General features: G+C 46.0%; 1 protein-coding gene across 1 annotated transcript; it reads left to right on the forward strand.

Moving 5' to 3' along the window:
* Window positions 1-3,556: 3,556 nt before the first annotated feature.
* Window positions 3,557-28,039, forward strand: LOC144108548 (galactosylceramide sulfotransferase-like). The gene is made up of 4 exons (XM_077641759.1): window positions 3,557-3,895; window positions 8,836-9,147; window positions 27,350-27,595; window positions 27,917-28,039. The coding sequence occupies exons 1-4, from the start codon at window positions 3,557-3,559 to the stop codon at window positions 28,037-28,039; spliced, it is 1,020 nt and encodes a 339-aa protein (XP_077497885.1).
* The last annotated feature ends 44,050 nt before the right edge of the window (window positions 28,040-72,089 follow it).

Here is a 72,089-nt window from a genome sequence, read left to right on the forward strand (position 1 = left end):
GAGCCCCGAGTGCTGTGCGATGTCAGTGCACGTTAAAGAACCCCGGGTGGTCGAAAGTCCCGGAGCCCTCCACTACGGCGGCCCTCCTTGTCTGAGTCGCTTTGGGACGCTAAACCCCCATAAACCAAACCATGTGGTACACGCGAGAGTGCAATGAGGCAAAGAAAAGACGAAATAAAGACTTATGTGTGTTTTGTGGTAGTCCGCTCAGGAGCACATTTAAATGTTTGAAACTGAGAGAGATGAAGCTGCTCGGTACGTCCGCCGCAGTGCGGAAAAGACATCGTGGGAAAATTATATCTTCCATAAACAGTTCGATGATATTTGAAACTTGTAGAGACAGGCTGGCGCACTAAATCGTGGCACTCATCCTTCACAATTCCTCTGCTTATATAGCGAATGGTAGAGAAGCAAATGCAGCAGAACAGGCACCCATTTCAGGTTAACATTGTTTTAGGGTTTCCAGTTTCACAGATTATAAAGAATTGTTTATCAGATGCAAAAGCCTCACCCAAAGACAAAAACTTCTCACTAATGGCAGCGCTAACGAATTATAAAATTTATGACACTTCAAGAAATCCATAAGATAGGGTCAGCTGATAAACACACCCTGCTGAAATAGAGTGCGAAATGCTGGCTCATTTTTCTGAACCAAATGTGAAAGCATTTTCGAAACTATTAAAAAAGGACCTTGGGTACTATAGAAACTACCTGAGGCTTGGAAAAAAGTTCATGCACCATGCCTGAAACGTAGAAAGCCGCCAACCTGCGAAGTCTTTACACGCCCATAATGTTTACCAGTTGTCTTGTCAAATTTTGTAAAGTGTTCTGAATATTAAATTTTCTTTTGTCTTGAGTCAGGTGGACTTCTACATGTTGAAGGGTGTAGATTTATAAAAAAAAGCATGCTCAACATCTAGCTGTCATGTTCGCATTGAAAATGGCCTTAAAATTTTTTTTAGACAAGCAACACAGTCGTGCTACCTTAATTCTATGGATGTACCCTACGGCGCCACCTGGACCTACAGCATCAACTTTGGCATAGTAGGTCCATACATCCGCTGCAAGATGCTGAACTGCCTCAAATATTTTTTTTCGAGCCGAATATTTCATGCAGTCCTCAATTCGACCTTTTCCAGAAATGTCATGCAGACGAATAATCTCCCCAGAGCTATATTCTGACTACTTTACTTTGTGTCGTAAAATTGCATTTAAACTGAAATAACTGCGAACACCTTTTTTATTCAGACTGTGTGGATGAACTTCAAATTGCAGTAACACCCTCCAGCTTATCAATGTCAAATACAATGCAACGCACAATAAAAAAAAATAGAGGTTTAGAGGCACAGTAATGTTTCAAATTTTTCCGCACAAAAAATAGCTTTCTGTTTTCGCTGAAAACAGGGTTGTGATAGACCGCATATCAAACCGCACTACTACCAAAGATTGCACAAAAATATCAGTGCGAAACTTTTCCCAGAAGAGTTATATGTATTCCTGTCTAACATAAGCTAAAAGTGAAAGCTTCCTTAGCCGTTAAGGTTTTTATTGTGCCCTCACCAAATCATTGGGGTGTGGTAAGAGGTTCGTCTTCACTGTATTTAAAAGGTGCCAAAACCACGCACACACGCACGAGAGAAGAGAACGGGACAGAGCGCCGTCTACACATTTGTGATCCTCTGGAATGGTATACTTTATTTACGAGCTCATAGTCGATGGTTCAGAGAGACCATCATATTCAAAACTGTTAGATACACTACACATCCAGCTCTGTGCATTTCACGTGGCGCATTCAGAACGCCTTCTGCATGCGGCATTTATGCGGAAACAAATTCGCCTTCAATTCAAGATGGAAGAACAGCATTCACAGAATCATATGGCCTTAAAATAAAATAAAGACATCAAGAAAAAAAACAATTTTGTTATCAACTTGCGTTACCTTGTCCTCCTGCAAAAGTACCCATCAGTAAACACCGAGGGACGGGGCACTGCTGTTCCAGTTTGAAGAGATGGGCCCCAGTCTTGTAATGCTGGACACATTTCATAATGTAGCACAAAGCCAGAGCCATTGCCTCTGTTTTGCTGTTTTCTAACAGTGTGCGACCTCTCAGCCAATCCGAAAAGGAAAAAAAAAATCAACAGAAGATACTGTGCAGGAGTACCTCACAATATTGGTTGACTCTGAGCCGACTGGTAAATAGCTTCTTTCTTATCAGCCCGGAATCAACGCAAACACAAATCAAAGCTTTGCCTTTCGTCCCCTCATTTGTGTTTCTATTGTTTCTAATCTTACGCTAAGCAAGAGATGACAGCTACACGGAGTTTTATACAGAGGCTTCTAAGGTAGCTCTTTACATCTGATGGGTTCTGGTACGAAATTACTTGGAAAAGCATCGAGGCCTCGAACCATACGTGCAACAGTTTTTACTGCTGCATTTTACTCCACGTTTTGGCTGCAGAAGAAATATTAAGTAAGAACTTGGAGAAGGGCAGGACTTATATCGATTCCCAAAGTGGGCTCACACGATTGCACCCTAGAAATGTAGTTGCACCGTAAGTCGGCGACATCTTACTCAACACAACTGGCCCGGCACAAGCGAAAACATAGCATATTGTTGGGTTGCAGCCACTATGGAATTAGTGGCAATGAAGAGGGAGTAAACATTCTCAGGAAATAATCACATGAAGGAGGTTCATTGCAAATTGACAGAAGAATAGCACTGTAAATGAAATATTGACGTAAATAACAAGCTACACCTAATGAATACTACCGTGAGAGAATGGCAATACTGCAGACACAAAATATTTTATGCAGGCCTTTTCCAACCGCCGTCTCACTGAGAACACAAAACTTAGGAATAATTTAAAATTTCCAAAGCAATACAACCCAACGGCGACCTCTGCGGAGAAGTGACCACTATAAACCATATTTTTTTTAACGGAAGAAACAGAAGAAAAAGTGGAAAAACCTTTGTCATCATTATATTACAATAGCATTTCTTTTCTCTTCATCTTATTCGTAGGAGAAAATGCGCTTGTAGATGTAGCGTTTTTTCATCTTTGAAGGAAGCTAAGGTCCCAAAGAGCAGTCAAATTTAAAAAAAAATTAAGTTCTTTTTCGCAAAGCAGGCAAAATTCTCGTGTTTGGCGTCTGATAGCCTTAGTCACTTAAATGCTTAACAAACACAGCATACTACCAGTTGTGATCAGATCATCGAATTGCCGTGTCGAAAACATCATACCCTTATTGTGTTCGAATTGAAGCCATCTAAGGATAAAGGAAGGTTGTTTGTGGCTGCAAAATATCAAGATGACTGAGTAACGCAGATAAATTCACAGACACGGTGGGCATCAGTAGTAAAAAGTGTCGCCAATTAAAAATATGTTAGTTACGTAACCATTTTTCCGTTACAAAACAAATCAGCAGGCACATGAAGGTAACAAAAAAAATTTGTCTGAGATCTCCATCTTTCTGGCCGATGTCTGCCTTCGTTTCATTATATTTATCAATCTTTTTTCTTGTCTACGTAGGTCGTGGCCAAAATCCGTTGCCTCCATGCAACCTCCTCCGTGTTCCGCAATAAACCGCAGCGTCTGTTTCCTGAAAATGCACAAGTGCGCCAGCTCTTCAGTGCAAAACGTGCTGATGCGCTACGGTGAGGTGCACAACCTCTCGTTTGCGCTGCCTTCGCGGGGTAACCTCATGGGGTACCCGCGGCCTTTTGTCCGGACCATGGCCTCCGTAGGGAAGCCGCCGTTCGACATCTTGGCCCACCACACCCGATTCCAGGAGGCCGAAATGCGAGCCGTGCTACGGCCCGACCCAGTATTCGTGACCATCGTGCGCGAACCGGCTACACTGTTCGAGTCCCTCTATTCGTACTTCTTTTACGACGTAAGTACTGCCTCAGCCACCCTAGTGCGTTCCATACATCTATTTGCTTCTGGCCCCATTTCTTCTCGATAGGTAGAGTGAATAAAGAAAGTGGGTTGTTCGTGTTCATTTCTTCTCGATAGGTAGAGTGAATAAAGAAAGTGGGTTGTTCGTATTCACAATTCGTTTGACCGCAGATGTTTATGTTTTAGTGTCTATGTTTATGTTTTAGTGTTTAAGCCATACTTGGTTGCCGGTCCTCTCGTGTATCGTGCTTTCTATACTTGTGTTTCGAGCTTTGCACAGCACTCCTTTGGCTTAATACTGAGCTCTTTCTTACTAACCGGCTCGCTGTTTATTGCAGAAATTGTGTATAGCGCGGGCCATGTTTGCCGGCGTAAGTTGATAACGCGAGGACCAAGCATTACCGCTTCCATCTGCAGCTGCCGTCACAAGCAACCCGGATCATCCGTGTAGACCACCTTTTAATGGTGTATTGAGGTAACCAGTGTTATACTGAACCTGACACGCAACAATCATTATCATTCACGCAAGTGTATTTGAAGCCCGACTTTTACACTGACCCGTTCACCCCTGCTTTACAGCACTAACGCACTAAACTGTCCATCAGCCTAATGTCAGTATGTACGTCTGGTAGCACTAGGCAGCATGAAAAGCTTCAAAGGATTACCAATCGTTTGTTAGAGAGGTCAGTGTGCGTGCATTAAGAAAGCAAGGCAAGTTATTTTTGTAAAAGGAAGCTGTACGTACAGAACGCTACCAAATCTACAAAGTTTTCCAGGGCCAGCCCCGAAAAAAAGGGCCCTCCTATTTTGATTTGGGCTGTGTTGGTGGGGTATCGCGCAGGGGAGTTATTTTTCTCTTGGAAGGTGATTGACGACATCGTTAAATTCAAGCTTAATTGTGTATAAAAACACACGATGCTACCCTTGCCGCGGCGGCCGCGTTCCGATGGAGGCGAAACGTAAAAAGGCGCCGGAGTGCTGTGCGATGTCACCAGCAATTAAAGCAATTTTCCAGTGCCCTCAACCACAACACCTTTTTCTTTCTCCTTCCACTCTCTCCTTCCTCTGTTCCCTTTCGGCACGGCTCGGGCGTGCACAGAGATGTGAGACAGTTACTGCGCCATTTAATTTCCTCAAAAAGCAATTTTAAATCTTTCTAAGCAATGTTCTTTAAGCCTAAATATTTATAATTTCATTTGTTTGATATTTTATATACTATTGACGCATTATTTAGTAGGTCAATTGAATTTTGTCTTTACGCGCAGAAAGGTAATGAGCGCCCTCGTGGGACAGGCAGAGTTTTCACGCTCAGGGCTTTCTTGCAGCAGTGCAGTTATGTAGGAGTCATGTTGTACAAGCCATGATGAATTTTCCGTGATAGATGTAATGATGCGATCGAGTATGCCGGTTTTTTTCCCGCTGTTGTGAGCACGTTTCTGCTCTCTAGAAACATCTTTAAAAACACCGCAACATTCAAATAAAGCTGCAATGAAACCATATAAAAAATAAAAAATGCACCTGCTTAAAATTTACAGAATTGAATAACGTTTAGCGAATAAAGGCACACCAACTTTCGTTTTTCTATAAGAAAACGAAGCATCCATGTAGCACAAAGTGGGTTGTGAGTGGGGCAATGTGGGTCCGATGAGGTGGCACATGTGAGCCCCTGTGGGGGCAGTACAGCTTCTGCGGCGAGGGCCCAAGTCGCCCTCAGAAGCATGCCCACAAATACACTTATTGCTTCTTTTCAAGGGCCGATGCAAGCAGCTCACGTGGAGCTGCCCACATTCGCCGCGCATTGCTCAATGTAGGCCGCCGACCTAGCTCCCCTCAACTGTCCTACTTTAGACAGCGGTGGGAAGCCTCTCAGGGTGACTTACAATACCGACGCCCTTACAATACCGACGCTGGACCGATGCGGGTTTTACAGGGGCAAGACCCAGTTGGGCAGTTTGTCCAATGTCAGCCCGATCTAAGCGGCTACCTCTAATCGTTTTGAGTACTGGATCAATATCGGCCACATCAGCTGATCACCCTGAGCCCGCGTTCGGCGAAGTCGAAGCAGCCGATGTGTGTGTTCCCAACTCTAATGATATTAGAAAAGCCACAAGTAATGCAGCCCTGGCAGGATGGTGCAGGTATTCCTTCGCATGGTCTGGTCATCTTACGCACTTTTCGGGAGTGTGAGAGCCAAAATCACGTTGACTTTCATAATCGAGTGAAGATGCTTAGAATTATTAAACAAATGATCTATAACGGAAAGTTATGGGCACGCGAAATGCGAATGAGCGAACCGAAAGAAACAATGCGCAACCGGATAGAAGCACAACTACGTGTTTAGCCCTGCTACGGTCGATGAAGGGCCAAATGGGGATTTTCATCGCCAGCCCCACTTCGGTTTGCCGCGTGTTTTACGACGTAGAGACCGCAGTTACGAAGAATTTACGCTAAAATTGTTTCCGACAAGGCACCGTCTCGCTGGGGCTTAATCGAATTTTCCCCGCATTTATGGTGCATCAGCCCTCAAGTACCTTTTGCATATAACTGATGTGGGCTGCATGCGGTCACGCCTGTTTTCGGAACCCGCCAGGACCGATGCCGGGCCCGCAGCGGTTTTGTGCGAGTAGCGGCTTGGAGGAGAATTTTCCGGTGTAGAGACCACATTTTCTTTGCATATGCTCTCAAGTACCTGCCAAGGGACCGGTGTGACCCGTATGTAGGAGTGTTGTCTGTGCTCTAGCAACGCTGATATGGAACCAACGAAAAGCAACTATGGCAGTCCTGCTTTGTGATTGTTCTCTTAATCCCCGAAAGAGGCCGACGTAGGAATTAGAATGGATGTCACAGTTTTCTTCTGAACTTTCTAAACAGGTCTCTGTAAGAAGGTGAAAACGAATACGCTGGAACACCTTCCGTTTTCATGCTTGGAACAGTATTGTCAGAGCTACATCTTGTGGTATCTCGAGAATCAGAATTAGAGGATAATTCGAAAGCAGGAAGTCCTCGTTACGCTTCTCAATCTTTTTTTCCAGAGATCAAGAGAGACCTTTTTGGCGAAGTGATGCAATACCTAATTATTCTTATTTCAAAAGGAAGACCTATCTGCGACGAAAGCAGGACGCAGTGGCGCCGCTCTCTCCGGCGATGGGCTTCAGTGCGGAGTGCGGCTCAGGAGTAAATCTAACCAAAAGTGTTCGTAGCAGGCTTATTACTTCACAGAGCACCTACCTCCTTCGTTACCAAAAGTCAAGCGTATTGTATAGAACAGAACGTGTAAGTGCAAAACGTTATTTCATAGCCATTGTCTCTTTTCTATAACAGTTCGTGGTTGCCGGTAGAACTCCAGCAAGCGCACTTTGGGCCGACACGATGAACTTGTTACTACTTGCATATAAAGGAAGGCAATAGTCTTTGTAATTGAAACTACTAATTTTTCACTTATGAAATTTTTCACTTATGAAAACCATAAAAATTCTCTTTGCGTTCCATAGTTTTCAAGGACAGCTGACTTTCTTTTCATGCGCACAGAACGTGGTATTTTAAAGAAAGATAGGTTTCGAAGACACTCTTTACGGTTTCACACTTTCTTTTTCATTATATTCTAAGATGTAATTTCGTATTGTTAGCTAATCTTGACCCCGCAGGTGCAGTGATAATTAAGAAACCTACTTTGAAGTGATTTGTTTAGGTGCATACATTTCGGCTGCACCCTTAGCGGTTGCCTTCACCCTGCTAACGTCACACATTTATGTTGTTTTGTAGGTTGTGATTAAGTGTAAACTCTCTCCTCCCAAAAGGTCTGTCTTGGATTTTAGAGAAGAACTTGCAGCAGTGGACGCCGCTTTTTCTGCTTTCGAACCTCTGCTTAGGCACTCTCGACGGTGCTCGAGAACAGGTTTAAGCGTTCATAGTATAGTGGGAAACAATCTAATGCAACAAGCGCTTTCGGATTGTTTCCAGTTTCCTTCAGGTGACTTGTAAAAGGAAGGTTCAAAAAATGCGCGTTGGGGTTTTTCTTTATTTTGGGAGTGACTGCTAGCTTCAGAAATTACATTTTTGGACAATTTTGCTTAAGCCTCCGTTCCTTATATAACAAGGAAAACCATCGGTAGACATTTTTGCCGCGTTGATTCTTATCGATTCTGGAAATTGTTAAGAGGTGTGCCGTGTACTTGTGGAGAAAAAAAATACCTGCAATAGCTGCATTTGTGCCTTCGTGTCGAAATTGAAATTTTGTCTAGATAGCAGCAACTTCCTTACGAGGGAGGTTATAAGCCTAACACATTTTTCGTCGCCTGTATCTTAGGCAAACACGCATTTTTTCTCATGCGTTGCATAATACGCTTTGTTGGTGATTGCAAAGTTCAAGCCCACTAAATAGAGACGCTGCTCATGCTGCGACGAGTATCATAATTTTTTGTTCCGAAATATTCGAAACATCACAGAAAACATTTTGTGGTTAGCCAAGTAAAGAGCTTGTGCGTAATATATAAAATTGCCAAGGAAATTAAAAATATAGAATATTGCCATGGCCCGCGCAATCACCCAGCCCTTGTGTCGCGATATCTGATGTCGCGTTAGCAGTTCAAGGTTTCTCCAGGGGTGTGAACCTCTGGGCCCTGAATATTATCCAGTGCTCCGAAAAACTTTCTTCACCAACAAAATTACCTTCAGTGAGCCTATGGGGAAAGCATTTCAGTCCAATAAGAGTTATGGTCCCTCCGCTGGGTCTACATTATTTGTTGAGACGTCTAGTCCACTAGGGTGACAGCTGCAGAAACAGCAGAAAGTAGTCGCACAGATGTAGAAGCTGCCGTTGCGAGCGCGCTTTCTCTTTCCGCGTCCTGCCGAGCAAGCAATGCATTCTTTGTGTGTCTCCGATGCGCCGAGCATACGTCTCGGTTTATATCTATTCTCGCCTTTCTCTCCCGACAGAGAAGCTTCGGCATCAAGCTCGAACAACTTCCAGACGCCGTGAGACACGTATCGAAGAAGCATCGCCTGCGGACGTTCTTCCCAGGACCCGGTCGGGGCATCCTGGGTTTCAACCAGATGGCCTTCGACCTCGGCTTTGACCTCACGCAGGAGCATAACTCCTCGGCCGTGGATACTTTCATCGACAAAATGGACGCCTTGTTTGATCTCGTGATGGTTGTCGAACGCTTAAACGAGTCTTTGGTGCTCCTCCGAGACCTGCTTTGCTGGGAAATGGACGATGTGGTCATGTTTAAAATTAATGCCCGCCGGGTGAGTTCTTTCTTATACACTTTCAGCAAAAAAAAAATAATTGCCGTTGAAAAGAGTCGCAAGGCAGATGATGCGCGATAGCGCTTGCTTGCTGTGCGATTGCAGCATGTGCCATGCATGAAGGGGTGTGCACTGCGTTACACTTCGGGGAGGTATACTCCCAGACGTGAGTCATGAGCTATATACATGGGATGATGAAGTAATCGCGTTTCCATGGGCTGGTAGTTCGTGCCGAAAGGCTATGTGCTGTGCCCGTCCCCTCCTGTTCTTCATATTCCCGGTGAACGGGGCTTCAAAAACGCTTTCTGGTGGCTTCGAACTTGCGTTCTATGGGAAGTTGCACCTAAGTGGCTAGCGGTGTAATATTTTTTTTCGTATTAACGAAGGCAGTTTTTCGGGCCGTAATGTGGCGCGAACACCGCCTAATACGCAAATATTATTTGGCGTTTGGCGATTGGCAGTAATAAATGAACATTCGACCTAAGTTTGCGTGGCCTGCCACCATCCAATGTTAAGGGAAGCATACTATGCCACGTAAATGCAGCTGTAACACACTCCGTTCTTTCTGTCGCCAGAGCTCATTCGATAGACTGCCGAGGCCGTTAATAGTTATAATATAAGAATTGTAATATTTGCAATAATTTATTTTGTCACCGTCAGTAATAATACAGGACAGACAGGCCTGTCTAAGCCTTAGGATAGCTTGGAGGACAGTGCCTAAAAAAAAAACAGTGACTGAAAAGCATGACTCACGCTTATATAGACGAAGAAAACAATAGAAAAATAAACATGAAAGAGAGCACAGAAGAAATCAGCAAGTCCATTCGAAAAAAAAAAACTGAAAAGAGCATACAGGCGCAAAATCTAACAAGGCGAAAAAGATTGCACTAATCCTAAAACTAACTTTTCCAATCATTCTTCAATAAATCTCTCAGCTTGCCTCTAGTGCTGGTCGTAAAGATTTCATCCGGAAGTTTGTTAAGAGTAGCCGGAACATAAGCGCAACGCCCAGCAGCACCATACCTCGTGTTTTACCGAGGAACAATGCAGCAGGTATTCCTTTTTAAGTGGTCTCGTCGGGGTAGTTTCCTGTTTAAATTCACTGTACCAATAGTGCTTCAGGACTACAGTATCAATGAATAAGGATTTGAAGTTTGGGAGCGCTAGTTCACGGAAGGAATTTTTAGCTGACAAAATGCGCTGTAAGCAACTATTTTCAGCATATTCTTTGAAATGCTGTCGATCCTGCACGCCCAACGATCCGAGCAAAAGGCACAGATGGTATTGCCGTATCTTAACACACTGTACGAAAAAGCATGTACAACCGTTTTTTTTACTGATAAATTCCCAAAACTTTTGATATTACACAACCACGCCACTAACATAATCGCCACTAACATCATCATCATCATCATGTAAATTTATGTCACCGCAAAGGAAGACACTCAGGTGAGGTAATGCAGCAGTCAAGGCGATAGAAAAAAAAAGACACAAACTACGCGTGACAGCAAGCATGAAGCAAAAAAGCGAAAACAAGAAAACAGCGAGAACAGCGGTAAATGACAACAGCCAGAACAGGCAACCTACATATAAATAACTAATGCAACACTAAACAAAGAAATGAACACAAGAACGACCGATAACAGCCAAGTGCAGCATATAGCAAAATACAAACAAGAATAAAGCAAATACTAATATGAACGAATATGAAACCTCTGAACTACAAGTTAGAAATACAATCATACACAATAAGAAATGTAATTAGTGAACGCGTTACAGACAATCAGGCGTGAGTACACGGTATTAAAGAAATAATATTAATGAAAACAAGTAGACGTGATGAACAATTAAGGAGAAAAAGAAAACAATATAATACAGGTGCACATGCACAAGTGTAGTAAAGACAAAATGCATGAAAGGGGAAGTTATGTATGAGGAAAAGAGTGCTCAAACTGGAACGTCACGGACATCCAATATAAAGAAAGGAAATTTTCGAATATATCAAGGTGAGGACAAAGAGAATTAAACAACTTTTGCATTCTGTCCAGAGGGGAGAGGGAGTGCAGGAGCGCAGAAACTTGGAATGGTCCGAATCCCCTTAGGCTCTTTCGCGGTACACGCAAAAGGATACGCGCTAGGAGCTGAGGGCATTGAATGTGACCATGAAGAAGTTTATACAATAAAATTATATCTGTCCTCACACGACGGCAGCTAAGAGAAGGAAGCTGCAGTGAGTTACTCCGTCTGAGATGAGAGCTGGAAGTTTTGCAAGAAAACCGATGTTGAAATATGCTTAAAATCTTTAGCTGAACTCTATATTTTTTCACAGTTCGACTCGCAAGTGCAGTTACAAACAACAGACGCATATTCCAAAAGCAGCAAGCATATGGAGAGGTAGAGCTTTAAGAAAGGAAGTTGGGCTCGAAACTAATTCGAAAGCCTGCAGATGAAGCCGAGTGTACGCATAGCCCGTAGAGAAATGCGCTCTGTATGAAAGGAGAAGCAGAGGCTACGGTCGAAAAGTACACCGAGGTCATTAATTTCATCAACCCTGGGCAGCGGCCTACCATTCACAGAATAAGAGTAGAGAAGACTGCGTTTTACGCGTAAATGAGACAACCTTGGTTTTAGATGAATTGAGAGTGAGCCCATTCTTCAAGTACCAATCAGAGAAGGCGGATATGCCCGATTGCAATGACAAGCAATCGTGAAGAGTATGTATTGCCTTGAACATTTTTATATCGTCCGCAAAAAGGAGAAACGTGGAGTTTTTGACCACGGAGGAAACGTCATTGATAAAAACAGACAACAGAAGCGGGCCTAATACTGAGCCCTGAGGAACTCCGCTAATTGGAGTGTAAACAAATGAGGTCTGTCCATTTACACTGACAAAGCTGGACCGATCAAGAAGATAGTTTCGCAGGAGGGCTACAATTGAAACGTCGATCTCAAACTGCAGAAGCTTTTGAATAAGTAATGAGTGAGTAACAACGTAGAAAGCTTTGTTAAAATCACAGTACACAGCGTCTACCTGACTCCTCTGAAGGACTTCAGCTGATTTATACGTCATAAAACTCACAAGGTTAGTTGTAGTAGAACGACCTTTTATGAAACCATGCTGATGAGAGACCATGATGAGAGACCAGACACAAGCGGTAGTGTTCCATCCAGCACGAGCATCCAGCCGGCGACGCGAGCACTTCGTCGTCGTTGGCTTCGGGGCTGGTTCCTCTTCTTCATTCCAAGTGCCCCGGCGGAAAGAGGGAGCCATCCTGGCGACTCAAGGAGAGGAGACTACGAGGGGGCTATAATACGGCTTCAAGCGGCTGACGTGAACGACGTCGCGGCCACGGCGGCGATGGTCCGAAGAAGGTGTCACCGGTTCGATAATGCAGTTGACCGGTGACGTACGCTCCAAGATGCGGTAAGGGCCGATGTGCTTGACCGAAAATTTGGACGTATTCGGAACAGAGAGCCAGACCAGTGAGCCAGTGGAGAAGTGAACCGCGGGCGTGTCTTGATCGGAAGCATGGGTACGGAGACCTTGACGTTCGGCGGTGAAGGAGCGAGCCAACTGGCGGCACTGCTCAGCATGGCGGGTGATGTCAGAGAGGGAAGCATATTCCGAGCTGTCGGGGTTGTAGGGAAGGATTGTATCCAACATACAAGAAGTTTCGCGTCCAAATAAAAGAAAGAATGGGGAAAAGCCGGTGGTTGCTTGAGAGGCGGTGTTATATGCATAGGTGACGAACGGAAGAACCTGATCCCAATTGGAGCTGTCGGAGTGAATGTACATGGCGATCATGTCCCCAAGAGTACGGTTGAAGCGTTCGGTGAGGCCGTTGGTTTGAGGGTGGTAAGCAGTAGTGGTGCGGTGGACTGTGTGGCGCGCAGCGAGAAGCTCGTGAAGAACTTCAGACAAGAAAACACGGCCGCGGTCACTGAGAAGTTCGCGAGGAGCGCCGTGACGCAGGACAAAGTGATGAAGAAGGAAGAAGGCTACATCGCGAGCAGTAGCCGCAGGTAGGGCAGCGGTCTCAGCATACCGAGCGAGGTGGTTCAGGGCGACTATGATCCAGCGATTCCCAGCGGTCGTGAAGGGAAGCGGCCCATATAGGTCGATGCCCACACGATCAAAAGGGCGAGCCGGACACGGTATTGGCTGTAACGGGGCAGTCGAAGGGCGAGGTGTCGACTTCCGCTGCTGACAGGCCGTGCAGGAGCGAACGTAGCGACGAACGAAGTTGTACATGCCCCGCCAATAGTACCTCTGGCGTAGTCGCTCGTACGTTTTCAGCGAGCCAGCGTGAGCGCTCCGAGGATCGGCATGGTGGTGTTCACAAATCTCAGTGCGGAGATGTCGGGGAATCACGAGAAGCCACTTGCGGCCATCTGGACGATAGTTGCGCTGGTACAGAAGACCGTCACGAAGGGCAAAATGAGAAGCCTGGCGACGAAGTGCTCGAGGGAAGGAGGCCGTAGAAGGTGCACGAAGTACGTCGAGCAACGATGAAATCCATGGATCTTGGCGTTGTTGATGGGGCATGTCTATGGTAGTGAGCGCTGCGAGTAGGGATGCAGATATTGGCGAAGAGGGAGCAGGAAAGGGCAGTGGGGAGCGGGACAAGGCGTCGGAGTGCTTGCGGCCCGATCGGTAAACTACGGTGATATCGAATTCCTGAAGACGGAGGGCCCAGCGGCCTAGGTGCCCTGAGGGATCTTTGAGTGAAGCCAACCAGCACAAAGCGTGATGATCGGTGACGACGGTGAACGGGCGGCCACATAAGTATGGGCGGAATTTTGTTAGAGCCCACACTACGGCGAGACACTCCTTTTCCGTCACGGTGTAGTTCGGCTCAGCCTTGGTGAGGGCACGGCTGGCGTACGCAACGACGTATTCAGGAAATTCGGGCTTGCGCTGGGCAAGGACAGCCCCGAGGCCGATTCCGCTTGCGTCGGTGTGCACTTCACTAGGGGCACTGGGCTCGTAGTGTCGAAGGATAGGTGGTGAGGCGAGAAAACGACGGAGCGCAGCAAAAGCGTCGTCGCAGGCCGAGTCCCACGTAGACAGGTCGGCGGGACCATTAAAAAGTTTCGTCAGGGGCGCGACGATGGAGGTGAAATTGGGAACAAATCGGCGAAAATAGGAGCAGAGAACCACAAATTGGCGCACTTGTTTTGTAGAAGTCGGTTTAGGGAAGTCAGCGACAGCACGGAGTTTGTCAGGATCGGGCAGGACGCCGTCTTTGGAGACGAGGTGGCCGAGTATTGTCAGCTGCCGGGCACCAAATTGACATTTTTGAGATTAAGTTGAAGGCCAGCATTGGTGAGGCAGCTCAGTATCTGGCGCAAGCGCTTGAGATGCGTCGGAAAATCGGGCGAAAACACGACCTCATCTAAATAGCAGAGACAAACAGTCCACTTCAGGCCGCGCAAGATGCTGTCCATCATTCGTTAAAACGTTGCGGGAGCGTTACAGAGGCCGAATGGCATCACGTTGAACTCATAGAGTCCGTCAGGGGTGACGAACGCCGTTTTAGGACGATCGGACTCAGCCATCGGGACTTGCCAATAGCCGGAACGGAGATCCAGGGAGGAGAAGAACTCGGCGCCTTGCAAGCAGTCAAGGGCGTCGTCAATACGGGGTAGCGGGTAGACGTCTTTGCGCGTAATTTTGTTGAGCCGGCGATAGTCCACGCAAAATCGTATCGAGCCATCCTTCTTTTTAACCAGGACGACTGGGGACGACCAAGGACTGTCGGAAGGTTGAATAATGCCGCGTTGTAGCATGTCGTCAACTTGCTCAGTTATGACGCGGCGCTCGGGAGGCGACACACGGTAGGGGCGCTGACGGAGAGGAGCATGGGTTCCGGTGTCAATGTGGTGCTCGACAGTGGTCGCACGGCCCAAAGAAGTCGACTGGTGGTCAAACGATGAGCGAAACTGGTTGAGCAGGGCAAGGAGCTCCGCGCGGTGAGCAGTGTCTCCAGTTGGCTCGCTCCTTCACCGCCGAACGTCAAGGTCTCCGTACCCATGCTTCCGATCAAGACACGCCCGCAGTTCACTTCTCCACTGGCTGACTGGTCTGGCTCTCTGTTCTTAATACGTCCAAATTTTCGGCCAAGCACATCGGCCATTACCGCATCTTGGAGCGTACGTCGAGGACTTAAGCAGGGCGATGAGTGCGCAGTTCGTGCCCCCGGAACTGCGGCTGCTAGTTTTCCGAATCGGCGCGGACGTTGCGACGCCTCATGGGCGACAATGAGCGGCGGCGAGGCGAAGGCGAGCGGTGGGAAACGTAGGGCTGGCGACCGTGCTCGCGGTCAGGAGAGGTCTCCTTAGGTTGTGGTCCGAAACGTGGGCGAAAGGTACGGTCTGCATCAGGGTAGACTGGCAGAGGGTGGACAGACGCATGCAGAGTACGTCGACAGAGGCGCGCGACGTGGCCCGGAAGACCGCAGGCGTAGCATATCGGTTGATTGTCAGCCGTGCGCCAAGGGTTGTAGGTAGGGGGCGTGAAGCGGGTCCGTGGAGCAGCAGGCGCAGGCACCACTTGAGGAACGTACGTATCAGCCTGCGGTCCCGGTGGTCGCGCGACAGCCTCGGCATACGTGAGAGGCACGGGAGGGGGGGCAGGCGGCACTTCAACTGGAGGACTGTAGCTCAACGGAGCAGCAACAGGCGGTGGCGGGGTCGGGGTAAGGCCGACCTGGGGATCCAAGGGGGCTGGTTGTGGAAAAGGAGGGAGGGCGTCAGCGACCGCCTGCGTGATGGTATGCCGGATCTCAGCGCTGAGGGGGGTCGGTGTCTGATGTTGGCGAGATAGGAGCGAGAGCTGCCGGCCGACCTCGTCCCGCACAAAGTCTTTGATGGTAGCAAGTAGATCTGGATTGATGGCCAGGCCGGAGATGGAGTCGGCAGGCGGAGGAGGCCGACGAGCGCAAAGATGTTGCTTGCGCAACTCGTCGAAACTATGGCAAAGGGTATACACCGAGGTAACGGTGGTGGGACTCTTCGCTAACAGCAGCTGAAAAGCATCGTCATCGATACCCTTCATGATGTGTTTGATCTTGTCAGCCTCGGACATAGCCGGATCAACACGCTTGAAGAGGTCTACTACGTCTTCAATGTAGCTGGTGAAAGTCTCATCCGTGTGCTGAGCTCGGACGAGCAGGCTTTGCTCAGCGTGCAGTTTCCGCACTGCAGGACGGCCGAAAACCTCCACAAGGGTGCTCTTTAGAACGGCCCAAGTGGGAATGTCGGCCTCGTGGTTGCGGAACCAGAGGTTTGCGACATCGCTGAGGTAGAAGATGACGTTGGTAAGCTTGACGCGGTCGTCCCAGTTGTTGTGGCGGCTCACCCGTTCGTATGATTCCAGCCAATCTTCCACGTCCTGGTCGCTATGGCCGCTGAAGACAGCGGGGTCGCGCTGCCGGACGGCACCGGAGCAGATGACTGGCTGCGACGTGGCGGCGAGCTGTTGACTGGCCTTGGTAGTGGACATCGGGATGGTGCGGCTGCAAAGGTCCACGGTGATAGTGAAAAGGGGAACACAGCAACCTCCACCAAATGTAGAGCGGTTTATTGGCACGATGGAAGCGCCGGCTACGAAGACCTTGGCACAGGCAATCTACGAGGCAGAGAGCCGAGAGACCAGACACAAGCGGCAGTGTTCCATCCAGCACGAGCATCCAACCGCCGGCGCGAGCGCTTCGTCGTCGTTGGCTTCGGGGCTGGTTCATCTTCTTCATTCCACAGTTATTAAATATCGTGGTTAAAACAGGGACGAAGGTACTACTGAAGGCTTTTATTATGGCGTCTGGAATGCCATAAGGTCTAGGGGACAAAGATGGTTTCAAACACTTAAGACTCTCACTTACCACCTTCTCGTCAAGAAGAACGGAATTAGGTGCGCCAGCTGGAAGGCATACGGAATCGCAACGTGGAGATTTGTACACGGAGGAAAAGTGTTGAGCAAAGCCGTCAGCGACATTCCGAATTTCATTACCATGAGAGTCAACTAAGTGAATATGACTATCAGATTTATTCGAACGTTTGCGAACGTATCTCCAGAATTCAGTTGGACGATTAGAGGCACTATTCTCTAAATATTCAAGATAGGACTCATGATCACGCTTGTACAGGCGTTTGCAAAGGGAACGCAAGCGGCGAAATTCATCTGCTCATGTATCCAGCCCAGGGCGTTTCACTTTATAATGGGCCCGCTCCTTAAGTTACAGCGCTGTTCTAAGTTCCTTGGAAAACCAGAACGGAAACTTGCTACGAGTAGGAGTGTGCAGAGGTATGTACTGGCGCATACCATTGAAAACTATTTCAGTGAAGCGACTGACTTGTTCGTCAACATCGCTAATTTCGTTTAAAACGGACCAGTCGACAGAAGAGAAAAAACCGAAGAGACCAACACAGTCGCCAAGTGCATAAGCAACAAGGGGGGAATTCCCCGCACGATTTGAATTAGCAGAAGGTGGGACAGAAACCGAAGCCGTTATTAGAATTGGAGGAAGCAATTTGTCACAGCGAGTAAGTGAGATGTCAGATGTCGAGACTCGAACGTTTTCAAAATTAGATAAACAGATGTCGAGAACATTACCGCGACAGTTTTCAATTAATTTGTGTTGCTGCAAAGTGTTAAATGCTGTGAAATCTAAAAGCAGGTTGCACTTACTAACTACATAATAATTGTTGTGAGAATATGTAAAGGTATTCCAGTTAATACCTGGAGTATTAAAATCCCCTAAAATGAGTTGTTTGTGCTTGCTATGAGAAGTGATAACATATTCGATAGAATGTAGTACATCATCGTAGGTAGAAGGAGGCAGATTAGGGGAAATGTAGAAAGCTGCCAATAAAAGTTTTTGATGTCGAGTTAAAGTGAGCTCTAACCAGACAGATTCTTCGATGGTTTCCAGGTCGGAACGCCTAACGCACTGCACGGAACTGTCAATAGCAATGAGCCCTCCCCCTCCCTTTTGTTTAGAAGCTGATTCAGGGTGGTCACTTCGAAAAACAGAATAGTTATTAGGAAAGAAGTCACCTGAGCTAACTTCGCTAGACAGCCAGGTCTCAGTAATTACAAGAGCCAAATAACAAGAGGCTAATACATTGGAAAAAATACAGGTCCCTTAGTCCGAAGACCTCGGGCATTTTGGTAATATATATCCAAGTTAGGGTTGACTGCAATCAACCGTCAGTTCGGAAGGATGTAACATACCATCCAGGTGCTTTCCACGAAGAGCCTTGAAGATGCAGCCCGTAGGCCACATCGAAGGGTCAACAAGCTGACCGTAAAATTCCGCGCTGACTGTGTGGTAGAAGGACGAGTAAGAGTAATATTTCGTTTTCACTGCCGGCAGGAAAGGGGGTGACGTTTACGGACTTCAGATGGTTCGTCATATCAGCCGACGTTGTCTCAGGGCAAAGCTTGGAGACGAAAATAGCCTTCGGGCGCTTCTGAGGTCTGGCGACTTTCAGACTGGATGAGCTCGACGAGCCAGTGATGGCTGGGCTTCGGTGCTTGTTCTGCGCCTCAGGCGAGTTAACTATAAGTGGGGGAACAGATACAGATGTCGGGCAGGTGGCCAAATCAACGGGTGCCATCCCACAGTGAAGGGCAGCAGAGTAGCTCTTGGATGGCTTGAACATACGGGAAGGACTGCTCGCGGACAGGGGCTCGACGAAAGGCGGATCACGCTGCGATGAAGCAATGCGCCTCGCAAGCTCCTCGCGTAGGCTGCGAACATCAGCCCGCAGAGAGGCAACGACCTCGGCCTGGAGAGCGAGCGCCCGCGAGTTGTCACCATGGGGGCGCTCATTCTCCTCCCGCAGCTGGGCGACCTCGTCGCTCAGAAACGATATTCCCTGAAGTGCGTCGAGGAGGAGAGCCCGAAGCGAGGCAAGCGCGCCGTCAGGTTCGCCCGTCGGGGAGGAAGTGAGGGAACCGGTCGGGTCGGTCGGGTGATGGGGCTGGTGGGCCGTGGAACAAAGGAATGCAGCCGCTGACACGCCACCGTCGCTAGGCTTAGCACCGCCGCAAGACGACATACACAGATTGCACATGAATGGTAGCGAGCCGGACTTCAAAAGCTGCAGCTCGTCGTCACTTTAAGTGGCACACTTCGCGTGTACACGTTTGTTGCAGTCGGCACAACGAAAACACTGCTGCTTACCAAAAAACGGGCGGGAGCACAGCACACATGCGTCCTTACTGGGCGCCATGTTGTTGAATAATAATAATAATAATAATAATAATAATAATAATAATAATAATAATAATAATAATAATAATAATAATAATAATAATAATAATAATAATAATAATAATAATAATAATAATAATAATAGTATTCATAATAATAATAATAATTCTTTTATTGCGCCTTACATGACACTGAAGACCGGCAGTAAAAGGTGCCTTATAGGACAGGTTAACAAGGCCGGCGGCCCCCCTATACATTTCAGTGCAAGGCATGGCACATTACATACAAAAAAAGGAAGAAACTGCAGAAACTAATAAACTACAGATAAAAACTACATAAAAGAAACACGAGATTATACACAAGAATGCATGATTCAATTCGTTTTCTGATATTTTTGTATCAACAAGCAGAGTCTGCGTCTGGAGCAGGCAAGAGGCAGTTTAAATAACAGTAAACAGGAATGGAATGGTGATGAGTTAGGTAATGAAAAAAATTATATTCATTGCTTGTTGGAGCAATGTTCAAAGAAATAAGTAAATCTAGAATGAGAAACGCGACAAGGCAAACATAGAAATGGCAGAGAAGCTTCTTACCGTGTAATAAAATACTTGCGAAGTTCTTTAAATGCCATCTTTTCAAACTGAATATGTGCATAATCAAATCTATTTAACAGTCTGGGTAACTTGTTTTGTAAAGTTTGTAGGCCAAATGTTCTTTTCAAGGTTCTGACTTTCCAAATCGCAAGGATGCTCGCCGAAAGGTGCGACTACACTAAGGAATGCAGCAAGAGTGACTATTGGACCTTTTTCTTAACCCGTAGCCACTTTTGAAAGGACAAAAACTGAGCCACATGACTGGGGTACAGAATAGCCAGACTCCACCACACTGTCTTCAATTGATCAGTTTATACTGAGGGCGCGATATTATATACGCTGAAAAATGTGGGCGTGAATACAAAATAATACCAGAGGGCTGCTGTGTTCGCTTTGTTCACGCAACCTTTTCCTGCCTATACTACACGTAGTGTTTGACCTAAAATGTCCTGAAATTTTTTAAGGATAGGCCCTTTGAGTTAGAAAAGCGCTTTTTTTTGGCTTAGCATTGTCAGCGATTTAGGGCTTCAGAATTCCGCTAAGACGTGCTAACAGTATGTTAGTAGCTCATATCGAATATGTGACTGTCAGTACCCTTATTTATTAAGAGGCGTATAGCCCATCGTAACTAAAAATAATAATAATATTAATTGGTTTTTGGGGAAAGGAAATGGCCCAGTATCTGTCTCATACATCGTTGGACACCTGAACCACGCCATAAGGGAAGGGATAAAGGAGGGAGTGAAAGAAGAAAGGAAGAAAGAGGTGCCGTAAAGGAGGGCTCCGGAGTAATTTCGACCATCTGGGGATGTTTAACATGCACTAACTAACATCCCACAGCACACGGGCAACTTTGCGTTTTGCCTCCGACGAAATACGGACGCCGCGGCCTGGTTCGAACCCGGGAACTTTGGCAAAGTCGCCTAGCAGCCTAATCACTGAGCCACCGCGGCTTGTCCATAAGAAATATCCATATCAGTTTTTGGAATTTCGAAGGCTCAGCTATTCTCGGTGCTGTGGCCCTGAAAATTTTGGATATTTGTACGGGTATGCGTGCACTCGATGTGTTGCTTTGCCTGCAAGCTTTTAGAAAGCGCATGTAATCTGGCCCGACGTAGGCAATAATTGTTGCTCTTCAGTATAAAATTATCAGCTGCAGTCAGTGTGGCGGTGCCTGTCGGATCTATTCTCCTGTCTTATTGAGTTGGTTGTTTTCCTTTCAAACGTAGCGAGTAGCGCAGGCTCGCGGAAGTGTTTTTGTGAAGTGCAATTGTAATCACATTTTTGAGGCTTCTTGGGAAGGAAGCTTTAAAAAGAACAGTACGCACGAAAAAATAACTGATTTACACTTCAGCGAGAATTCCTCTTACGACATAGTAAACATGACTAAGAACTATCTTCCATTGTCATTGCCTACATTGTCATTTCTCTTCTTTTAAGAGCCTTAGCTCTTACTACTTACGTTTGTCGAGGACGTGTCTATCTGCGATGAAGGTCAGATTGACGAAAACAGTAATTACACCATGCGAAATAGCAGCAGTGGGCGCGTAGCGCCTCAAATGATGCCTGCATTTTCGATCCGGGATAAATATCGCGACCACCCGTTTGACGCGCAATGTTCCAAGTGGCGTCAAATGACTTGGCATGTTCCAGCGGACAAAAATACTAATTGAGATGAAGCCCAAAATATGTGTGGGAGTCTCACTGACGACCATTCGGCTCCCAAACCATGCATTCCGAGGGCATTCTTAAAGCCATTACGGCCGAACCGCTTGTCGCACGGTGTTGCGGATGATGTGAAACCCTTCGTCGTGTTGATGCACTCGTTTATAAAATTGATTAATCCATATAACAATGAATTATACCGGATATAGCGAAGGTAGCTATAAATCGCAATAGCAGTGCAAAATTCATGAGGTAGGTGGAAGGGGCGTAGCCAGGGGGGTGGCTTATGGGGCTTTAGCCCCCCCGAAATTTTTTTTACTGTTATATACCACCGACCAAAACAACAACCGGTGCTTGAAATCATGCTGCATTTTGTCTACAATATCTTTTTCAAGCGCAAAAACACATTTTGGCGCGAACATTGCGAACACAGGAGTCTACAGAGCGCATGGATTTGCATTCCGAATTTTTATGGATATAAATTTCTCATAAACTTTTTTGTTTACATAGCGAAGCAGAAAAATCAATGCAAGTTAAAAAATCTGTTTCATCAGGTCCTTAAACGCGTAATTAGGAAAACGTAGGAGTATGCATTAGCCATTAAAAGCCCAGAAATTTCGCCGTTTATTGTAACAGTTAGCATCATATGATCAAAGTTATCATGCGAATGCGAAAATTACGAGGACATGAAAAACCAATTTGACTGACCTTGTTCATTGAAACCCCGGTCCACACGGCGTTTCCCAAAGAACACTCTCGGATATTGGGTAGTTCAACTTGTCGCATCATCTGTGGCTTTCGTTTGCACTTTTATTTACTCTTTTGGCTACCTGATTTTACTTCTTTTTTGAACCAAACCGATACCCTCCGTTAATTTTCGGTGCAGAAATATTGCTGCCGCTTTGCAGGCAGCTAAAATACACATATTCGTATTGATTTCTGCATTCTACCTTTATTATTCTATCTATATGGTGCTGTCGCGATTGCAATATGGCCCAAACACATATCACGATTTCTGCGATTATAGCTTTATTCTTGCAGGATAGTATGTCTTTCTATGCATAAAGGTTACTATCTGTGATTGCGCCGCATTTTTATTTGGCTTTATTCGGTGCAATTACTTACAGTACTCGACCGATCAGAGCTGCGCCCGCACAATACATTAAGATCAAGGACAGCGTCACTGAGGCATTTTGCTGGCCGTTGCGTATGTACAAAAGTGTAAACAAGGTTCTTGAATGACAAATATTCTTCAAAATATTGGTCCTCAACTTGATTATTCATATCAGAGACATGTACTACTTCGCTGGTTTCCAACTGATATACATCTACAATTCATGAGACATTTTCTTTACTTACAAAATGGACACGAAAGATGGAAGCGTTGATATTAGTAATTTCTGCCACAGTTTTTGGGACATACGAATACATTATTTTATGAAAAATACATAACTTGCTTGTGTTCACAGTGCGCAGCGTTCAATATTTAGTTTGCAGCTTCTAATGCGCCATAGCAGTGGCAATGACAATGTAATTATGATTAACGTATTTGATCCCTCTACAAATTCTATAAGGAAGAGGACGCGCTGCAACATGAGCCCCCATGGGAAAAAATTTCGGGCTGCGCCACTGGTAGATGGCGCTGCCTGTGTTTTAGAAGGGATGGTTCCGGAAAGGAAACATCCGCGGATGTTTGGATATGGTCTTCTCCACGTTTGCTGACCGCACCGATGTAAACACTTGAAGCTCCCGTAGATAACTCTCTTAAGTTGAACGCTGAAGCTATGTTGGAAGAGAATGCTTTTCCATCGTGATAGTTAATAAAGTGAACTGACCTTTGTATAAAAAGCTATTTAAAAAAAATGATCAGCCACAACTACGGAAAACGCTTCATAAAGATACGCGTGTACACGCGCACATGAAAAGGGAGGCAGAGCCACCAGAGTTCAGTGAATTTCGTCGCGATATTTCTGACGTATGCAGTTTTTAGCACAACTGTGATGACTGAATAATATATTCACAATGCTGGCACATCATACTGGGGTTCTCTAGAGGCAGCGAGGAGTCCAGGAGTAATATGCTGTGCAGTGAAGCGTAATTGGAGAGTTGTAAAGAAGGTGACGGATTGCATACGAATTTAAATTGTGGCCTTTTTTATAAATTTTTTGTGAAACATGTAGGATTATTCCTGCACCTTTCGAACTGATAAAGCTCTGTTAGATAGTTTCATGATCATCACGAACTAAATTTTACAGAATGCGCAAAAACGCTTTTTTTTGAAGCCAGATTATAAAGGCCTAGGTCTCAAAATAGTAGACCGTCAGCATGTACTGGGACCGAGAAAATTTGTACCCTAGTAACGGGTCGTCTCGAATCAGACCAAATAATATCCGGTTGTACGTGGGAGGAGAGAACACCAGAGAAATCCAGTTTTTTTAATTACTCGCGCCACACAAAACAATAAAACAAGAAAACGGTATAGAGGGATCTAGTAGGAAATGAACAGAGAACCAGGACGAACACAAGAGAGAAGAGAGGACAAGGATGAGCTTAAAAATTTTACAGAGGAATGAGAGTTGTCAGAACAATAACGGATTTTAACTGAAACAACCCAAGGAGAGCCCAGTGCTAATTTTTACGGAACCACCTTAAACGCAAAAAAAAATCTATTGCATATAAAGGTGCACTAAACCAAGCTCTCCAACGCTGACAAGCGTGAAAAAGTATTCTTGTGTAATAAACTGAAAGGACGAAATCAATACAAAAATCGGGAACGTTGTGTGAAAGCGAACAGTGAAGTCTCCTTTCATTATTATTTCCAGATAATATTGCATTTTTGTTAGCAAAAACAGCCCTTCTAGATTTAGCCTGATTTTGTGGGACAAAAATTTGAGCGTAGCGCTGCTGAGTTGAAATGCGGTGTTTTTAACGATATACACTGTATTTCTAACCAGTTAATAGAACGCCAAAATGGATGGGCGGCACGCATGCCCGGACAGCTGCGGCATGTTCAGTTGCACTGTACAGGTACTTATAATGCATAAAAAACTGTACACTGCTTAACCCTTTTTTCTGTGCCTCTCTGACTGGACATAATTGCAGCGCATAAGCGCTATTGTTTAGGAAACCATTTTTTTTTCATTTCTAAAGGATTAGCTCGAAGGTGTTTCCAAGACTTCTATGCGAGTCTTACATCTCTTAATAGGTCGTTGCGTTCCACTGTGCTTGAAATCATGATTTATCTCAGAAGCAAACGTATGAGATTTTATTTCAGCACTCGGTATGGCGAAATTGAGCCGATAGAGGGGAAAAGGCGAATAAGCCGCTGGTCTCATACAGACCAGTATTTCTGCGTCATTCGTGATTCATCTGGCAAATAGTTTCTTCACGCCTGTTTAAGTTTTTTTTTTGCCTAAAGACAAGAATAACCTTCATAACTGCCTTTGTTTATATGGTTATGGTTGGTAATGCATAGTTGCAAAAAAGCGTAAAAAGACAAACAGATGAAAAACGCACGGAAAAGCGCGAACTCACCTCCGAAACTTCTTTCGAGGCTAGAAAACGTATAAATAAGGAACACAGCACAACCGCATCCTGTACTCATTCAATGAATGAGAGCGTTAGGTCACAGGTCAACAAACTCAAGGGCAGCGCTTATCCACAGCATGCAATCGTACAGGCTTGTTGCAGGTTGATAAGATGGGCCAAGGTTGGGTTGAGGCCCAATGCCATGGCGACCGAGAATTGCAGGTTCACAGTGCCACCATACGTGCACAAAATGGCGCATGTATTTAAAAATTTTTTGGGTGCTACAACGTGGTATGTTCACGTTGTATTTTCACATGCCGGTGTTTTCAGCGCCTGAAAATTTGGCATTGATTTGTTCTCAAATGCGTAGCCAGAAGAATGATTCTGGGGAAAGGGAAAGAAAGAACAAGTGCTGAATCAAGCACACAGGCCCGGTCGTTTCTTGTGTCGGGGTAATGTACAAGATGCCGTTGTCATTTGGTGTTTCATACATGGACCAGACCGGCCGATGTAATACTGAGAAGATATGAGAACAAAAATAACTGCTGGGCGGGGACTCGCTTTATGACCTACAGAGGCTTTGCCGCACTTGCAGTAGCACCCATAAAAAGAAAAAGATCGCATGCACGCCGTTGTGTGCCACAGCAACCATTCTTTTCAGGCATCGTGACCAGCCATTCCATGAACTTATGGAAGCCTTCCACTCAACATGAAGGAGGCAAATTGTATTAAACTTCACTAGGGTTGCCAGGTTGGGAATTTTAATTTTTAGACTATGGTTTCCCAAAACTCGGCCTCCGGTGTAACGCTCTCTGGGTACATTTGGCTTCATCGAGCCGGGAAGCGCGACGGCCCGTCGCGCTCGACCCGGCGGTAATCTCACCCGCTTTCGCCGCAAGCGCACACGATATCGTTGCAGTGCTTAGACGGGATTCTGACTTAGAGGCTTTCAGTCGTAATGGAGGAAAAACGCTAAGGCGCCCGTGTGGTGTGCGATGTCAGTGCACGTTAAAGATCCCCAGGTGGTCGAAATTATTCCGGAGCCCTCCACTACGGACCTATTTGTTCCTCTCTTCTTTCGCTCCCTCCTTTATCCCTTCCCTTACGGCGCGGTTCAGGTGTCCAACGATATATGAGACAGATACTGCGTCATTTCCTTTCCACCCAAAACCAATTATTATTATTATTAGACTATGGTTTGTTCTATTGCTTCAGGTCTTTTTAACACCAGGCGAGAGATCATTCATTCGTAAAAATGATTTTCCTGTTTTGGGGTTTTGGCTCCTATTTATACCTGTTCCTGTTTTGTATAATGTTTAATTTCCGAGACAGCGCTTGTACTTTTGTGCTTTATTGTGAATTTGTTACATTACGGGCTTTTTCAGCTATGAATGGATATAATCAAATTGTCCACCTTTTTGCCCTTCGATGGTTCATTAGATTGCAATGGTGCCTGAAGTTGAGATAGGAATATTCTGGCGGAAACCTACCTCTAGGCTTAACTCTAAATATATGACTGCTCCTCAAGAGTAGGGCAATATTGAGTGTTGTAATATTGCTGAAAATATTTAGTCACTAGCGCAACATAACCGGATAAAAAAACAGAAATTAGTGGCCTAATAATCATTTCGATCGCAAATTTTTGATTACACTAATGCCGTACGGAGGCACAGGAAATACTAAAACAAGAAAGGAAGGTGGGAAAGTTCTGTGCGAATACGGCCGCTATGATTCCGCTCCACGTATTCTTTGCGCTGAGACTTCATTAAATGCCACTGAAAATTATCAATACAATTTTTTAAGCTATCTCAAGAAAACTTGAACGATTAGTAAAGACTAAGTTACCATGTGTGTCATCTGTTTTGTAACATCGTGCGCGCACTAGGATCCGTAACGCCAGTTTGTATATTCTGATATGTGCCATTGTTTAATGGTACTTTCAATTTTATGATATCATTCGAATGGACAACGACTAACTGAGCGATGCAGAGGGCAGTGAGACTCGTGCAAATATTGGCAATATGTGTAAAGACGTGCTTGGGAAAAGACGGTGTCGCAACTGTTCGTTCGTTGGGAGGTATGTGCGCTTTCTGCATGAACTCTGCATCGCGAATGTGCCTTGAATAAAAGGTTACTAATATAGATGAACTAGCAAGTTGAGCTTCCTGAAGCTAAATTTTATCAACTGCGTGCACGCAGAGTGTCTTCCAGCGTCCGCCTGAGGCAAGCCTGGCGAACGAGCTTCGCAAGCTAAACGCAGTCGACACCCGACTCTATGAATACTTCGCCAAGCGTTTTGAGCAACGCGTGAAGGCCTTCGGTGCCCAGCGCATGCAAAGTGAACTGAAGCTGCTAGAACAGAGGACCCGGTATTGGTACCAGAAATGTGTCGCACGGGACAACGAGTCCGATAAGAGCGGCAAATTCTACATCTACCACTCCCAGGTGAGCACAGTACTTGGATGGTGGAAAGCAACACCAAACACTTGTGTGTATTCAAAGGTGGGCGAACCTGTATTGCCAGAAAAAAAGCTAGAAGGGCAGTTTGGGATACGTCGTTCTTGCTGATGAGGCAAAAGACGGCTAGAAAAGTTGTGCAAAAACTCTGAAAACAGCACATCTCCGAAAGAATTTTTTTTTGCTCATTGCACATGGCCTCATTCTTTCAAACCAGAGAAAAATGTCCAGAAGACTCGTGACTATAATAGCTTTAATGCATTGTAGAATCGTCGCTGTAACCCCAAATATTCCACCTCCTCATCGCAGGTGCTGACATATGAAGTGAAGGACACGAGCACCAGCCTGTGCGACCTCATGACGCTCCCCGAGATCATCTTCACGGGGCGCCTTCGAGTGAAGCAACTTAAACGAATAGCGACAATCCGATGAGAATTTGACATTGGAATATGTCATTGAAAAATCGCTTTTAACATTATTATTCAGCGGAGGAAAGCATGAACTACATTTTTACCGCAGCATAGCGTGCCATAGCATCAGATGCTATGCACCTGATAACGTGCTACTGCCGCTAACGTGCTCTGCGTACATGAGCCCTTTACCGTACTTAGCAGCGTCTATAAATAGCACCCTTGCATTTCTGACAAAAAGCATTTCACAATAAAACACTGACACTTTTTGCGTTAAATGAAAAAATCGACCCTCTATAAAAGGGTGTTTGAATTGATCAAAAATTCATCATGAAAACGGGAACAGGTGCTGTTTGAAATCTCGGTGCCAACCCTATGCTTTTCGAATTTTAAGGTATTAGAGAAAATTACAAGCAAGCTCTTGTTGCAACTTCTACGAGGCCCACCCGTACAGCGACGACTATCAGTATATGCCTTGAAAAACCGCAAGAAGGCCAAGTCAGTCCATCACAGAAAGTAGCCGTACAAAGACAGAGAGAGTATTAAGCACGAAGGTGCACGTGTTGCCATGCAAAGTCATATGAAGACAGGGAAACGGCTGCGCATGGTGCTAGAACTGCAGTGAGCTTTCCTTATAGCCACTTGCTTGCACATTCTAGCACATATCTTTGCTTTCTAATTATAGCCATGGGCACTGAGGGGTAGTCCCAGGTGTTTTGTTTTCTTCAGACCTATGAATGCAGAAACGATGTTTTCAACAGTGAAATTATACCCCCAAGAATATATGATTAGAAAGACAATACTACTGGGTGCAAATTGTTACGGCGCTGAATTAAGATCTCCTGATTAAGACTGTCGGGGCATTGTGCAAGTACAGCATCAAACTTAGATGACCTGCGCTGAGATATGTGAACGGTAAAAACAAGACAAGAAAAATGAATGAAATAATGATGCAATAAAAATGGCCGAAAAACTAAACAACAAAACTAACGCCACTTTAGCGAAGGAGACAAGCAATTAGTATGTAGCTTCATTTTATTTATTTTGCTCTGAAGATACAAAGTGCATTAGAGAGAGGAGGGCTAAAAGAATACAAAGAAAAGATCCGTAAAAATTCAGAAATAAAGAAGACAACAGGAACGCTTAAAATTTTTGCATCTGATGCTGATAAACGCAGAGGTACAAAAGATACAAAACACAATCCGCACGATGGCAAATATATATAGTAGCACGGCTGATCTTCGGAGTAGTCAGCATTTTGATTATAACGCAGACGAAAAAAGTAAAATATTAAATAGTGTGCTCCCGCAGGTAAAAATAATTGTAAATATATCACAAGAGTCCGTTATGAAAAGCACCCCTGAATTTTTAAGGGGATCTGACTGTAATGCCCAATACAGCAGTGAATGCTTAACAAAAATAAAAGCGGCATAGAGGAAATAGAGCCCGCGCACATGCTTTCTGACCACAAACAGTAGCCACAGCTGCGCAGTTGTGATCGCAACAAACGTACGTTACCAGTATGTAATGCACCAGAGAAACACAAAAATTACAAAGATGGCGCACAAAAATCATTCTCATAAAAATGAGCCTATGTTTGCTCGTTTTTGTGACCAAACTAGAAGTTGACAGCCATCATTGGTAAATTGAAAAGTATAGTGAAAATAAACATAAAAGCTGCGTCCGTCCGTGCTACATTTATTATCCACATTACGTATTAATCTGTGAAGCACCTGTCTCCCAAAGATTGTGGGCGGGGTAGTCTCTATTGCATTGAACAGTTGAGTGGTTAAAAGATATTTCTTTTGAGTTTTAATTTCCGAAGAACTGTTTTAAGCTCATACGCTAGACAAGCAGAAAACCAAATATCACGTATGAGCGGCATTAAAGCAAGAGTATATTGCATGGATAAATTTCCATGCCTCTAAACCGCAGATTTTTGTCCGTCCGGGCACCCTACGCGGAAAATGGACAGTTTTGATGGCCAGTGCACCCTATTGAGAAAATGGACAAAGCAAGACAAATGTCGAAATGTGTGCCGTATTTCCTCGATTCTAACTCGTAGTCAGTTGTAACACGCATGTGCTTTTCAAGCTCAGGAAAAAAATCGCTCAGTGCTCAATTGTAACAAACACCAGATTTGCATGCTTCCCGCACAAAGACGCCAAGTGACGAGCGCGCAGTTTTCGGCGAACTGGAAGAACCACACCGATAAAAAAAAAGCGCAGAGGCAGCAATAACCGTCGTAAACAGCGCACAGCTATGCTTGTTCGAATGGCTGGCTCATGCGTGACGAAAAGCCGCCGTCGACGAGATCTGGCGCCAACCTCAGGAAAGCGAAACTGAAACTAAGATGGCGGGTTGCTCTTGAGGGCGCGGCCCGTCCATTTTTTTTGTAAGGCCTTCCGTTGCGCACGCATCAGAAATTCTCGCTAAAATCTGCAGCATGCTATTTAGTTTTCAGTAGGGCTGTATTGACGACGGCTTGCCATGCCGCTCGTAGCTGGACGCGGCCTCCCTTCGTGAAGCTATTCAATCAACCGGTACCAGAATCGAAGCGCCCGAATTAACGAACGCCAAATTCCACAGACTTCCATGGGCGCCGGCTGGCACCGCACCTGTTGTTCTAAGGATCCGGATTTTTGAACTAACGGGGGCGAAATTAACGAGCTTTACTGTATCGACGCACGCACAAGAAGTAACAAGCCGCCATTTTGTGCTGCTGATGACAATAGGCTCCTGCTGACGTAGTTTCATGTTCGCACTCGATTCTAACGCGCTTGTCATTTTCAGACGAGTTTTTCCAATAAAAGGTGCCTGTGGAATCGGGAATATACGGTGTACCCGAGTGTGATTCGAACCCACGCCTTTTTAGGTGCTAGTATGGGAAGAACGCGGCGCACTGAGGCCATTTGCGCCGACACGAGCAGATGGGGCTGCTACTTCTTCCCCCCCCCCCCGCATGCAGGCTGTAAAAGGTAATGCGAAGGTTACATGTTCCTGTCAGTGTTGCCAAGCGATTGACGCGACGCCAACAGCAAGGTTGCTAAAACCTGGCGATCATTTCATAAGCAGCGAAAAGATAGGAAAGCCAGGATTTCTGTGCAAAACACTGCATGAGAGATGAATATTATCTGCTTATAATTTCAAACTAATATCATGAGATGACCAAAGAGAGAGTCCGGATCTACGACATTCACCGTAAAGGCGAGGGTGCCACCACCTGCTCGCTAGCTGTGCCTCGGGCAGGATGACATCTTCGATATGTGGTAGGACATGGGGTAGACGTTGCCAAACGGTTAGAAGTGCTTTTCGCGCAGTCTGTGCATCCGGATTTATTTTTGCAGCAGTAAGATTTTATTAATTTTGTCTCTAATTGAATGGCGAGCGTCTACTCACAGTAGAACTTAGGCTTCTGAATAACTGCATTAGAGATTAAGGATATGAGCGCAATACATGAGAAGCATCTTTTGAAAAACATCTAAAGTTCGCCAACAGTGGGAGAAACCAAAGAAAGCATTGGTGAATGTTTTTTTTCGGCATTGATCAGTGATAAATTAGTATTTCAATAATTTGTTTCCCCCAAATGACTGATTAAAAATTTGGAAGAAAGAACAACCACATCTCCCCAGTGGGGTCCAAACCAATGACCTTCGTATGTCGAATGCGGTGCGCTACCAACTCAGTCGAAGGCAGTGTGTAGATTTGAGCTCCGGACGGATGTCGGGACCTCCTTTTTCTCTACGAATGTATTCAAGGACAAATTGACGGTGAGCGCATTGCCTTAATTATTAAGCATCACGTGCCTACACTGGCTACACAGCGAACCTGGATGTTCGACGCCTCTGCGCACAATCTGAGCCCCTTTTTACGAATGAAGTGACTTCACTGCTCAGAGACGACATCTGACGACATGTGACATCGGAAAAATTTCTACTCGATGAAAATGGAGAACTCACTCTGCACAACCGCCGACATTGCGCATATGAACTCTGCGGCCTTGCTAGGCTTACTCCTAGCGCTTATGAGTGTTGAAGGGTGAACATACATATAAAATTTAGTAATAATAATACGGATAGTCTATAGACAAGAGCAACTAGTCGGGTAGTCGCCTCATCGAGGTGAAGGTTCCGCGCGGCCACCGAGCCTGGCGCCATTTATGCATCAGCGGCGGCATATATTTTCTCATAAGTTCACCGACCACCGAGTCGTCCACGCTGTGTCTGGCTGATGTCGGGCCTCAGAGTTCATAGTACGTCACGTCAATATGCTCTGATGTCACAAATATTCACTCATTGTCCGCACGGCTATACGTCAGCAACTACAGCGCTAGCGATGGATCTCAATCATGAGAAAAAAAATATTTTAGGACTGTTTGGAGCTGAATTAAAATATATTTCAGCGTTTGTAGCATCTAAGAATTCGCCGTGGTGACCTTACATACAGCAGAAGCCAATAACAAGCTTTTTAGAGCCGCAAAATTTGACGTCTCAACCGTTTTAAGGAAACTAAACAATGATTGATATACATCGCTATGAGCACACTCATGCATCAGGAATCCCGTAAGACAACATTGGGTAAGACATGCAGTTCCATTTTATTTTATTGCCAGCAAACTGTCTACTTCATTGCGAGCAAACTGTCGCAAATTATTGGTTTAATTTGCAGGTATCCCCAACTACTGCCAACAAGAGCACTGCTGGCCATATATCATTCACTCTTTAGTTCTCGCCTCAATTACTGCAATTTACTGTGGAGAAAAACGTCGCAAGAAAACATCATAACATACTCGTATTACATAAAAATTTTCTGAGAATAATTAAAAATGTTCCTAGAACATTCCATAAACAAGAAATTTTTTCCAAATACAAAATACTTCCGGTAACTAAATTGTACACCATTCGATTAAGCCACGCCCTGAAGCGCGAAATTAATGATCACACGTATTACCTTCATGAACTGCCCAACATTGCAGTGAGCTCTAAAGTACACAACACAAGAAACGTCGATCAGTGGCATATTAAAACATACAGAGAGAGAGAGAGAGAGAGAAACTTTATTTGCGTGCTGCACTAAAGCCCTTTGGGCCGTGAGCTCGCAGCTAGTGAGCCGACTCTCCCATTGCTCCGCACTCGGGTTACTGTGTTGGTGGAATGTTTGGTTGCGTTTACATTCCTATGTGGTGTGGTAGAGTGTGGGTGTGGCCCCACACCAGGGGCAGGTATCTCTGTACTGCCTCGGGTACATTTTCTTTAGGATGTATAAATTTGGGAAGGAGTTTGTTTGCAGTCTGCGCCAAAACGTTGCTTCCTCTTTCGTCAGGGCTTTATGCGGTGGAGGGCACTTAGCTTTTGCACCCTGTGTAGGTTGAGGATGTCTCTATATCCTCCCTCACACGAGTGTGGGCGATACTCCTGGGCATGCGACTGCCCTGCTCGGAACGTGGTTTCTCGAGCTAGGCTGTCTGCCCTTTCGTTGCCCTCTATGCCTGCATGAGCTGGAATCCAGATTAACTTGTGTGTGAGGTTTCTCCTGGCGAGCTTGACCCCGCCGAGGATTTTTAGGGTGGTTTTGCTTATCCTGCCCCTTGTGTAATTCCTGCCCGCCTCCTTTGAGTCTGTTAGGATGTTTAGAGGCCTGCCTGTTCTGTAACCTTCTGCTGCCGCCAGCGCCACGGCAATTTCCTCGGCCTCTGCGGTACTGGCGATTTTAACCGTCGTGCATGTGATTAGGTTTCCTGCGCAATCTACCACCACCGCTGTGGCCGCGCGGTCCTCCCCTCGCGGGTATGTGGCGGCATCCGTGTATACCGTATTGCTCAGTCGCGCTAGTGTGTTTTCCACATGTTCAGTCCGCGCCTGTCTCCTGCGCTCGTGGAGGTTAGGGTCCATGTTCTTTGGTAGCGGCCTAACGTTTATTGTTTTTCTTAGGTTGTCGGGTACGTCTGCGTATCTGTCTGCGTATCCGCTCGTATCCCTTCCCAACCTAGTCAGGAGCGCTCCCCCTGCAACACTGCTTCTGAGTCTGATCTTCTGCGTTTCGAGCAAGGCTTCCGCCAGTTCACTCAAGGTGTTGATGATACCCAGTTGGAGCAACCTGTCGTTCGACGTGTTTTTTGGCAGGTGAAGGGCCGTCTTTTATGCTTTCCTGAGTATCGTATCCGCCTGTTCCCTCTCTCCCTTGGTCATCAGGTGATATGGTAGTGAGTAGATGACTCGGCTGACGACCAGGCTGCCGACGAGTTTGAGTGTATCTTCTTCTCTCATGCCGTTTCTTTTTTGGGAAACACTGTTGATCATCCGGCCCTCTTGCTCCGTCGCTTTGCTCAGCAGGCTGATGGTGTGGCTGCAATTCCTGCTGCCTTGTAGCCACATGTCCAGGATTTTGATCATGTTCTTTTAGGGAATGTTTTGACCTTCGAGTTTAACCTCCAGTGTTGCTTGGGTGGGGTGTCTTCCGACTTTCAGGAGTTCGGATTTCTCCGTAGAACAAATTAGTCCCCTTTCTCTGGTGTATTTTTCGATGCAGCTCGCCGCCTCTTGGAGCCTCTCTTTCTTTTCTCCTAGCGATCCTCGGGTGACCTATACCGTGACTGTAGTAGAACACGTTCTTGGGCAAGTTGGTTCATAGCTTGAGTGGATGAAGCGCACGATGAAGTGGACACGGCACCTTTGACGTGTCCGTCTTTGCCTATGTGCCGTGTCTTTTGTGCGCTTCATCCACTCAAGCTATACCGTGACGTCGTTCGCGTACATCGCGTGTTGGATGCCCTGGATCTCACCGAGTCGTTTTGCCAGGCCGATCATCGCCACGTTAAAGAGCACGGGGGACATTACGGAGCCTTGGGGTGTGCCTTTGCACGGGATGGTGAAGGCGTCGCTTCTCAGCTCCCCCAGCCTTACAGTAGCCGTTCTATTGGTTAGGAAGTCCTTGACGTAGTCGTGTTCTTTCCTTCCACAGTTGGTGTTGTGGAGGCCTTCCATTATGGCCGCGTGGCTGACGTTGTCGAAGGCGTCTTTGATGTCGAGCGCCATCACAACGTTTTCGCCCGCCTTAGGCATTGTGTCGAGTACCTCTTCTTTTAATTGTAGGAGGACGTCCTGCGTCGAGAGGTTCACCCTAAAGCCATACATGCTGTCGGGGTACCATCTTTCGTTCTCCAGGTATTGCTGGATTCTTTTGGTGACTACTCTCTGGTACAGTTTTCCCAGGCACGACGTGAGCGAAATTGGCCTGAGGTTCTCGAATTGTAGTTTCTTGGCCGGCTAGGGTATCATGACCGCAACGGCGTGTTTCCATTCCGCCGGTACCTTCCCCTCTTGCCAAAGCGTGTTGAGGTACGATGTCAGCTTATCGATTGCCTCGTCGCTTAAATTTCTTATGAGCGAGTTTAGAATCTTGTCCGCTCCCGCCGCCGTGTTCTTCGTGGCCGCTCTCACGGCCTCGGTAACTTCCTCTCTCGTGATGGGTTGGTCCATGTTCGGATTTTCCTCGCCGAGGTATTCCCCTTCGTAGCCTTCGATTTGATCTTTCCCGTAGCACTTTTGTCGGACTTCTTTCAGAAGCTGCTCGTCGTTAGCCTCGTTTTGGTGTACGAGTCTCTGGATCGCCTTTCCGCCTTCGGCCTTAGTCTTTGTGGGATCCATAAGGGCTTTAAGTATGCGCCACGTTTTGGCCGTGCTGAGGGTACCGTTTAGCGAGTTGCTTAACTGTTGCCACCCTTGTCTGGCCAGCTGTGTCGCGTATTCCTCCGTTTGTTTAGTGATGTCCGCTATTTTCTTTTGGAGTTTCTTGTTTAGCTTTTGTCTCGTCTATATTTTTGTGAGCCCGCGTCTAGCCTCCCATAGCTTGAGGAGTCGCTTGTCCACCTCCGGTGTTTGTTCGGTTCTGTCCAGTTCTTGCATACAGAACAACACATGGCTGCCAGATATTTGACAACATAATACCGCGTCAACTAAATGCTCTTTGTGTCAATAATATTAAGCTGAAAACAACCTCACACAGAAAGCTTTTAGAATATTTTTTTATTTACAGACACTGCTTTGAATTGGTGAAACAAATTGACTGTATCGTACTGTTCATTGCTTTGTTTGTCACTTTTTTTCCTTACGGGAAGTACCTGTCGCGATAATTTGCAACATTGTATTATAATTTGAAGTGTGCCACTGTTTTGTTGTCAAAGTTCGCAGCCGGGTGTCCATGGCCAGGAAAAGCGGACCAAGAGGCCGCATTTACTATGGACACCCTGTGACCTTGTATAATGTTGTGGTGAATAAATAAATGAAATGAAATGAAACCCCTTTTCCTGTAAAGATATCGATGGGTCACCTATACGGACGGCTATCACTCTCCTTCTTGAGCTCTGTAGCTTCAATTAAGTCTCGACGCAGCTGATTTTTTTTTTCAGCAACACAGCAATTTTTTAACTCCGGAATCCACTCGCAATCGCGACAGTGGATACTAAGGATACAAGAATCTGCATTTTTAACATTGTTATGCTGCTGCCTGAGCCACCGGCAATTTAGCGCTACCCAGCCAATTACCAGTTTAGCATCTTGGTCACAGCACAGTCTGGTCAATATAAAAAAAAATGTTACATCAAAGAGGAATTGAGTACATGTCTTTTTGTCAGCTCACAAGTTTCCGCTAAAACTTTTCGCTAACTCGCGGATTGTCTTCTTATGGTTGTTCACTTTCATAATGGAGCCGATAAAAATTAACTCCACCCCGACTCATTTTTAACCCTTCTCAAAGTATTTGAAATTATACATGTGAAAGGAATGACCCACTCGCTTTCTTGTTTGACATTCAAGGTGGAGGTAGTATTTGGGCAGCACATCGGCAATAAACGAAATAACCCGAAGGGGCCAGCCAGAACCCATTCGCCCATCCACCTGATTTCGAAAAATTCGCTCAGTTTTGTACAGGCATGATTTAGCGACGGCAGTCTTGAAGCACGGCATAGCAATTCCTCTTTTTACGAGTTTCGAATGCAGGGAACTGTACAGAAGCAATGGTTCATGACGCTAAACCAGCACACAAGGCAAGGAAAGAACTTCAAGGTCAAGTCCAGGAATCTGATGGTGTCATTTACTGGAACTTCGTGAGTTATATCTAGAGGAGCAAAACATCGGCAAAATAGCACGCACTTGAGACACTTCCATGCTGAAAGCTTAGCGGTCACAAGGAAGCAAAACAGGCTAATCATCCAGAAAACGCCAAACTTTCGCTACAGATGTGTCCTCAAGGCGGCCTGCTAGTGCTGTGTCATGCATTGCTAAAAAACACTGCTCAAGATTGGGGAATGCAAGAACCTATTCATATGCCCTTCTTTTGGATAAAGATTCGGCTTCCCCCCTTGGAAAGCATACATTCGATGTCGACAACAAAATTTTAAAAAATTGCCGGTTTAAAGAGAGATTTTGTTTTGAAAACGACAGACTCCATGTTGTACAGTGACAGCGCTAACGCACAAGGGTTTGTCAAGCGGTATCGAGTAGAGGCTACTTACGTGAATAGAAAATGTTCTCAGTGCCTTCTGTTGGCAGTTGTTTGTAAAGCGAAAACTTGTTTTTGTGGAAAGTAAATGGCGCAGTATCTGTTTCATATTTCGGCGGACACTTGAACGGCGCTGTAAGAGAAAGGTGGAAGGCGGGAGTGAAAGAAGAAAGAGAGAAAAAGTTGCCATAGGTGAGGCTTTCGGGTTAATTTCGACCACCTGGGGATCTTTAACGCGCACTGACTTCTCACAGCACACGGGCGCCTTTTGTGTTTCGCCTCCATCTAAACGCGGCCGCCGCGGTCGGGTTCGAACCCGGGTATTTCGGCTCAGTAGAGGAGCACCTTAACCACTGAGCCACCGCGGCGGGTGTGGTATTAGTTTAGGATGCTAATTGCGACGTCAGAATTCTCAATCTGAAAAGGGCCGTCAACTTGTAGCTGCAAGGAACTCAGTATAAAGTTTTGCGAAGAACCTTTTTTCCGCCTCAACAACTATAGGGACGGCACGTCAGTTTTATGTGCCGCAGCGGTAAAAAAATCACTCTGAGTGTTTGTAGCTATTCATCAAAAAGAAGAGCTCTTCAATGTTATTCTGCTTGAATAATTTTTAACCTTACACTGGTACATACTTTGCAAGGCTTGTTTATTCGCACTTCTCACAAACCGACTTCACGGCGATTAAGCTGAGTTTTTTCCATTTATTTATAAATGAAAAGAGCTTGTTTTAATTATAGTGCTAGCACAATTTTAACCGTGCACTTAGACTTGGACAAGTTTGTTTTTTTGCGCTGACTGCATACTGACTTTACATCAACCCTGGGGTAGATTTCCTTCACTAAAATAAGAAACGATTACGGTTGGCAGCAGAAAGAAATTCTAACTCCAAAATATGTGAAGTCCTTGCAGTTGCAAAGGTTCTCCCGGAGGTTTGGAATCCATGTGTTTGGTAAGCGCAAGAACTCCGGTGTCACGTTTAAAAGCCTCCTTCTATTGCTAATTCCACCATGTTACTATGCCTTACGGTGCGTACACGCTTCCATTGCTAATAGCAAGATTACCGTGTGTCTATTCCTCTAAATCTACCCATAACTCTGGGAACTTACCCTACCCGTTAAAGGGAGTGCACTGCAGGACTGGTTAATCCTTTTGTGCCGCTATATGAGCCTTGTTTAGTCTGTACTTTTCATTTCTCGTCAGGAGGTCGCCAGTCGCCATAGCCTGTAGCAGTTTTTTTTCCCGGACATTGTTTTCTTTTGGGCCTTATGTGCGGATCCCGTCCAGGTATTTGCATCCAAAGTTTGGTTTGGTTTATGGGAGTTTAACGTCCCAAAGCGACTCAGGCTATGAGGCAGGTTTCAGTGAAGGGCTCTGAAAATTACGACTGCCTGGGGTTGCTTAACGGGCACTGATGTCGCACAGTACACGGGCCTCAAGAATTTCGCCACGATCGAAATTCGACCGCTGCGGCTAGGACCGAACCTGCGTCTTACGGGTCATCAGCCGAGCGCCACTACCACTCAGCCGCCGCGGCGGCTATTTGCATCTAAATGTTTGAGCTAAAGACGACCTGAGAAGCACCTGCTAGCGTAGACGTGCTGATATCGCTTTAATCCGAATAGAACGGTCCATTTGAGAATTGCACTATAGATTACCCGGTGTCGTGGAAGGCGTGTTCGAGAGGAGTAAAAGAGACGGTGAGGAGGAGGAGGAGGAGAAGGAAAGGCATGGAGGTTAACCAGAAAAATAGCCGGTTTGCTATGGTGAAATTTTCATTAAAATGCGTACGTTATGACATTGGTGCGGCGCCACGTTAGAAGTTCTGGCCTGCTCAAGACACGACAGCAGGATCGGTATCGTGCGCCAAAGGCGGTAGCCGTGAAGCGGGGAAGAAATTGCTAATCAGTATTATTATCATCATCATCCTGGCTACGCCAACTGCAGGAGAGAGGCCTCTCACGCATCTCCAATCAACCTTGTCCTTTGCCAGCTAGAGCCACCACATCCCCGCAAACTTCTTAATCTCATTCTCTCACCTAACTTTTTGTCGCACCTTGCTACGCTTGCCTTCTCTTCTAATTCAGTCCGTTGTTACCCTTAAAGACCAGCGGTTAGCTTGCCTTCGAAATACATGCCTGCCCAAGTCCATTTCTTCCTCTTGATTTTGACTACGATGTCTTTAACCCATGTTTTTTCCCTCAACCAATCTACCCGCTTTCTGTGTCTTACGGTTACACTTAATCTATCTCTGCATTGCTCGTTACGTTGTCCTAACATAAGCTGAACCCTTTTCGTTTGCCTCCACGTTTCTGCCCCATAGGTGAGTGCTTCTAAGATAGAGCTGTTGTACACTTTTCTCTTGAGGGATGTTAATAAACTGTCATTAATGATCTAAGAGAACCTGCCATATGCGCTTAACCCCATTCTTATCCTTCTAGTTATTTCCCTCTGGTGATCCGGATCAGCGGTCACTACTTGAGCTAGGTAGACGTATTCCCTTACCACTTCCAGCACCTCGCTACAAATTTTGAACTGCTGCTCCTTATCTAGACTGTTGAACATTACTTTGGTTTTCTGCATGTTAATTTTAGATACACCGTTCTGCTCTGCCTGTCTAACTAATTGAACATGCTTTGCAACTCATCTCGTGAGTGACTTTGCGAGGCAATGTCATCGGCGAATCTCAGATTACCAAGATTCTTCATTAACTTATTGCGAACTGTGAAAACCTCCTCTGTGCCTCTGAAAACCTCCTGTAAACACGTGGTGAATAGCATTGGAGAGATCGTGTCTCCATTCCTGACGCCCCGCCTGCAAGCTCAAGTCGTTGGTGAGACAAGATCCAATATCGTCGTGAGACGAGCGGTGTGTCTGTTCGGGTATGCCGTGGGAATTAGAGGAAGTATCCGAACTTGCTGCTCCATTGGTTGCGCCTGTACCCTCGTCTGAGCCGGCACCTGACGCTCGCAGTGTCCAACAGCAGCTGGAACGCCACCACGAGGACAGCTTTTCGCTGGATTGTTCTTGCTGAGTGCTAGCTTAGCCGGTGTAGTTCTTAATAACATGCTGAAATATGAATGCGCAGATGCCGGCCTCGAAGGGAAGCGCAAGCTAGCTGCGTGGTTTTGTGTGCACGCATGCGTATGCGTGCGCGATCACGTGCGTGTGTGCGTTCGTGCGTGGATGTGCTCGCTTGTGTGTGGTCGCATGTGCGTGTGTGCACGTAGGCGTGCGCGCCTCGTCGTGTATGAATGAATGTAAGCGCGCTTCTGTGTGCGTGTGTTTGTTCGCATGCTTTTTAGTGCTAGAGCACTCCTTGCAGCACTCCAAAGGTTTCAGCGGTGTGTGCCTAGCTTAAACCTCTGAGTATCAAATGCAACTAACTGGGCCATTGGACACTTCAGTCGCGCTTTGGAGTACGTGATGGGGGTGTTCACGTCTAAAAAAATATGCTTTCGCACAATATTTCATGCATGGCAATGCTAAACCGCGAGCCATTTTTTGTTTTGCTGGCTTGTGCCGCGGACGCCAAAAACATGGAGACCACGACCTCCTGAGTTGTGGTGCTGAACTGTGTCGCGCTGTGGACAAGATGGCAGGCAGTGCGCCGTGAACGCTTCCCCCTCTTTGGGCATGTTTTCGAGCTACGAGCGTTGTGGCATGCCAACTAGTAGTTTGCAAATTTTAAGCTAAGACTGCGACTTCGACACCGATGGCCTACAGTGTAACCGAGCGCGCAGAATAAAAGTATGGGACAACGTCGAGATATCCTGCAGTTACCATACGTCCCTACGTGATGCTGACGGAGCCAGGACAGCAAATATGGTGTTTATGCTGACCCTGGTATGAACGCGCGCTAAATCTGAAAGATCTAAGAATGGTTTAGGGCCTCATCATTCGTAGAAGCATGATATGAATGCAGTTTCTGGGGGTGAGACCAACCATCACGCAATATCGCTGCGTGCTTTCGTCTGCCCACAACAAAACCGCGCTCTTCCTTTAGCGGACGCCAGATGGCACTACTAGTGCCATCAATGCGAAATGTTGCTTCGTTGCTCCGCCGTCGCTACTGTTGATGGAAAAGCTCTACTGCTCCTGTTCTTCAAGGTCATGTCGGTATTCAAAACGATCTTGCGAGGCCGCGGAGAGTGAAATAAAAATAAAATAAAGATGAAAAAAGAAGCAATTGAAATAACTATTTAAAAGAAACAACAAAAATGTCGATAAAATTAAAAATAAAAAGTAAGAAACAACATAAATAAGAGTAAAGAATTGCTGAAACAAATGTGTAAAGAATTGCAGAAACAATTCCAGAGGCAATCTGTAAACAATTCCAGAAGGGAACGTGAAAAAGATTGCGGAAAGGAGTGCAGAAAAGCAGCTTTCGCTCCGCTTTAAGGTTCGGCGGAATAGTGACGAGCCTGCTTCAATTTTTTCAGTCACTTCTGACCGAATCAGGAAAGAAGTCACCTTAAGTATGCAAGTCACCAGTTGGAGACAGAGAATCTTGAACTTTGGACACGAGCAACTTGAAAGAAATGGACTGTAGAGCGAGAAAAGGAAGTTAAATGTAGTGCCTAAATTCCGGCTCCATCGAAAGGGGGGTCTTTAGTGATTCGAGCACAGTTGGAAATTGAAACGAGAGGGAGATAGAGTAAGTGGCTGGCGGCCTGTTTTACACATCTGTTTATACATAGGGGAGAAATCAGTTTTAAAGTTTGTATGTTAAATTTATGACAAACCTGTTACAAATGATCCCCACGCTCGGACTGTGTGCTCGTTGTTAACGTGTAGCCTTCGAGCTTAGGGGTGCGCTCGAGACTGACTCGTGATGTGAGAGCACGCGTTTCTCTTGCTATCCGGCACTTATGTAGTGTTGCCGAAATTTTTATTTTTTTCTTGTATTAGAAAACATGTTAATGATCCTTACTAAAAATCCCAAAATATTTCAATGGAATAGACAAGAAATGCTCTGACCACAACTGACCTAAAAATAAAAAAAATGGTTGCTTGCTTAGGATTCATGCAGTCCCTACATTCTAGCATGAGGGGGGCAGGGGTTGTCACAAAGCGCACTGTTGTCGCAGTTGTCACAAAGCGCACTGTTCGTTTGTCTGAAACAGTATCGCAAGCCGTTTGTAAATGCTGCGTTCAGGTGAAGTCGGTGATAAAGGGATTCCAGATGGCGAGGAGTTCTGGGTGGGAGTCTTGATCTGAGGTGTGGGTCGACTGAGTACAGAAATTGGTAGTGATGCGTCGGCAAGCTCCAGAGCCGATACGTTTCCTCAGCAGAAAAATCTTTTAGTCATTTGGGACGCATCTGACTTCGAGGTTCGAATATATCGCTGATGTTGGTGGCCTTACCGGCCCGACACAGGATGAACTCTGATAGAGGTTAAGCTAATCTGATCTATTCGCGCCGCAGATGGAACTAGATGAAGAAGGCGATGTGGAGCGCGCAGGGCCAGATTGTGTTGCATTGAATTACATAACAGCTGCCGTCAGATTGCCTTGCTAATTTTTATCCATAATTTCGGCATTTTAAAAAATCTTCAAGGATTTTTGATGGGTTCAACTCTGATATATTCTCTCAATATTTTTTATTTCCCTGTTATTTATTCTTATATATCACCCAAGGCACATCCATTAGCGTGGCACCAGTTTACCCTCTTCTTTCGGCTCTCCTCACTGAACCCTGGCTTATACCCCGTGGCAACGACAACGACGAGAACGACGACAACGACGACAACGACGACAACGACGACAACGACAACAACAACGACGACGACGACGACGACGACGACGACGACGACGACGACGACGACGACGACAACAACAACAACAACAACAACAACAACAACAACAACAACAACAACAACAACAACAACTACTACAACTACTACTACTACTACTACTACTACTACTACTACTACTACTACTACTACTACTACTACTACTACAACAACAACGACAACAACAACAACAACAACAACAACAACAACAACGACGACGACGACGACGACGACGACGACAAGAGGCGTGATCGGCTGCTGGGATAGCACAGTGCATAGTGCTCGTGCAGTAACCAGAGTAGCTGATCTGTTTGCGTGTCACAAAATTCGGCGCATAATCGGAGAAACCGGCGCAACCCGGAAGCAGTCGAGCCGGCGCGCGTCGTAGAGAAAAAGAACAGAGGAGAAGAAACACCATAGAGCGCGTATAGTCTTGTGTGTGCAGCTAACATTTCCACGGTGCTCGCCGGCGGCAAAGGAAACGTGGCGGAGCTCGGCTGGATCGACCAAGATGGTTCTACTCCCTTTTGATACCTTGTCGGAAGATTGCTAGTTGCCATCTCCTGTAGCGACCCATTATTCCCAGGATGTGTGCTTCGATTGGGGCCGGTGGGTTGATACCGTCCAGATAATTGCATCTAATGGTGTGCCCTAACGAAGAGCTGGACAGCAGCTGCCAACTTACACGGGCTCACGTGGCTGCGAGCTTAGCAGACTAGTCCCAAAGAGGAGTGGTCGATCGATGGCCTGGGAATCCACATCTTACGCTGAGAGGAATAAATCTGATGGTAAAAGCTTTCTTAGATTGCGGACCTTATGATAAAAGCACGGAGCTCGGCGTCTGATTAAAGAAACGTACAACTACTATCATGCGTTCAAAACACGACGGCTTATGACTTCATTTAGTGTTTCCTTGAAATACATTTAACATCTTCTCTCATAATGTTTTCCCGGTTTTAGCGTTCTCATCAAAAACCATTTTGTACCTACTCTATTAATGTAGAAAACCATTATTCCTAAAAGGAACTAAGTGAACCTTGATTGAAAGGGAAGCTTAAAACTGCTGCTCCGATTGCTTCTGCGGGCCGAAATGATAACAACCAGTACCTAAGCGATGCAGGGGCTTCGTTAACTGGTTATATTGTGAGGTCTCGTCCAACAGGCTCACGTTGCATTAAGTCGTCAACACCTGTTTCCGGTGGTCTTACATTACTGCACTGCGTGTTGTGTGTACTCCACCAAGCCTTGGCGTTTATGTAGGTAAGCACACTGATTAGATTTTCCCCCAGGTGCATGTTACTTGTTGGAAAAAAGATGCTATGCATAGAGCCGAACGTGGCACGTGTTCTCAGCAATGTGAAAAAAAAATGTCTTGCCACCTGAGCCTTCATTTGTTTCCTTCTTAGACCTTCTAAATTTGAAATACCTTAATCGATATGATCCTTTGAAGAGGTAAATTAAGCAACAAAATTTCTGTCCCTTCGACAAGACAGATATGTGGCCTTTTTAGCCTTATGCCAAATTCTCGTTAACACTTCCTCAAAGTGCATGCAGTCAAGTACTTCAGAAATGCTTTCTGAACATCATTTTGAGATAAATTTTTCCAGTGTGCCAATTTCTCCCCGAAAATAGTGTAGCGTTAATGGTCTACACAATGCGAGAAGCTTCAGTATGAAAGAACTACGTCTGCGCTCCCTACTGGAACATTTAGCAGGACCATTTCACCCTTAAGTTTTTCTTTTCGGTTTAATAGAAACACCTGCAGCCTGGAACCTTCAATCATGCGGAAGCTGGGGAGCTGCATGCTAGCATAATAAATCTAAGGCAAGAGCCTGGTACACATTTTCGGGGGATCTCTATCTGTGATATTCCGTAAAATAAACATTGAGAGGTTTTTTTTGTTTTTCATGTGTGGCAGTCCACTTAATTTATTATTCACCGGTAAAACTATCGCTTTATAGCGCATTTCACGGCCAGAATGTTTCATCTGTGTACTTAGCGTTTTAAGCCGCGGTGGTTAGCAAGGTACACAATGCGTTGTTTATGGTTTATAAGGGTTTAACGTCCCAAAGCGACCCAGGCTATGATGGACGCCATAATGCAGGGCTCGGAAATTTCGACCACCGGGGGTTCTTCAACGTGCGCTAGCATCGCACTGAACAGGGGCATCTAGAATTTCGCCTCCATCGAAATTGCACCACCGCCGAAGGGATCGAACCCGCGTCTTCGTGGTCAGCAGCCGAGCGCCATAACCAGTGAGTGATGATGCGGCGGGAAGGACTTCACTGAAGAAAAGTTCAAATGCGCATGATGGGAAATCTAACAACCACGATAACAAACAACAACTCGTTTTCAATGAGGATACCGGAGAAAGTAAGTCCACTGAATCGGCATTATTCCAGAAAAAATAAACTACACCAGAAAACATCCCAAACGATAATCGAACACTTTTCATTGTTGCCGACTTTACTAAAGAATTTGACTTCCAAATCATACCTTGATCAGAAAAGCTAAAAACTTGTGGTGTTTGCACTAGACGTCTTTATTTTGCGCATGCAGAGTGGAACGCGCGCAGGCAACTTTTTTCGTAAAAAGAGATGCAGCCAACTAAATTTCTGCGAGATCCGTCATGGGAATATTCTTGGGGACCACCTTATCAATGCCTGTATTGATATTAGTCCGAAAGCACTGATACACTCACCAATATCGATCAAGAATCTTGTCCCCGTACATACGTACATCGATGTTGTGCCGTTGCCTAGGAACCTCAGTTTCTAGCCGAGCTTACCTGAGTTACTCTGGGTAAGGTCGTGTACGCTTGGAGGAGCGTCGCGCCAGCTTAGCGAGAGGTTGCTCGGGAAGAGCAGCATGGCTCGCAAGCCCCTGCTGATAGAAACAGCCACCTTCCAATGCAGTGGCGCATCGCTCAACCCCTGCTCCATTGCGCTGGTAGTGGTATGGGGACTCGCCTCCATCAACGATTGTTAACTAAATAATGATCACTTCTCCATATATGGGCATTAACCAAGTGAAGATATCGTTCATACGCTTAAGGCGGAGCTGAAATGTCTCCTCTAGTTGGAGAATGAACACCCGTTTTCCCAAGTCTACTGTTTAACTGCATGAAAACCCTACCAGTTTTACAGCAATGCTGTATACCTCTACTGTCGAATGAAATTTTCGTGTCGTCGTCATCGTCAGCAAAAAACCCACGGAGTGGAAAAGCACCCAACAGCATAGAAATCGAATATAATACTGATCGTAATGATTTCGTACTATTAAAATTAACAAAATATGTAAAAAATAAAGAAAGACGAAAATAAAAATAAATAAATGGAAAAGAAACAAACATAAACAGCATAGAAATCGTACATCATACTTATCATAAAGCAGTCGGAATGTAAGGCGGCAAATTGGCATGTCGAAAGCGCCGGCGACGAAGACCCAAGCGCAAGTTGTTGTTGTTGTTAGCCTATCAAAAGATGGCACATACCCACACTGGGGGATCGGCCAAGAATCGGGTGGCTGTTCACATGAAAGCAGTTTACAAAAAGGAAAAGCACGTGGGAGCGCAACACCGGTGAATTTTTTGTCATGAACATAAAAGGGATGAGTGTTTTGATTTTAAAATTTTAAGAATAATAATAAAGAGAGTGATTAAATGTTAATGATTTAGTCAAGATGTAATAATTGATAGAAAAGAAAAGGTTGGAACACTTAGCAAGGCAGTCGGTGAGATTCTATCAGGAAATTTTGAACAGCGGTGCAAACAGATCTGTGGCTGAACCCAAATGTGGTGGCGCCAAATGATAGCAAGAGCGGGCTGCTCAAACTAAGGCCAAGATGCTGCAAGGGCTCCTCCAGCAACCTTTTTCTCAGTGAGTTGAATCGGCGACAATCTAAAACCCAGCGCGGCGAGAGACTGGGACACATGCGGCCGCGAAGACGAAGACAAAGACGTAGTGGGTGGCTACGTGTCTGCTTCTAGGTCTGTGTTTTCGCTTTTCGCTGTCTTCTCGCTTGTGGCGTGGGTCGGACAGTGCCCTCTATGAGACCGAATGCTGACGACGCCCCTGCGGAGAAATTCCCGGCACGGTGGGCGCATTCTCAAGTGAGAAAGCCCAACCGGAACCCTCAGGGGCAAGCTAGGCTTAGCTCGGCGCTGCCGAGCGAGGCCGCGCTACGCGTCTTCATGGATTCTGCGTTGTCGACGACAGCTACGCGGATGCCCGCTGGGTTGCCACCTGACGCAGCCTTCACGTCCACGCAATCGTCAGCGCCTCTGGGCCTCCAGCCTGCGCCGTCTTCCGATGCTACGACTTTGGCCTGTGACATGGACTGCTCTACCACGTCCGTGCCAGTGGCACTCCCTCAAGAAACTGTGCCCGTCGCGCCAGTTCAGTATTCCCACCAAGGGCCGTCACCAGCGTCTGTGCCTCCTCCACAGATGCCTCCCGGGAGTCAAGGCTCTCTTCCGCCTGCTGCGAACTCGTTCCGCGTTACCATCAAGCCTACATTGCGCTTTGATATGACTGCCATCCCTGCCTTGGCTCTTCGAACTACTGCGGGTTTGTTGTCCATCGCCCATCGAACACCATCACGGTAAATTTGTCATCCTTGATGGACACCCAGAAACTTTGCGCAGTTACGCGGATCCCCCTGGATGACAGCAAGCATGTCCCGGTGCAAATATATTTTGCATCTGGTCCTGACACACTCCGCTGCATGGTTTATCATGTCGACAGCACGAGCCCTCCCGAGGAGATGCGCGCAAATATTCGCTGCTCAACTCATGTTGTACTGCAAGCACGGCCTATGGGTCGCCGGGGCTCATACCTGCTCATCCTGCAAGGCCCGTTGACTCTCCCGAAGTACCTTACCTACTACGGTGCAATCGTCAAACCACAGCCCTTCCGACCTCGTCGTATTTTTCGCTATCACTGCCACAAAGAAGGACATATGCAAAATACCTGCCCTAATTCAACAGCTGTGGTCGACATGAATGAACCAACAGTTCATTGTGCCCTGTGCAAATCGCCGGACCATGACATTTCGCTCCGCCGCTTGTCCAAAGAAGAAGCAAGCGAAGAAGTTTCACAAGTCGCCTGCAAAAATGGATGTTCCTACAAGTAATCGCTTTTCAGCTCTCGCATGTGACAACGACTTCCCTGAACTTCCTTTATCTGAGCCCGCTGCACACCATACGTCTCCTCACCAGTGTACATATGCACAGGCGGCTCAACTTCCCGGATCAAATGGTACTCCAAAACGTCCAGTGCATCCATCACATGTGGATACCACAGATGAAGACACAGCTTTAGACAATGCAATCGCGGAGGCTCGCCGCCGTCTAGACGAACTCACCCAGCGCCGGGAACAGCGTCGTTCTCAATCCTCTCGAAGAATTCTAATAAGTCGGGAGCAATCATCAGAGGAATCACCACGAGTGAGCACTGGGCCACAATCAGGTGCCGACCACCTGTTAGCCGTGACTACCCCGACAGTGGATAAAATATTAGCGCTGATGAAGCAGGTGACATCCCTCATCGTGGAAGCTCTTCGGCCTCGTCATGGATAGCACATCATCATCGGTGGTGGTGCAGTGGAACTGTCGAGGATTCGCCAATAAGGCCTCTGAAATTAACATCCACCTTCGCGACGGAAAGCTGAGGGCATGGGCGTTCCTACTGCAAGAGCATAATGCACTCCCACGCCTTTCAGGTTTCTGCGCATACCATTCACCCTCTACCCCTGATCGCCGTTGCACCGCCTCCTCCCTCAGCCCAGGTAAATCTGCGATTTATATTCACAGTTCAGTTCCGCACACACCGCTCGACCTTTCACGGTGGTGCAAAACACGTCAAGAGGTTGTCGACCTTCTCGTAAAACCTGCACGCACACCCCTTATTATAGTTTCTTTTTATAGTCGTCCTGGCACCGCATCTCAAAATCTGGGATGGGTTTGTTTTCTACGTTCTACCAACTCGGGTATCCCTATTCTAGTTGGTGGTGACTTCAACGGCGCACACACTGCGTGGGGTTACCCATCGGATTCCTCAAGGGGTGCACACATCTAAGGGAGCTTTTCGGATCATTCCTTTCAACTTTTAAACCGCCCAAATACTTCTACCTGCCCACGAGGTGGCCCGTATTCACCTGATTTGACTCGGTGGTTAGGCCCCGGTAACCCTCGTTGGGCTGTTGATTCTGATACTTGGGGTAGCCATCACAGCCCTATTTTTTTCTCCCTCACGCCTACGCGTTTACGGAAAATACGCCGCACTGTACGAGTAACATCATGGGACTCTGTACGCGCAGACAATCATTTATCTACATTAAACCCCTCTTCAGCATTGTTTACTCTCTCTGCTGTTCTTGCTACTCACACTATTACCACTACTGTAAATGAAGACGACCCAAGCCCGGACATACATCTCTTGAATCTGTGGGCTCTTCGTCGCCAGGCGGATCTTTACGCCAGTCGTTACCCCGATGACCCATCGGCTCTTCCTACTCTTCACCGCGCTACCGCACGGGCGCGGCGCTATGCAAAGCGGCTAGGCAGGCAACGCTGGGCTGCATGGTGTGCCCGCCTGTCCTCTATGCAGGGCAATCGATCTCTTTGGAGAGTGTTTCACGCCATGGAGCGCCCTTCTCAGGTGGCAGATTACACAGAGAGCATTCGCCTCGCGCTAAATGTGGATGAGGACACATTTGCACAACAAGCGGCCCGTCAATTTTTTCCAAACCATGACTGCACCGCTACGTCTCCACCTGACTTATCGGTAACAGAGCCCCCCGATGGTATTACTTCTGACCTCACCATGGCAGAGCTGCTGGCCTCCATTGAACGTTTAAAAACTACTACTACTCCCGGGCACGACGGCATACCTAACTCCTTATTCCGTAACTTGGAAGGGAGGGCTTTGCAAACCCTGCTTGACACTTTTAACGAAGTGTGGCTTTCTGGCGTTATGCCGGGAGACTGGAAGCATTCTATTGTGGTTCCAATACCCAAGTCAGGTCAGCCTCCAGTATCTCTCTCGGCCCTTCGTCCAATTTCCCTAACGCCTACCATAAGCAAGCATTATGAAAACATTCTAGCCGCACGCTTGTCGTGGTGGCTGGAATCCCATGATTGTTAGCCAGATTCCCAAATTGGTTTCCGCCCACAAATTGGAAGGGAGGACAGCCTTGCTACTTTGGCTGCTGACGTGCTTAACCACTCTCCGCAGAGTCACCTTGTACGAACCGTAATCGGTACAGACATAACAAAGGCATATAATAACATCCTTCACTCTGCCATTCTTGCCTCCCTTCAAACTCTTGGTCTCCCTCACCGGTTCCTCCTCTCCATTCACGCCTTTTTAGCAAATCGAACCTTCAGCGTGCGTGTCCACGGAAAGCCCTTTGGTAATTTCACTTCCAATAGAGGAGTGCCGCAGGGCTCCGTTCTCGCCCCCACATTATTTAATGTGGCTTTAATTCCTCCTGTTCGAGCCCTAGAGACCATCCCTTCTATCCGCGTGCTTGCATATGCCGATGATATCACCTTGTGGTGCTGTCATCCAGATGCGTCTATTCATCAGTCGGTCCTTCAACACGCGCTGGATGTATTGACATCTCGCCTCCCACCTCTGGGTCTAACAGTCTCTCCTACTAAATCATGTTTCATTCGAATGGGAAATAAAGCCGCCTTACGGAAAGCTCCCCGTTTAAATTTTACGGTACATAATTCTCTGATTCCTCAGATAGAAACTGTTCGTATTCTTGGTCTTCTCCTCCATACATCTGGGACTGGCACCCCGTGGCTGACAGCCACCCGTAAATCGGCTCACGCTACTCTAGGTGTGATTCGTCGCATAGCTATGCGCTCTGCTGGCGCACGTGCTCATACGACCCGCCAGCTTGTGCGCTCTATCCTTCAGCCACGGATAGTATATCAGGCACAATTTCAACGTCTCACCCGCAGACAGTGGGACTCCCTTGAAGCTATCATTCGTGAGGCTATACGCGTCATAACATATCTGCCTCGTTTAACACCCATACCTGTGCTACAGGAGTTCGCCCAACTTAATACACTCAGTGAAATCATCGACCAACGGGTGGCAAATAGAGCTCGAAAACAGTCTCTCAAACTTCATCGTTTAAAGAAACTTACACCGTGGTCCTATTGCCAGCTCACTGACAATCGCCCCACTGTTTCCCCTTCGGTATCAGCAGCGTATCTGCCTGAAGTATGCATATTATACACGGATGCATAACATTCTGCAGAGAGGGGAGTTACTGCTGTGCATAGTTCATCTCATCCGCATCTCAACTCTCGCGCAACGTATACTGCGGATACGTGCACTCCCCTGGCATTGGAACTTCAAGCCATTTATAATGCCTTTGCTTCCCTTCCGCTCGTTCCAACATTCAATACAGTGCATATTCGCACCGACTTCCGCGCCGCCCTTAAACAGCTTAAGGCTGTTCGATGAATGTTCCAGATTTCACAATCTATTCCTGTGCTCTGCGCAAAGTATCCATGTCTTGTGCGCATACACTGGATTCGCGGCCGTGCCCAGGATCCACATAACATTCAAGCAGATGCTATGACTCATCTTCATACATTAGACAATCCGCCACCTTCCCCTCTTCCCCCAGATCCATTCCTGTCCCATGTTTCCGATTCCGAAGTTCTGCGCCAGCGAACACGCGCTCTAATTCCTCCGTGTTCGCACCCTCTCCCCAGTAGTCTTACTCGGCAGGAGGAGGTATCCGTGCGGCGGATTCGGGCAGGGGCGGCTCTGACACCATCTGTCCGTCATCGGTGGCGTCCCAAAGATCTGCTAGTACCTGACAGGTGCCCTCACTGTAGCGCTGCACCGGACATTTGTGATGTGCGGCACTTGTTGTGAACGTGCCCAGCGACGGCTGCTTTCAGAAAACGGCTTCTCAGGGAGGTGGGCCTGAGGTGGAACCGCGAAGCTGACTACGTAAAGTGGACAATGGACAACCGTTTCATTAACAATCTCTGCGACTACCTCAGCGCAACGGTTCTTCACTCCTCCTTTTAACTTTCAATCCCGTGCATTCCTTCCTCCCTTTCCTTTTTCAACTTATGCCTCATGGCACACTTTTCGAATAAAAAAAAAAGTTCCACCACGAGCATCCAAATGGATTCTTCTTCTTCTTCTTCTTCTTTGCGTCAATAAACGAGGGCGCAAGCGCTTCGTCGTCGTTGGCGTCGGTGCTGGATCACCATCTTCGTTCCAACTGGCTGGCGGAAAGAGGGCGCCATGCTGGCGACTCAAGGCGAGGAGACGACGATGGGGCCTTAATAGGGCTTCAAGAGGGGGACGTGAACGACGTCGCGGCCACGGCGGCGATGGTCCGAAGAAGGTGTCACCGGTTCGATAACGTAGTTGACCGGTGACGTACGCTCTAAGATGCCGTATGGGCAGCGAACTGGCGGCACTGCTCAGTATGACAGGTAATGTAAGAAAGGGATTTGTATTCCGTGCTGTCGGGTTGTAGGGAAGGATTGTATCCAACATAAAGGAAGATTCGCGTCCGAATAAAAGAAAGAAAAGGGATAAGCCGGTGGCTCCTTGCATGCAGTGTTATATGCATAGGTTACGGACGGAAACACCTGATCCTAATTACAGCTGTCGGAGCGAATGTACATGGCGACCATGTCCCGAAGAGTCCGGTTGAAGCGCTCGGTGAGGCCGTTGGTTTTAGGGTGGTATGCTTTGTCGCTTAAGCTTCGTCTTGAAGAGCAAGACGCGACAGCGTGTTGCAGCGTTGCCTAGGAATCCACGAAACACGATCATCCGTCCGGCGCGACGCCTTGCCGGTTGTATAATTTAATTAAAGGAAACGACGCCTGTCGCACATATCTTGTTCGAAACTGGAACCGAGCCGTAAGGCAAGGAAATTGGAAATGAAATGAAAATTGGTTTTAAGGAAAGGAAATGACGCCTGTCTCGCATTTCTCGGTGGACACCCAAACCGCGCCGTACACGGGAATGAATATTTCCGACACGCGGCGCCTACAATAACATCTACGCGTTTCGGTAAACATTAGGTTTGCAGCTGTTTAGAAAGGAGCTGACGTCATTAGAAGCCCTCGTGTGAAATGCAAAGCGCGTGATGTATGATAACTGCACTTTCAAACAATGCGAAGCATGTTCCTTCTCCCCGCGTGTGTTTGCCATAGCATTCTAAATCAGTGCTAAAAAACACACACAGAGGACGAGACGAGACACACGGAAGCGCCTTCCGTATGTCTCGTCTCGTCCTCTGTGTGTTTTTAGCGCTGGTTTTTAATGCGATGGATCACCACCAACTCGCCCAATCCTCAGTTCTTCTACAGTTTGTTTGCCGGTAAAGATTGCGGTTGCGTTATCGTGTCGTTGTCGTAAGCAAAAACGCCAACCGAAAAGTTGATTGCAAACAGCGTAGCTTCGCTGCCCAACTACCTTCACAGCTTAGATTGGAGCCACATTTTTTTTAGAACTCTGTATAGCGGCCGGCATAAAATACCGCCTTGACGCCGACGATGCCGTCATTTTTCTCAGTGGCTCTTCACTGGAGACTTACATCACAAAGATAATGCTAATCTGACATCACTGAGCGATTATTTAAATCAAATGGTTTAGCAGCAAACCCCAGAAAGTCTAAATCGGCTTTGTTTCTGACGATTAATTTTTGTTAAAGGCAAAGGCTACATTCTTACACTGTATCTATGAGCACAAAGACGTTGAAGTTTTTATGTTTTTTGGCATCGTTTTTTAGCGATAGCTACATTACGGTAGCATTTCGAGCCTTCAACGTGGCTGCGCCGCCACGCTGTCATGAGGTTGGTCACGTGGTGCGGAGCAGCTGCCGGCGGCGAGGCGCCGGGGCTGAACCTGGTTGGTCACGTGACCAGCCAAATGGTATGGTGCAGCTACTGCTGCCGACGGTGCGGCGCGCCGGCGAAACCGAGCTGCCGCAGCTGTGCGCATGCGCGTTGTCAAGTGGGACGAAAATGAAGAAGAAACGCCCAGAAAAACGGAGTGGCGAAAGACTGACTGTGAAGTTCAACTGAGCAATTTCCACTCGGCCAGCTGCAGCTATCGCGTCACTCTAGGTTTAACCAGGGCGAAACCACCGCCACTTTCTTTGACGCGTATTAGAGATGAAGTAACGAGGTAGCCGAGTGATGAAGAAAATATCAGTTTCAGAATATTTTTTATTAAGATGTCGATATTGAATTTCCTCTCGCCTAAAACTGTTCTTTCACCATGCCATGCTACTACATCACTTCCACTCTTGTTATCAGGTGTGGCAAAGAACGTAGAAAACAAACTTCACTGAATTATTAGGAAAAATAAAGAAGTTTCGCTTGTTCGTGAAACATGATTGCTTTGAACACACACAGATGTGTTCTTAGTGCGCTTTATATAATTTTTGAAAAGAAAGTATATTTGATAACGGTTATGATTGCCGATTACTGCGCGGTGTTAGTTTTCATTGCCTTTAGGCTCGGAGTTTGTCAACGCTCCTGTCAAACTTACGCATATACCAGAAAGCTTAACGCATGACACCGATATATGTTCTCTTCCGCGCGCTTGAATTTTTGTGGGGAAGAAAGATTTCAAGTCATATTTTAAGTAATGTCCCATACAAAAACCTCCTATGGGCGTCTGCGGAAAAAGCTATGTCCGTCTATGGCCTTTTATGAACGTCTATAAGCACCCACAGAGGTGCTTCTTGCCAGCTATTGAAAAATCTATGCCACTTGAGCTATAGCTTTGGAACCATACAACTGTCCTAAGCTCTGTGTAGAAAAATAAATCAGCCAGTATATACAGCTATAGACCGAGATAGGAAAGGTCTATAGCTATTTGGGCCAAAATCCTATAGCTGGCCATAGGACATTTTTGTATGGGATTAATGGTAATAATAAACTTAATTGCCCACTTCCATACTACATTTTCTGTTGTAGGCCTCTATAAGGCAAAAATGGCTTCAGGGACTTGGCACGCCAAACCAGGCTAGACTATGTAGTGAAAACCAGCAGCAAAACACAACTAAGAGACTGGCTTTTAAGAAAACTTAAAGAGGAAAAATTAGAACCAGTTTTACACATGAGTTAAGCAACAGAAAAAGATCGTAGTTTTTTAACGCAGGTAAACCGGGTAAACGTACGAAAGCACGTGTTTCGCCTGGTTGGCTTATCCTTTCGCTTTGCTGGGCCATCTCCACGTCCGGCAACTATATTGGAAAGCAGTCGTTGTTCCTCAATTATTGTACCGGTGACCTTCGCTGAAGTAAGTTAGCAGTACTTCGGCTTGGCCGTTGCGGTAATGTACGTTGTCTCTTGCGATATTGATTCCTCGGTCTAGAAGCAACTGAATGTGCCCCTCGATGATGGCTTCAGTGTTATTGACGTTCGCGCCGCCTACGGTCACGATAACGCTTGAACAGGGTGGGCGGCTCACTTCTACCTCCAGGACACTGAAGGCAACGTGGTTTTTCTAAAGTTCTCACCGAAGCGATGACCGTGTCCGTCAAAAGCGTGATGAGCATGGATCGCAGGTCGAAGATCGCCTGACGGTCATTGAGCAAATCGATGCCGAGTATCACTTCGCAGGAACATTGCCGTAGCACAACGAAGGTCGTAGTGCAGGCATATCCTCGGATAGTCACTCGCGATGTGCATCGTCTTGATGGCGTAATGAGGTGGCCCCTGCGGTGCGAATTTGTGGGCCGTCCCAAGCGGTCGAGACTTTCCTCAGCTGCGCAGTGAATGTTGTATTCATCACCGAGTAATCGGTTCCTGTGTCGACTAGAGCGGTGATTCTCCGGCCGTAGATAACTACTTCGAAGTAGGACGTCCTGGCTCTTGCGTTGCATGTCGTCCTGGGCGTCGAGTCACGGCTTCGTCGGGTATGGGAATCGTGAGTAGAACGTGTCGTCGAAGCTAATCTCCGTAGCGGCGTCATTTTGTAGGCGGTTTGCATCATTATGCGCGGCGTCGGCACGTCGGGGCGACGTCTTTGTGCGGCATGGTCTTTGGAGGATCTTCAGTGTTTCGCTCGCGAGCAACCTCACCTCCAGAGGTTGCTGTCTTTAGTTTTCCCTACGGTGGCTGGGAGACCTTCCTCGTAGCGCGACTGTGTAGCTGCGGCGTGGCGACGAAAAGCGCGAGGCTGACGCCAATGGTGAGCGCGAAAGGCGGCTCGGCTCGCTACTCCTCCCGACGCAGGTGCCCGTCGATTTCTTGCGGACGTGGGCTGAATTAAGCGTGGTCGTGGTGCGTCAACGGCCAATCCCCGAAGACCAATGCGTCGGTACGGGCAGTGTTGAAGAATATTGCCGGCCTCACCGCAATGGAAGTACAACGGTCGGTTGTCGTTACTCCTCCAGGCGTCGCATTTCCTGGGGTTCGGGCGTCGTTCGTAGGCTGTGCGGGCGGCGTCAGGGAGGCGGCGTTCGGCAACAAGTTGTCCATGTCGGAGAGGTTTCTGGATTGTCGTTGGGGCTGAGGAGTGCGTACTGCACCGGCGTAGGTCATGGCCTTGGGTTCTGTGGCCATCGGGGTGCCAAGTGCCTTTTGCACTTCTTCCCGCACCCTATCCACGAGAGCCACTGCAAGGGGCTGTGTGGACGATGGCAGCAGTCATCGTAGCTCCCCGCGGACGATTTAGCGGTTAACTTCCCGCAAGCTGTCTCTGGGGTGGTCATCTTGTCCGGCCGGATTACACAAACAGAGGAAGGGCGGTTACACTGCCGAGCCCGGACGTCGAGGGTCTCCTCTATCGTGCAGGCTTCTTGCATGAATTCCTCGCCTTTTTATGCGGCTGCCAAAGAGTTGTTATTTTACGCCACGAAATAAAAACTGAACTTACTTTTCCTCGGTCATCTCAGAGTCGACGCGGCGAAAGAGGCGCTTCATTTCTTCCACGTAACCGCGGAGGACCTCATCCGGAAGTTTGATCCTGGACTCGAGGAGTCATTTAGTTCTTTCTTTCCTCACAGGACTAGTGAACACCTTCAAAAGTTGTTCTTGAATAGCTCCCGTGTCGTTAAGGACGACTTGTGGTGTTCGTACCACGTACGTGTTGAGCCCTCCAGTGAGAGAAATTCGTGTCCCACTTTTGCCGCATTATACCATTTGTTGAATGATGCCACGCGCTCGAATTGGTCCAACAATGCTTCGGAGTATTCGCCTAGAGATGGATTTAAAGTTGACGGCCCCCGCGGCTGTTGCAGTACGATCGGTGTCGACATATTTGGCAAGGTTGTGGCGCTCGCTGCGGCGTCTTTTCATTGTCGAGTGCGGTCCATCAGGGTCCCGAACTCAGGTTCCTCCGCCTGGAGACGTCGGCTGGCTCGGTGAGCTGCTGCCTCGTCCTCGGGTGCGAAGTGCAGAGGGCTGCATGCAAGGCTTGAAGGGGATGTCCGGTACTTGGAAGGCTACCCAGCGCCTCCACCAGATGGGACGGAGTGATGACTGCAATCCGGGAAGCAGAACGCCCGCGAAAATGGCGTCTGTAAAAAACTCTTTATTTTGGCTGACTTTCGCCCATACTGCACTGAATCAATTGGCGGTGGCGTAGCAACAAGCGTGCTCGGCGATCGTCGAACAGAATGCCCGCTGCTGTCGGCCGTGCTCAATTTAAAGCTGATAGCGAACTTTGGAGATAAAGCCTGCAAAAATACTAGAGCATTCTCGAACAATGTATAATCAGCTCTGACTGGATGTGATCAGTCGAGATAATTCTTTTCGCGTCTCGCATCGCAAACAAAGCGATAAAGCGACGTGTCGGCAGCTTTGAAGAATGAACAAAGAAACACTGCAGAGATTCGTTGCTATACGCTGACGCGGACTACCCATTCGTTATAAATGAAGTATACTTTGGACTAATTAACTTCGTATTGATGAAAACGCACATTGAATACATTGCCAAAATGCAAATGCGATTTCTCGAAACGCAATTTGCAGCATCAGGTGGTTCAACGGCATCTTGGAGTTTCTGCTGTAAAGATGTTTACGAGGACAGCTCATTTTTTGGAGTTAAAGGATATTTTACACCGATTAAGTTGGTATTCACGAAAGTACAATTTAAATACATTGCCAAGATGCCATTTCCCGAAACGCGATTTTGACCACTAGCTGTTCAACAGCTGCTTGAAGTGTGCTGCAAAGTATACTTTGGACGAATTAATTTCGTATTTACGAAAGCACATTTTAAATACATTGCCAATATGTAATTTGCTGAAACGTGTTTTTGAGCACCAACTGTTCAACCGCTGCTTGAAATCTGCTGCAAATATGTAGACGCGGACAGCACATTCGTTAGAATTGAAGTATACATTGAACGAATTAATTTCATGTTTATGAAAGTGTACTTTAAATACGTTGCCGACATGCCCTTTCCCGAAACGCGATTTCTAGGACTTAGTGTTAAACGGGAGCTTGAAGTGGGCTGTAGATATGTTTACGCGGACAGCTCATTCGTTAGAATTGAATTGGTCGTATATTTGAATGTACGCTTTGTATACTTTGACAAAATGCAAAGGCATTTCCCGAAATGCAAGTGCGAGAACTAGATTGCTCTGCGGCAGCAAAAATATGCTTATTACGTTTAAAAGAACTGCCCGTTTGTTCAAATTGAGGTATACCTCAGACGAATTAATTTCATGTTTTTTTCACGCATTGGAAACGTGCTCGAAGCATGATTTAAGTGCCATTTTTTAAAAATGTTTAAAAATATATTTCTAATACTAAGCAAATAATAATAATAATAATAATAATAATAATAATAATAATAATAATAATAATAATAATAATAATAATAATAATAATAATAATAATAATAATAATAATAATAATAATAATAATAATAATAATAATAATAATAATAATAATAATAATAATAATAATAATAATAATAATAATAATAATAATAATAATAATAATAATAATAATAATAATAATCAATCAATCAATCAATCAATCAATCAATCAATCAATCAATCAATCAATCAATCTTTATTTTTCGGTGCCCAGGAACAACCCAAAGGTCTTGGTGCTGGTACACCATTCACACGCACAAAATGTAAATTTGTCTTCCACAAAGGAAGAGACTCACGGGAGGTAATGCAGCAGTCAAGGCGATAGAAAAAAAGACACATAAACTAGGCGTGACAGCAAGCATGAAGCAAAAAAGTGAAAACAAGAAAACAGCGAGAACAGCGGTAAATGAAAACAGCTAGAACAGGCAACAGACATATAAACAACTAATGAAACAATAAACGAAGAGAATGAACACAAGAACGACCGATAACAGCCAAGTACAGCATATAGCAAAATACAAACAAGAATAAAGCCAATACTAATATGAACGAATAAGAAACCTCTCAAATTCAAGCTAGAAATACAATCATACACAATAAGAAATGTAATTAGTGAACGCGTTACAGACAATCAGGCGTGAGTACACAGTATTAAAGAAATAACATTAATGAAAACAAGTAGACGTGATGAACAATTAAGGAGAAAAAAAACAATATAATAATAATAATAATAATAATAATAATAATAATAATAATAATAATAATAATAATAATAATAATAATAATAATAATAATAATAATAATAATAATAATAATAATAATAATAATAATAATAATAATAATAATAATAATAATAATAATAATAATAACAACAATAATAATAATAATAATAATAATAATAATAATAATAATAATAATAATAATATTAATAATAATAATAATAATAATAATAATAATAATAATAATAATAATAATAATAATAATAATAATAATAATAATAATAATAATAATAATAATAATAATACTGATAATAATAATAATAATAATAATAATAATAATGGAAAAAATAATAATTGGTTTTGGGGGAAAAGGAAATGGCGCAGTATCTGTCTCATATATCGTTGGACACCTGAACTGCGCCGTAAGGGAAGGATAAAGGAGGGAGTGAAAGAAGAAAGGAAGAGAGAGGTGCCGTAGTGAAGGGCTGCGGAATAATTTCGACCACCTGGGGATCTTTAACATGCACAGACATCGCACAGCACACGCATATAATTTCACTATATATATGCCGGAAATAAGTTCCTGAAAGCATATAATTTCAGGAACTTATTTCTGCCATATATTTAGTGCATTCATGAATACAAAACATGTTTAAAATACATTAAAAATATCCCACCGTATATTAAAACGTGTTGTTTTTGCTAAGGGGAGACTAACGAAAAGAGTTAAAATTGAAGAGAATGCAGCGATCTATGGAAAGGAAAATCATAGATGCAACTTTAAGAGATAGGCAGAGAGCAGAGTGGGTCAGCGAGCAAATGTGGGTTAGCGACATCCTATCCGAAATCAAGAGGAAGAAATGGGCTTGGACAGGACATTTAGTGAGAAGGCAAGATAGCCGCTGGTCCTTACGAGTAAGGAATTGTATTCCAAGAGAAGGGAAGCGTAGCAGGGGACGGCAGAAAGCGAAGTGGTTGGAAGGGATCACGAAGTTTGCGAGGATAGGGTGACCGCAGCTGGTACAGGAGATGGTAAATTAAAGAAATATGGGAGAGTCTTTTGACCGGCAATGGGCGTAGTCAAGCTGGCGATAATTAAGACCGATTTATTGGCAGCGGAAAAAAAAACAATTTAAGAATTTGCTGCAACTGGATTCCAGCTCGCAACTATACAGACCAAGAAGTATGGCATGCTGCCGTTTCTGAGTGAATGGCGATGTAGCGCGTACTCAGGCATCTGCACTTAAAATGGTGCGTCGCCGCACGCAGTTCACGAATTCAGCCGGTGGTGGCGATACCTCCATTGAGGTGGAATGCTTACTTAGCCCAATTAGCGAAACCTCGTGTGTGTATATGCGTATGTGAGTTGTGTGTGCGTGTGGTGACATCTCGATAGCGTCCTCAGGTGACCAGGCTGATGGCCGTTAAATTAATACTAAGTGGAGAACTGTTGCTCGGGAAGAGCAATTTTAATTGCAGAAATTCCGCTGGTTCCGGCAAATGTCAGCGCAAGGCACTGGCGCACCTCTTACCGGCTGCACCACCGCGCTAGGAGTGGTCTGACTGATCAATCAGTGTTAAGTAGAGAAAGACCACTTATTTATTTGTAGGCATTCGGTAATGATCCCTATCGCATCATACGTTTAAAGGCATCGGCATAGGTTTTAGAAATCGACGAGCTTAAATTAGTCGAATGTGTGACCCTTGCAGGTAATGCCTCTCGCTGGTAAAGGTAGAGTGATTTTGGGTTAGGATCTGAAATGGCGCTGTAATTGCCGATAAAAATGGTTATAACATTATAGCTTGTTCGCAACCTGCAGAGACAAGAGAGCCGCATGATGACTCCATCAAAAGTACTGGTATATTTCATTCGCATAAACGCTTAATTGCTTTCAAGGAATAAAAACAACCAACGCCCCTGCGGAAAATCCCGTCAAGAGTTGTTTTGCAACATCAAACGAGGCACGACAGTGTTTTGCTCACGGCAGTGGTAACTTGGAATCTTACCTTCCGTGACATCACACCGAACTTACCCTCGCTTTTCGTGCTTTGTGTGGAAACCTACAATCTAATTTTCGATTACATCAAAATTTGTAAATGGTATACTGCAAAAATTCTTGGCATGCTTTGTGTACAGCGTATGTCGATTTTGAATCCTAGAACATGGCGAAAATTTCAAAAAGTGATGCAGTTGCCTTTTGAAACGGAGAGCGGGTAGCGGTATTTCGGCGCCTGCCTCGGCTATGTTAGTGCGCAGATCAGAAGGGAAGCAGCAGCGTCGCGGCGACTGCTAGGTAGAGCCATGCAGAACCCTGAAGAAGGAAGGAAAGTTGGGCGAGTCGGTGGGTGGATCAGCGCAAACAGACGAGAGACGATAAGCAATGTCTGTGTCGTTCTCTTCTCGTCTCGTGTCTGTACGCGCTGTTTCACCCACCATGATCATGCAGAACCGCCGCCGTGGCTAAGTGGTTATGGCCCTCGGCTGCTGCCCCCGGAAGATGCGGGTTCCATGATGATCGCGGTAGTCGAATTTCGAAGGAGGCGAAATTATAGATCCCTGAGTACTCTGTGATATCAGTGTATACATTAAGGGACCCCAGGTGGTCGAAATTTCTCGAGCCCTTCTCTTCGGCGTTCCACGTAGCCTAAGTCACTTTGGGACGTTAAATCTCAATAAACCATAAACCAAGCGAGATTTCCAACTCAAAAGAGTTTGTAAAGAACTTTTATGACCAAATGCCGCTTCTCAGCCAATGAGAAAATAATGCTGCTGATAAAACGGGACGGTTATGATGTCACACATCAACTTTACGACGTAGAGAAGATCGTTCCAAAAGTGACAGGAACAGCACATTAAAGAATTGCTGAATAAAAAACCGTGCAGCTGTTATCGGCGCTTGCAGCCTGCTACTACAAAAGCCCCTGCATCGGTGCTCTTGACGTTCGCCAATGTTAGCCGCACCGATAACGTGGCACTTCAACCTGCGGTTGTCGAGGAGAGCACTGTCAGTTCCTAGATTCTCCTTGCCGCCACTGGCGGCAATCAACATAGTATGCTGTGGCAGTTCCTTCTTCTACTGCTGCAGACAGGGAATGTCGCCCCCGTCAGCGCTAGGGTGAGGCTATGTAATCTAATGAGCAGGTAAGATAACCGATGTCGGGCTTGTGCATTCGAAAATGTTCAAGCCCACCAAACGACAAGGGCTATCTGCTTTTCGAAAAATGAGAAAAACTTACTACGAACAAAAGTGTGTGCTCAATGTCATAGAGCCTTGGTTTTTCGATCTTCGATTTATAGCTTCCCCTTATAGGTAATATTTTAAGTTTTTTAAGCTTCAATGCTGCCCGAGACTATTTTTCGATTTTCAAACCGAAGCGCAATTTTCTGATTTCGCAAGAGTTGACCCGCCGCGGTGACTCAGTGGTTAGGGCGCTCGGCAACTGATCCGGAGTTCCCGGGTTCAAACCCGGCCGCGGCGGCTGCGTTATTATGGATGCAGAACGCTAAGGCACTCGTGTGCTGTGCGATGTCAGTGCACGTTAAAGATCCCTAGGTGGTCGAAATTATACCGGAGCCCTCCACTACGGCACTTCTTTCTTCTTTCACTCCCTCCTTTATCTCTTCCCTCGGCGTGGTTCAGGTGGCCAACGATATATGAGACAGATACGGCGCCATTTCTTTTCCCCCAAAGCCAATTATTATTATTATTATTATTTCTCCAGATGCTGTTCACACAATTGGCCGATAAAGTGCCACGTCAATTTGAGGTTGTCGGGGTAGGCACTACCAATTCCATGGTTCCTCTTGCCCCAGTCTGCGGCAATCAATATGAGTGTCGTGGTTTTTCCTTCTTCCCCTGCTGCAGACAGGGAATGTCAGGCGCGTTAGGGCTAGGGCTGGGCTAGTGCCACGGATCTCCCCGGAGAATACTCGGACAGAAAGAATGGACTAGGCGACAGGTAAACCCACACAGACGCACATTTAGTACTCTACGTGACACACACACTAGCACACAAAACTAACATAACTAACACGAAACACAAAGACTATAAATACAAACGATCCGGGAACTCTGCTACTAGCGTCTACTACTGGCGTTCTACTGGTAGCGGTCGGCGTTCGTGCTCATGGTTGGTTCGGTTCGGATGCGGCGTTGTATGGGTCCAGTAGCCGGCGTCGAGATGGAGTTCGACGTGCTGAGCCTGGCGTCGCTGGCGGTGTCGCTGGCTGCGTCGTACAAGCTGCCGGTCCAAGAGCCCGTGGAGGTGTGCCGGTGTTGTTGGCGTTGGGGGCACCACCCGGATGAGTGCCAACAGCGCTGTAGATGCCCCTGGCAGTAGCAGGTTTTTTGAGTCCTCAGTTGACTCCCCGGAACGGGCTCAGGAACGGCGGGAAGTCGACGATGCTATGCGAAGCCGTCGAACGCGAGCTCAACGGAGCAGTAGCCGGCGTCACTTTCTTCTAGCCGAAGCGTCCCTGACGCGCCGGAGCCTCCGTTTCTCTGTTATTCCGCCCCGCGCCTCGCTCTCCCTCGTCCATTTATAGCCTTGTCGTTAGTCCACGTAAACCTTGTCGTCGTCTTCTCATTCTCTTCTCCACCAATCATCTCTCTCCACCGCAGCGAATGCTTCTACTACATTTTGTTTAGTCTTCAGTTAATTCACGTCATCCTTATAGCCAACCTCTTCGTCTTCTTCGCGCCTCTTTGCTTAATTATTTTATTTTAGACTCCCTGATATATGTGACAGCTGTGTAATCTAATGAGCATGTAAGATAACCAATGTAAGGCTTGTACATTCGAAAATTTTCAGGCTGTCTAAACGGAAAGAACTAGTTGCTTTTTGAACAGTTAAATGTAACTAAGAAAAAAAGTGTGCGTTCAATCCAACATTTAGGGCATTGCTTTTTCTGTCTTCGATTTCTAGCTTCTACATTTAAATCATATTTTAGGATTTTAAGCTTCAGTGTTGCGCTAGTAAAAATAATAATAATAATCCTTTTTTTTTAAAGTAAAGAAATGGCGCAGTAACTGTCCTATATATCGTTGGACACCTGAACCGCACCGTAAAGGAAGGGATAAAACATTGAGTGAAAGAAGAAAGGAAGAAAGTTAAGCCCCAGTGGAGGGCACCCCCTTTGCGCGAGACTATTTTCTGGGTGTCACACCGAAGCGGAATTTTCCGAGTACGCCAGAAGCGTTGACTCACGTGGCCAATAACGTGGCACGTCAAACTGAGGTTGTCGAGGTGGGCTGCACCAATTCCGCTGTTGTTCTTGCCGCCATCTGTGGCAATAAACATAGTGTGTTGTGGCAGTTAATTCTACTGCTGCAGACAGGGAATGTCGCGCTAGTTAGCGCTAGGGCAGGGTTATAAAATCTATTGTGCAGGTAAGATAACTAAACCCGTGCTTGTACATTCGAATATTTTCAAGCCCTCTAAACGACAATAACTATACGTTCTTGAAAAAAAAACATTAAAAAATAACTACAAACACACGTGTGTACTCAATGCCACCATTGGGGCTTTGCTTTCTTGATCTTCGATTTCTATCTTCAACATTTAGATAATATTGGACGTTTTTTAGGTTTCTGAGCTGCGCGAGACTATTTTCTGATGCTCACACAGAAGCGCAATTTTCCGAGTTCGCCAACAGCTGTTGACTCAAGTGGCCGATAACGTGACACGTCAGAATGAGGTTGTCGAGGAGGGCACTGTCAGTCCCGCGGTTCTTGCTGCCGTCTGCGGTAATCAACATAGTGTGCTGTGGCTCGCGCTTGTCAGGGCTAGGGCTTGGCTATGTAATCTAATGAGCAGGTAAGATAACCAATGTAGGTCTTGTACATTCGAAAATTTTCAGGCGCTCTAAACAACAGCTAGCAGCTTTTCGAAAAATTAAAAACTAACTACGAATAAAAGTGTGTGCTCAATGCCACCGTTAGGGCCTTGCTTTCATGATCTTCAATTTCTAGCTTCCACGTTTATATAATATTTTAAGTTTTGCAAGCTTCAGTGCTGCGAGAGTCTATTTTCTGGTTCTCACACCGAAGCGCAATGTTCCGAGGTCGCCAGATGCTGTCGACACAAGTGGCATTAACGTGACACGTTAAACCAAGGTTGTCGAGGTGGGCACTATTAGTTCCGTGGTTCTTGCCGCCGTCTGCGGCTTTCAACATTGTGTGCATGGACACTTGCTTCTTCTACTGTTGCACACAGAGAATGTCGCGAGCGCCAGCGGTAAGGCTTGGGCTATATAATATAATCAGGAGGTAAGATAGCCAATGACGGGCTTGTACTTTAGAAAATAGTCAAGCCCACCAAACGACAACAGGTAACTGTTTTCCGAAAAATTAAAAAGTAACTATTAACAAAAACTTGTGCTGAATGTTCCTGTTAGGGCATTGCTACAATGATAGTCGATTTTTATAATCCACATTTAGATTATATGTTAGGTTTTTTAAGCTTTAGTGCTGCCCGGGGCTATTTTCTGATTCTCAAACCGAGTGCAATTTTCAGAGCTCGCGAGATGCTGCTGACACGATTGGCCATTAACCTGGCACGTCAAAAAGAGGCTGTCGAGGTAGGCGCTATTATTTCCGTGGATTTTCTTGCCGCCGTCTGCAGCTTTCAACATCGTGTGCTGAGACAGTTTATTCTTCTACTGCTGCACACAGAGAATGTGGCAGGCGCCAGCAATAAGGCTGAGCTAAATATTAGAATGAGGAGGTAAGATAACCGATGACCTGCTTGTACAATCGAAAATTTTTAAGGCCACAGAACGACAAGAGCTAATTGCTTCTCGTAAAATTAAAAACTAACTACGAACAAAAGCCTGTGCTGAATGCTGCTGTTAGGGCATTGCTATATTGATCTTCGATTTTAGCTTACATTTCTATGTTATATGTTAGGTTGTTTAAGCTTGAGTGCTGCCCGGGATTGTTCTCAAGCCGAAGTGTCATTTCTCGAGTGCGCCAGATGCTGTTGACAGATGTGGCCGATAACGTGACACGTCAAAGTAAGGTTGTCGAGGAGGGCAGTATCAGTCCCGTGGTTCTTGCCGCCGTCTGCGCAAGCAACATAGCGTGCGGTGGCAGTTCCTTCTTGTACTGCTGCGGAAAGGGAATGTCGAGCTAGTCAGCGCTAGTGCTTGGCAATGTAATCTAATGAGCCGGTAAAATTAATCAATATCAGGCTTGTACAATCGGAAATTTTGAAGCCCTCTAAACGACAACAATTAACAGCCTTTCGAAAAATTATTACCTTACTACGAACAGAACTGTCTGCTCAATGCCACAGTTAGGGCCTTGCTTTGTTCAGCTTTGATTTCTAGCTTCCAATTCTAGATTATATTTTTAGTTTTTTAGGTTTCAGTGCTGCGCGAGATGATTTTTCAATTCTCACACCGAAGCGAAATTTTCCGAGTTCGCCAGATGCCATTCACCGAATTGGCCGATAACATGGCACGTCAACCTCAGGTTGTCGATATTTGCAATATCAGTTCCATGGTTCTTCTTGCCGCCGCCTGCGGCTTTCAAAATAGTGTGCTGGGACAGTTCCTTTTTCTACTGCTGCACACAGAGAATGTCGCTTGCGCCAGTGGTAAGGCCTGGCTATATAATATAATTAGGAGGGCAGAAAACCGATGACATGCTTGTACATTCGAAATATTTCAAGCCCACCAGACGACAAGAACTAACTGCTTTTCGAAAAGTGAAAAAATAACTACGAACAGAACTCTCTGCTTAATGCTCCTGGTAGGACATTACTACGTTGATCTTCGATTGTTATCTTCCACATATAGATTATATGTTAGGTATTTAAGCTTCAGTGCTTCCCGAGGTTATTTTTCGATACACAAACCAAAGTGCAATTTTCCAAGTTCGCCAGATGCTGTTGCCACAAATGGCCGATAACCTGGCACGTCAAACCGAGGTTCTCGAGGTGGGCACAGTTAGTTCTGTGGTTTTTCTTGCGGCTGGAATGCCATCAGGTCCAGGGGACAAAGATGGTTTCAAACACTTAAGACTCTCACTTACTAACTTCTCATCAAGATGAACGGAATTAGGTGCGCCAGCTGGAAGGCATACGGAATCGCAACGTGGAGATTTGTACACGGAGGAAAAGTGTTGAGCAAAGCCGTCAGCGACGTTCCGAATTACATTCCCATGAGAGTCAACTAAGTGAATATGACTATCAGATTTATTCGAGCGTTTGCGAACGTATCTCCAGAATTCAGTAGGACGAATAGAGGCACTATTCTCTAAATATTCAAGATAGGACTCATGATCACGCTTGTACAGGTGTTTGCAAAGGGAACGCAAGCGGCGAAATTCATCTGCCCATGTATCCAGCCCAGGGCGTTTCGCTTTATGGTGGGCCCGCTCCTTAAGTTTCAGCGCTGTTCTAAGTTCCTTGGAAAACCAGAACGGAAACTTGCTACGAGTAGGAGTGTGCATAGGTATGTACTGGCGCATACCATTGAGAACTATTTCAGTGAAGCGACTGACTTGTTCGTCAACATCGCTGATTTCGTTTAAAACGGACCAGTCGACAGAAGAGAAAAAACCGAAGAGACCAACATAGTCGCCAAGTGCATAAGCGAAACGGGGGGAATTCCCCGCACGATTTGAATTAGCAGAAGGTGGGACAGAAACCGAAGCCGTAATTAGAATTGGAGGATGAAATTTCTCACAGCGAGTAAGTGAGATGTCAGATGTCGAGACACGAATAATAATAATAATAATAATAATAATAATAATAATAATAATAATAATAATAATAATAATAATATTAATTGGTTTTGGGGGGAAAGGAAATGGCGCAGTATCTGTCTCATATATCGTTGGACACCTGAACCGCGCCGTAAGGGAAGGATAAAGGAGAGAGTGAAAGAAGAAAGGAAGAGAGAGGTGCCGTAGTGAAGGGCTGCGGAATAATTTCGACCACCTTGGGATCTTTAACATGCACAGACATCGCACAGCACACACATATAATTTCACTAAATACATGCCGGAAATAAGTTCCTGAAAGCATATAATTTCAGGAACTTATTTCTGGCATATATTTAGTGCATTCATGAATACAAAACATGTTTAAAATACATTAAAAATATCCCACCGTATATTAAAACGTGTTGTTTTTGCTAAGGGGAGACTAACGAAAAGAGTTAAAATTGAAGAGAATGCAGCGATCTATGGAAAGGAAAATCATAGATGCAACTTTAAGAGATAGGCAGAGAGCAGAGTGGGTCAGCGAGGAAATGTGGGTTAGCGACATCCTATCCGAAATCAAGAGGAAGAAATGGGCTTGGACAGGACATGTAGTGAGAAGGCAAGATAGCCGCTGGTCCTTACGAGTAAGGAATTGTATTCCAAGAGAAGGGAAGCGTAGCAGGGGACGGCAGAAAGCGAAGTGGTTGGAAGGGATCACGAAGTTTGCGAGGATAGGGTGACCGCAGCTGGTACAGGAGATGGTTAATTAAAGAAATATGGGAGAGTCTTTTGACCGGCAATGGGCGTAGTCAAGCTGGCGATAATGAAGACCTATTTATTGGCAGCGGAAAAAAAAAACAATTTAAGTATTTGCTGCAACTGGATTCCAGCTCGCAACTATACAGACCAAGAAGTATCGCATGCTGCCGTTTCTGAGTGAATGGCGATGTAGCGCGTACTCAGGCATCTGCACTTAAAATGGTGCGTCGCCGCACGCAGTTCACGAATTCAGCCGGTGGTGGCGATACCTCTATTGAGGTGGAATGCTTACTTAGCCCAATTAGCGAAACCTCGTGTGTGTATATGCGTATGTGAGTTGTGTGTGCGTGTGGTGACATCTCGATAGCGTCCTCAGGCGACCAGGCTGATGGCAGTTAAATTAATACTAAGTGGAGAACTGTTGCTCGGGAAGAGCAATTTTAATTGCTGAAATTTCGCTGGTTCCGGCAAATGCCATCGCAAGGCACTGGCGCACCTCATACCGGCTGCACCACCGCGCTAGGAGTGGTCTGACTGATCAATCAGTGTTAAGTAGAGAAAGACCACTTATGTATTTGTAGGCATTCGGTAATGATCCCTATCGCATCATACGTTTAAAGGCAACCACATAGGTTTTAGAAATCGACGAGCCTAAATTAGTCGAATGTGTGACCCTTGCAGGTAATGCCTCTCGCAGGTAAAGGTAGAGTGATTTTGGGTTAGGATCTGAAATGGCGCTGTAATTGCCGATAAAAATGATTATGACATTATAGCTTGTTCGCAACCTGCTGAGACAAGAGAGCCGCATGATGACTCCATCGATAGTACTGGTATATTTCATTCGCATAAACGGTTAATTGCTTTGAAGGAATAAAAGCAACCAACGCCCCTGCGGAAAATCCCGTCAAGAGTTGTTTTGCAACATCAAACGAGGCACGACAGTGTTTTGCTCACGGCAGTGGTAACTTGGAATCTTACCTTCCGTGACATCACACCGAACTTACCCTCCCTTTTCGTGCTTTGTCTGGAAACCTACAATCCAATTTTCGATTACATCAAAATTCTAAATGGTATACTGCAAAAATTCTTGGCATGCTTTGTGTACAGCGTATGTCGATTTTGAATCCTAGAACATGGCGAAAATTTCAAAAAGTGATGCAGTTGCCTTTTGAAACGGAGAGCGGGTAGCGGTATTTCGGCGCCTGCCTCGGCTATGTTAGTGCGCAGATCAGAAGGGAAGCAGCAGCGTCGCGGCGACTGCTAGGTAGAGGCATGCAGAACCCTGAAGAGGGATGGAAAGTTGGGCGAGTTGGTGGGTGGAACAGCGCAAACAGACGAGAGACGATAAGCAATGTCTGTGTCGTTCTCTTCTCGTCTCTTGTCTGTACGCGCTGTTTCACCCACCATGATCATGCAGAACCGCCGCCGTGGCTAAGTGGTTATGGCCCTCGGCTGCTGCCCCCGGAAGATGCGGGTTCCATGATGATCGCGGTAGTCGAAATTTGAAGGAGGCGAAATTATAGATCCCTGAGTACTCTGTGATATCAGTGTATACATTAAAGCACCCCAGGTGGTCGAAATTTCTCGAGCCCTTCTCTTCGGCGTCCCACGTAGCCTAAGTCACTTTGGGACGTTAAATCTCAATAAACCATAAACCAAGCGAGATTTCCAACTCAAAAGAGTCTGTAAAGAACTTTTATGACCAAATGCCGCTTCTCACCCAATGAGAAAATAATGCTGCTGATAAAACGGGACGGTTATGATGTCACACATCAACTTTACGACGTAGAGAAGATCGATCCAAAAGTGACAGGAACAGCACATTAAAGAATTGCTGAATAAAAAGCCGTGCAGCTGTTATCGGCGCTTGCAGCCTGCTACTACAAAAGACCCTGCATCGGTGCTCTTGACGTTCGCCAATGTTAGCCGCACCGATAACGTGGCACTTCAACCTGCGGTTGTCGAGGAGAGCACTGTCAGTTCCTAGATTCTCCTTGCCGCCACCGGCGGCAATCAACATAGTATGCTGTGGCAGTTCCTTCTTCTACTGTTGCAGACAGGGAATGTCGCCCCCGTCAGCGCTAGAGTCAGGCTATATAATCTAATGAACAGGTAAGATAACCGATGTCGGGCTTGAGCATTCGAAAATTTTCAAGCCCACCAAACGACAAGGGCTATCTGCTTTTCGAAAAATAAAAAAAAAACTTACTACGAACAAAAATGTGTGCTCAATGTCATAGTATGGCCTTGGTTTTTCGATCTTCGATTTATAGCTTCCCCTTATAGGTAATATTTTAAGTTTTTTAAGCTTCAATGCTGCCCGAGATTATTTTTCGATTTTCAAACCGAAGCGCAATTTTCTGATTTCGCAAGAGTTGACCCGCCGCGGTGACTCAGTGGTTAGGGCACTCGGCAACTGATCCGGAGTTCCCGGGTTCAAACCCGGCCGCGGCGGCTGCGTTATTATGGATGCAGAACGCTAAGGCACTCGTTTGCTGTGCGATGTCAGTGCACGTTAAAGATCCCTAGGTGGTCGAAATTATACCGGAGCCCTCCACTACGGCACTTCTTTCTTCTTTCACTCCCTCGTTTATCCCTTCCCTCACGATGTGGTTCAGGTGTCAAACGATATATGAGACAGATACGGCGCCATTTCCTTTCCCCCAAAGCCAATTATTATTATTATTATTATTTCGCCAAATGCTGTTCACAGAATTGGCTGATAAAGTGCCACGTCAATTTGAGGTTGTCGGGGT

This window comes from Amblyomma americanum, chromosome 10 (assembly GCF_052857255.1).
Source record: "Amblyomma americanum isolate KBUSLIRL-KWMA chromosome 10, ASM5285725v1, whole genome shotgun sequence".
Taxonomy (NCBI): Eukaryota; Metazoa; Arthropoda; class Arachnida; order Ixodida; family Ixodidae; genus Amblyomma; species Amblyomma americanum.

Coding starts and splice junctions, on each gene's coding strand:
- LOC144108548 (XM_077641759.1), top strand. CDS start 3,557: ATGCAACCTCCTCCGTGTTCCGCAATAAACCGCAGCGTCTGTTTCCTG. Junction 3,896..8,835: donor ATTCGTACTTCTTTTACGAC/GTAAGTACTGCC, acceptor CTCTCCCGACAG/AGAAGCTTCGGCATCAAGCT. Junction 9,148..27,349: donor TTAAAATTAATGCCCGCCGG/GTGAGTTCTTTC, acceptor GCGTGCACGCAG/AGTGTCTTCCAGCGTCCGCC.